Source organism: Malus sylvestris, chromosome 3 (assembly GCF_916048215.2).
Source record: "Malus sylvestris chromosome 3, drMalSylv7.2, whole genome shotgun sequence".
Taxonomy (NCBI): Eukaryota; Viridiplantae; Streptophyta; class Magnoliopsida; order Rosales; family Rosaceae; genus Malus; species Malus sylvestris.
Genome location: NC_062262.1, coordinates 30,611,923 through 30,684,011, shown reverse-complemented (window position 1 = coordinate 30,684,011; position 72,089 = coordinate 30,611,923). Strand labels below are relative to the sequence as shown.

The 72,089-nt window shown below is 39.5% G+C and overlaps 1 protein-coding gene, 2 long non-coding RNA genes and 1 pseudogene across 3 annotated transcripts; 1 reads left to right on the top strand and 3 right to left on the bottom strand.

The window, feature by feature from the left end:
• Positions 1–2,374: 2,374 nt before the first annotated feature.
• On the bottom strand, positions 2,375–4,855 carry LOC126616018 (uncharacterized). The gene is made up of 3 exons (XR_007620962.1): positions 4,423–4,855; positions 3,591–3,681; positions 2,375–3,490 (listed from the first exon to the last, which is right to left on the bottom strand). It is a non-coding gene; the product is annotated as an uncharacterized LOC126616018 (long non-coding RNA).
• A 4,703-nt stretch (positions 4,856–9,558) lies between these two features.
• LOC126617282 (D-amino-acid transaminase, chloroplastic-like) lies at positions 9,559–12,383 on the bottom strand (annotated as a pseudogene).
• A 15,782-nt stretch (positions 12,384–28,165) lies between these two features.
• On the bottom strand, positions 28,166–55,063 carry LOC126614344 (probable aminotransferase TAT2). Its single transcript, XM_050281955.1, has 8 exons — positions 54,868–55,063; positions 45,063–45,456; positions 29,996–30,335; positions 29,667–29,885; positions 29,209–29,268; positions 28,764–28,919; positions 28,581–28,674; positions 28,166–28,479 (listed from the first exon to the last, which is right to left on the bottom strand). Exons 1-8 carry the CDS (start codon positions 54,905–54,907, stop codon positions 28,325–28,327), a joined length of 1,458 nt encoding a protein of 485 aa, XP_050137912.1. The 5' UTR covers positions 54,908–55,063; the 3' UTR covers positions 28,166–28,324.
• On the top strand, positions 30,346–45,055 carry LOC126614345 (uncharacterized). Its single transcript, XR_007620348.1, has 3 exons — positions 30,346–30,699; positions 34,733–35,154; positions 44,782–45,055. It is a non-coding gene; the product is annotated as an uncharacterized LOC126614345 (long non-coding RNA).
• Positions 55,064–72,089: the final 17,026 nt, after the last annotated feature.

Here is a 72,089-nt window from a genome sequence, read left to right as displayed (position 1 = left end):
ATAAGTGGTGTTTCTTGCAGAAAGCACTTTAAGTGTTTTTGGAACCCAAAAAGATTTTTTCTAAAAGCGCTTTCAGTCATTTTAAAAGCACATCCAAACAAGCCCTAATTCTTTGAAACATTTATGTGGGTTTTGTTTAGTTGGTGGGTTGTAAATCTCTTATGGATAACATCTAAATTTTCATTTTTTAATCCAAGAGTTTTGCAGCTCCACATTTTGATGTGCTTTCTGCTCTAGTTTGTTTATTTTTCACGAAATTTTGTATATTTTTCATAATAATTTTTGTTGCTTCTTCTGGCTTTGCATCATCTAATTAAAAAGAAAAAACATGTTTTGATGGTTTTTGCCTTCAATTTTTGGGGCTTTGTGAGCTAAATTTTTTATTTTTTTTCCTCGTTTCTAAGATTGTAGTATTTGTATTTGCAGGACCTCTCCTAGAAGGTTTCATGCAAGTTGTTCACTGATCTCCGAAAGCCTTAGCTGTGAAGCAATGTATCTTTGATCAGTGCCAAGCTATCTCACTCAAGTCTTTGGAATTCTACTTTGGTGATTTTAGGGTTTACTCTCTCTCTCTCTCTCTCTCTCTCTCTCTCTCTCTCTCTCTCTATATATATATATATGTTTAGATATATTATTGTAAAGGGTGTGTGTGTGACTTATAAAGCTAACTCTTAGTTAAAGGATTTGAGTTTAACTTCTAGGTGAACATAAATTTAGAACTCTTTTTCTTTTTATTCAGATTACATCTATCATTTGGGTTCATATTTGGTAATTTGGGTTTTGTTTTCTGAGGTTTTTTTCATTTGGTTAACACATGATTTGAAACTGGTTTGAGTTAGTTGTAGTTTGGTTTGTGGAAGATTAGCTTTAAAACCCGCCAAAAGATGTAACTGATTAAAGTCTGATACTTTATGCTGCTTTAAGTCCATGTGTGAGAATCTCCTTTTCTTCCTTTGTGCTTGTCTCAGTCAGTCTTCTTCCTTTTATTGCTTTCTTTGTTATTAAGCATTCCAGCAGGAATTTAAATCAAGTTTAATTAATATGCGGTTGAACCCGCACTTATAATTTTATTGCTTTCTTTGTTATTGTCGTTTAAGTGCCTTCCTGTTCACTTTTTAACAAGATTCATAGGGTTAACTTTAGTGTTTATCTTCACTGTTTAACCTCATGTTGGTGGGATGATTAATAAAATAAAAGACCTTAATTGCTAACTTTAGCATTTGGAAGATGTTGACTATTGGTTTTTTTTCCCAATTTTTTATAGGACCTAGAATCTGTTTGTATTTTTAATAGGGCCAAGGCACTGTTAACTTTAGCACGTGGAAGATACTGTTAACTCCTCAACTATTTGAATGCAATAAGCCCAGATTATGCACTGCAGATAGAGTCCGCAGGCTCATATTTCAATTGTTTTTTAAATGTGTCCCGGCTATAAACAAAAGTAAAATTATGTTAGTTAAGAGACTATGAAGTATGAACCATTGAAAACTCAACATTAATATAACAAGGAGAATGCTAGCCATTGAAAATTATGTTCGTTAAGAAATTGTGCCTTCAAGGATCATTAGTTGATTGAATCTTATATGGAGCACAGCATTGGAAAGAAAAGATCATTGTTTAACAACATATACATACACATACACATATACATGTGTTCAATCCTTTTCTCTGCTAATTTATCTTGAATGCTTTAATAGGTTTTCTTCAATCCCTAGATTTATAGCACCGATTGCACGACTCCATTACCCGTTGTAATTGACAAGTGTATTCATTCTGCTTCAATTAACACTAGGAGGTCTTTGTATAAGGTGAAGTTGGCCTTGAATTGAGCTTAAGGAGATCGGTCCTTGGTTTGAATTGAGGCTTTTTAAGGTTAGTACTCTATCTTCATTGTTGAGAAATTTGTGCTTCTTGCAAGGATATAGTTAGATATGGATAAATATGAATTCTCTTTATGACTAGATATGAATTCTCTTTAATTGTTTCCTCTTAAGAAATGCCATTTAGCATGAATAGATTTAAAATTTAATGTTGTGCTTACTTTGCACATATTGAATATGTTATTGCATTTGAATGGGATATGTGATTTATTGAATTGGAATTTGGATATATGTTGAACTGTGGTTGTGATATATTAATGTGCATTGTTATTATATTTGTTAGGATGGATGGGTCTAGTAGCCAATCTAGTACACCTATGGTCTCGGTATTAGGAAAATAAAAACAAATCCAACCTAGTGGTACCCTTCGACTAGGCACTCCCTCACCTCAAGATTATCTGCATGATGATTATTATGAAGATTTTTGGGATCATGATCCGGATGTGGATGAGGATATTGCATTAAAACAAGTAGAAGAACAAGGAGAAGAGGGGGGAGAGGGGGAAGAGGAAGTAGAAGAAGTAGTGAGAGAATGGGAGGGTCCTCCTCGAAAAAAGAGCAATAGGAGAAACGGCCCAAGTCCGGCGTGGAACGATTCTAAGAGAGTAACTATCACCGATAATTATGGGGTGGAATCGTACATGGCCGAATGCATGCATTGAAAACTCTTAGTACCAACACACCCTATAATTCATGGGACCATTGGAATTCTTAAGCAATTGAAGAAATGCCTTGGTTTTAGTCTCTTTGAGAGTGTGGATCCGAACCAACCAACATTGACACAAGCGAGAATGGGAGATCCAGTTGTCACTCACACTTTCAACATAAAAAAAAGACATTGATATGAGATGTGTGAGGTGGATTATAATAGCGGAGATGCCTTTTAAGGTGGTCGAGGGTTTGAGAGTGAGTATCACAACCGATACTTGGACCTCAATCCAAAAGAACTACATGGTCATCGTGGCCCATTTTTTGGACACTAATTGGGCTTTACATAAGAGGATCCTAAACTTTGTCCAAGTTACTTCTCACAAGGGTGATGACATTGGAAGATGTCTAGAGGTTTGCTTGAATGATTGGGGCATAGACAAGGTGTTTAGCATTACCGTTGACAATGGTAGTGCAAATGACACCACTATTGCATACATGAAAAGAAGACTCAAGTCAAATGGTACTCTTTTACTCGACATGGCTCACTTGCACATGAGGTGCACTTGTCACATCCTCAATTTAATAGTTAAGGATGGAATGGCAGATCTTATTTGTGAGAGATTGATGCCATAAGAAATTGTGTGAAGTTTATACACTCATCCCCGACAAGGTTGAAGTCTTTTAGGGAATACTGTGTCTTGTTGAGACTTGATAGGATGTCAAGTATCCCTTTTGATGTCGTCACAAGGTGGAATGCCACCTATGAAATGCTTAATAATGCTTTCAAGTTTAAAGAAGTGTTCTCTAAGATGGCCTTTGAGTGTGACTCTTTTATTACTTATCTTTAAAGATGAGGTCTCGAAAGAGGTTGATGGGGTGACAATAAAGGCCAAGCGGGTGGGTCATCCAGAGGTGAATGTGTCACGCCCCGAACCCAGTTCAGCAATGAAAACTCGAACCTGAATCCAAAACGTGAGTTAAAAGCTACATAATTAAAAGGAAATTGGAATGGGTTGGAAAATTAAACTTTTCATATTAAAATAACTCCAAAATCCTTACAAGGTGTACAAATATAATAAATTAACACTCTTAGATCCCTCGTCTAACACAACCTCAGTTCGTCTATCACCAGTGTTGCCAAAAAACTCATCTGTAAAATAATAGGTTAGGGGTGAGCAACAACCACCGTCGCTCAGTAGGGACATAACCTTATCACAGTAAATTGACAATATTAAATTATGTGTCATGAAATCATACAGAAAAATATCAAATCAGTATTGATAATAATGCATGAATGCAATGCAACCTCTTCAGTTACCCCTGTTAATTTATATAATAAAACACACGGACCTGCACGTCCCATACCATGCATTTTACCCCTGCAGAGGTGGTTCGAATGTTCTATTATAGAAACTAACCCCTATATGATATCCCAAGTTCAAAAACCCCTTTTGCTAGTCATCTTATCTAATTCATTGATCTTCAGCCCAAATCACCCACATCGACAATTCCCGTCGATATCCTATTCTACTGTGCACATCGGGCTCGCCTGGAACTGGTTTCACAATAAATAGATTCAACTACACAAAAGATCCTTTCCAACTACCCTCATTTCCATACTTCCAATCTGAAAGACACTGAAATTCCAACCACATCAATATGAATGATGCACAAATGATGTCATTTTATCTTTCGCATGTATCACAGTATATTCTCGACGAATAGCATTCCAGCGAAAATTCCATAACTAATAACAAGTAAACACTTAGCTGAAGCAAGTAGCCAATTAAAATCCAACCATATAAATCAACAAAAAAAATCAAGAATATTATAGCACTTCACGAAATTTAATAAAATCAATTTCTGTAAAAGTCTGTCTGATTTCCCCTACCTGAATTCTGAGCTTAGCTTTTACTTTCTCACCATTTTCCAAACGTTGTTCACCAAACTCTTGAGCACCATTACAACCTCACATGATTCACTAGTTAATCCAAATCAATATATCCAAATGATCCTCAAATAAAATATCACATAAACCAAGTTACTAATCAATTAAACTTATCAAACCTAGTATGTAGTTTAAGACTTAAAATATTAATTCAAACCTCTGCAAGTCGTTAATAATCTTCACAAGTTGCAAACTAACCTTGAAATCCCATGTAATTGGCACGGTCTGATCTCAGTTATAAAGCCCTTGTCCAAATGAAAGACTTTCGGTCATTCCCACATGCCAATTAGCTAAATTCTCCAACTTTAACAACGTGAGAATATTATGCTCCAATCTTAGGGTTTTTGAAGAAAAAAGAAAGCATTTTCTGATATAGAACTTCGGATCTATGGAGAAGAGAAAACCAATTTATAGGTTAGCACCTTACGTGCTCTAATTCCCCACTTTGTTTCTTTCATTTGTGGAGAGTCCCGCACGTGGCAAGGCTAGTGCATCACGTGTGTTCTCAAGGTGGCTGTCAAATTGAGCTCCAAGTGCTAATTCCACAGCTGCCATGTGTCATCGACACATTGGTCCAACATGATATCATCTTAAAAATTCATTTAAGTTCCGAAAGTAATCCGAAAGATTTTACAAACTTGTAATGACATCCACAATTTTTTCATAAATACCCCATCAATAAATAACCTAAACATATATATATATATATATATATTTTTTTTTTTTTTCTTTCAAATATTTCTCTTCTTAGATAATAAATTCTTGAGATCTCACAGAATGATTGGGAGAGGTCGGTGAGTTTTGCTTAGTTTCTCAAAAAGTTTTATGATGCTACCTTGACATTGAGTATAACCCTTACTCCAACGTCACACTCAATACTTAGCATGGTGATTGTTTTGCAAGTGGAGATAGAAGAACAAATTTTAAACACCTCTAATGCCACTTTGCAAAGTGTGGCTACAAGATCAAGTTTGACAAATATTGGGGTGACATTGAAAAGGTGAACCCTATTCTCTTTGTAGCCCAAGCACTCTACCCGAGGTACAAATTTGAAATGTTGAAGACAAATCTAGAAAAACTCGGCTATGGATGGGACAAAATAAGGGAGGAGAAAGCAAGGGTTAAAAGCCATGTAACCAAGTTGTATAATGCATATAAGGAGGGAGTCTTTAGTAGTACTAGTAGTGCTACTTCAAATGTGTAGCAAAGATCAAGTGTTGTACTAGATGATTGGGGGGGGGGGGGGGGGGAGGGTGTGGTAGATATTGATGTTGCTAAAAGGATGACAAGGTAGATCCAACAGAAGAGGGCTGCGACACAACAAAATAAGATAACCAATGAAGTGGATATGTATTTCAATGATCTACATCAAAGCCTAACATATGAGGGTTTCAATCTTTTGGATTGGTGAAAAGGAAATAATGGTACATATCCAACTCTTAGTAAAGTTGCTAAGGATGTATTTTCTCTTCCTAGTAGCACCGTTTCTAGTGAGAATGCCTTTAGTCTTGGTGGGAGAGTTGTTGATCCATTTAGAGCTTCCTTAACACCTAAAATGGTTGAGGCTTTAATGTGTACTAGTGATTGACTTAAAGGAAATGAATTTTGTTTCTATAAGGAGCCTACACTCGACGAATTCAAATTCTACAAGGAACTTGAACGCTTAGAAAAAAGTAAGTAAATAATTTAATTTCCTCTTTTATTTTCTTAGTATTTATTATCTATTTCACTAATTCAATCTAAACGATATGTGGTTTATTGTTTTAGGCACGGCTAATTTAGGAGGTGAGGAGAATACAACACAAGGAAATGAAATGCCACCTCTACCTCCTCGACCACTTCAAGTTGAAGTTCAACAACGTCAAAATCAATCACTACCTCCACGAGCACCCATTTTAAGGAGAAGGGCTCAACCATCAACATCAAGGGGAAGAGTACCAACAAGAAGGGGAAATGGTCAACAATCAACAACAATAAGCATGGTAAGGGAGCAACCACAACCATCAACAAGATCAAGGGGCTGAAGAGGCCAACAATCTTCATAAACTTTAAGCTTTTCTTTTTGCTTTTGGTTTGTAACTTAATTTATTTTGAAACTTTGGCTTGTAACTAATTTTTTTTGCTTTTGGGTTTGTTACTTGATTTATTTTTGTTGCATGCATGTGTGGTAGAATATATTTGAAGAACAATTCATAATTTCATATTTCAATTAGGGCTATAAATATATGATTGCACATATTGGTATGTATGAAGTAAAAGGCTCAAAATAGATTGCATTGGTGGCTCAAAATAGATTGCACAAACTCACATATGACATATTGAAATTGGGCTGACAATTTCAATCTGAAAGACTAAATTTTAGCCCAAAAGCCCAATATGTCAAGTTTCAGCCCAATAGCCCAAAATCAAAATTTAATCCTGATTTGTCCTGAAATCCCAAAAATATTTTGGGATTCCCGAAAATTTGGTTTGGGATTGGTTTTGAAATTCCAATCCTGAAAAATTTTGGTTTGAGATACGGGATAGTATTTTATGTTCGGTATCTCATATCGAACTAGCCCTACTCCTAAGTAGTTATGACTCGTGAGTTGGTGGGTTGTTGCTCTGACGCTGCCGCTTCCCTTTAGGCCTCTTTAGTATTTGGGCCTAATTTTTGAGCCCAATATCAAGTATTTCTCATGCCCATGTTGCTAATGTAGAGCGGTTCTGTATACATCCAAGTTTCGTCTTTGGACACTCTTGTTTTTCTAGAGTTTCTAGACATCTAATTTACTCTCACACATTTCTTTGAACATCCAAAATAATTTACTAAACTTCCAAGAATGCCCTCCTTTTACTTTTTATTAATTTTTCTGGACGCCTATTTTTCATTTTCTGTGGACACCCATTCTCCTTTCCTCATCAGATCGCGGATATCTCGACTCAACACTAGAATTAGATCGCGATTACCATGTTGTTTGTTTCAAAACCTATGGGTGTCAAAAAAAAAAATTGTTTCCTTAAATCACTAAGCCCTTTGTGGTAATTTTATATACGTGGTATAAGAGTCATTTTCTTTTAAACAAAAGTGATGGCGTCCAGAGACAAAACTTGGGTTTTCAAAGAACCACTCTTTACTTTTTATTATCATCAAGAAAATTGACCTACTCCCCCAACTCGAAGTCTACATTTAAATTATGTGTTTACAAAAAGATGATTGGGTTTGTATGATAAGGGTAAAATCTCTTCAACTCTGTATTTTTGGTTTGAATTATTCTTCATCATCTTAGTGTAAAGTGTAATATCGCTTATGATGAAAATAAAATTAGAAAGATGATTTGGTTTTTCTATCAACAAGGAGAGGTATTCGAACATAAAACTTCTTTTAACACTATATTGAGAAGTGAAGAGAATGTGCAATTGGGCAATAAAGAGAATAACTAACATTTTATAAGTTCATATAAAATCTCTTAATTATTCGATATGAGATTCACATTATCAACACTATCATGTCCAAATTTACAAGGTGTCTCACTAATGAACCAACTGCAAGGCACTGAAGCCGTAGGCAAACTTGCATCTCGTTTGGATATAGGGAAAGGTGAGGATGAATGTATGCGTTTCGCACCAATTGTAGTTACTGCTTGTGGTTACAGCTACGACAAATACACAACTACCAGTTGAACATTTTGAAATTAGAAGTAATACATCCTGACATGTGAACATAATAATTAACAAAAGTCAGGTGTATGTATATCGGGAGAAAAATTAATATACTACGAGTTCACGGTTACTATAACGTCTTAATTTAATATTACTGAAATGATAATTACGTAATCAAAATGAGACCTTACATAGCGGTGAACCCTAACAAGGTTCGCTGTCCTGTACGTGGGGTAAAAAGTTAGAAAAAGACGGGCAGCAAAGGTATCACTGTCATGTGTTGATTGCACATCCCCACTTAAAGAAAAGCATCCCTAGATGCCGACTAAACACCAAAGTGGGCACACTGTAAAATAAATGCGAAAGATGCCCTTTCGATGCCCAGAAACCTTCTCTCTTGCATCCAAGATCTGAAGATCTGACTCTGCAAACTTGAAGAAACTCCTTTCTCTTTCTTTCAGATTATGCAGGTGTTCATGCCTGTTTGAAGGCATCTGCGGGGAACGAGATGGTAGATCTTTGGCCAGAATCTCTCTCTAGGTGATCAATCGTTGCAAGTCACTAGTTTGGAGGACGACGCCGAAGTTACAGATTCATGGAAGATCTCCGAGGACAAAGCGGTATGAGTTTGGAATACCAATCGTGGGAGTTGGTGGCATCGGTAAAGTTCTTTTTCCTTGTTAAGGATGTAGAGAAAAGCTGGGAGTTGTTCTGCAACGAGAAACTCTAGTTTTTTTCTACCTGTTCTTCAACCAATCAACTTTTTATTGAGTAGATTTTAGAGTATAATAGTAATAGAAAGATGAGTTCGTATGATAAAGATTAACAGATTACACTCGCAATTAAAGAAGTTAGAGATTAATGTTTACATGTTTTGTTGTTATATGTATCGTCACATATCTTTTGATTTATGCTTTGTTTTTTCACTTTCATTATTAAGCGATTCAACCGATAGTTAAGTATGATTAGTTTATCTTAATTTTCTTACACATTTTGGCTCATGGCAGTTGTACCTAAATTGTGAATTGTAATGAACAGGGTGATTTAGCCCAAGAGAGAGCAGGAAGCACTTTATATATGTTTGGCATATCGACATTCCGCCATCAAAGCAAAGAACATGAGCTATTTGCACACTTATAACATGTTAATTTGCAGATAAAATGCCTGCAAAATTGTGAGAAGGTTAAAATTCGTTTATACAGTCTAATTCAAACGAAGAAAGAAAGACGTGTAAACGAAGAGGTTGCATCAAAGGGGAAAAATTATGCTCGATTAGATCGATGTTATCTATATGTTGGAGTTAAAACTTCTAATCCTTGAAGGAAATGTTTTTGCAATGTCAGAGACTCAGAATATTGAAACATCAGAATGCATGCCTTTACATGTTAAAGATACTTTAAACCAATTTGGGCACTAGGTTTTCACTCCGTTCTTCAATTACAAGGGAAAAAGAATATGTTTTTCGATAAAGGCTTTTCACTTTTAGAATGTTCATACATTTTCCAATGGTGTTCAATCCATTCTAACATGATTTACAGCGAAATTCGATAGTCATGCGATCTGCAAGCAAAAATATGCCTTAACAATCTTCGGGAAGAGCTCATGTCAATCGAGTAGTTAGCTAAGACTCGTTTATCCGAGTGTTCAAGTGGATCTTCCTTTTGTCAATCAGAGTGAAGTAAAGAAACCGAAGACGAAACATGGACAAAGCATTTGTAACACGAGGGGCAATGATCGATGAGGCAGCTTAGATGCAAGAAGACGGCTTCCTTCTGCCTTCCTGATCTGATTACTCGGTATAAGGAACAGCTATCCTCTGCGTACCAACCGGGCCTGCTACCATATCCTCCCAAACTAGATCCGAGAGTGCCATTGTCAACTCTCCCACCTTTCCTGTTACACAAGAGCTCAACAAATCAGGAATCAAATATCGCTGCATCGGAGAAGCAGGGTAAGGGATTTTACTACACGAAAAAGTAGGGGACCTCAGTATCAAAGCCCTATATTCATTCAAAGGTGATAAACAGTTTAAGAGAAAGTAATATGTTACCATCTCCAATAGGTTGTTCATCCCACGCGATAATTGGCAACACAGGAAGTGTGCTTCCTACATACATCATTTCAGCTGAGCTTTTGGCTTCTTCCACAGTAAGATTTGCAGTCCTCACAGCTTTAAGACGTCCCTGCTCAACCAACTTCGGTGCTCGTTCAAGCATCCTTAGCACAGTGCACCCGTTAAGAATCTTATCAAAGAAGGGTACTATAAGCTCCTTGTCATGAGTTATAAAAGCGACATTCACATTTGGACCTTCTGCTATGTAACCTTCCTCATCAACCCATATGGAAGCATTTGCTCCCTTTTCTTCGGCTTCCAGTTTTGCAAGGACATTCGGAAGGTACATTCTTCATTGTTGCAAATTCAGGTGACTTCATCGGAATGGTGGATGTGATCACTTTAACCCCTTCTTTGCACTGAGAAAAGTCCTCGTCAATGACTACAGCATAGAACGCGGATGTTGGCAACTCTGTAGGTGAGAGCAAGAAGTTTCCAGGACCTGCACTCGGCCAATATCTTAAGAGTTCCTTTCTTGATCTGCGATGCTGCAGCCAGTTGCACAAGAATGGTTCGAAGAGTTGACCGAGGGAAAGGAGAGGAGATCTTCGCTTTTGAAGATGATCTTAGGAAGCGGTTTAGGTGGACATCAAGTTCATAGATGAATCTGCAGGAATCACAATTCAAATCAATAACTCAAATTCTACACTTTATTGGATGTGACAAACGAACAAAACTCTGATGCCCATACTATACTTGAATGAACCCTGACAACAAAAGTATTGCAAAACATACCTATAAAGCTTGAGAACCAAAGAGGAAAATTCAAAAATGCCTACCCGTTTAAGATAATCGCCGTGTCAAACACACCATGGCCTCGATGAACCATGTGATCGTCAATTGGAATCACCATCAAAGCTGGATCAAGAATAATTCCACCATAAGTGCTCGAGTACATGGCTGGGTATGGTTTCTTTTCAACTTGGCTCCACTTCTCATGCAGCTTTTCAAGCATCTGGTCGAGAAAACAACATCAAATTAAAATTTTCAGAATTAGTCCGAAATATGTATGGAGTAGAATGACAGGTTTAGATTAGGCCACAAGAAGGATACTTAAGCAACCACCTACAGATTCTTAAGTAACAAGCCATTGATTTTACACTGCAACCACCTACAAAAATTCTCCAGTTCTCAACTCAATACTTTTGAACTCAACGCGTGCACCCACAGATATACTAAAGATAATTTGAAACCAAGTTCCAAAACAACTGCCCTGTAAAATTGTATGCACAAAAACTACAGACTAATCTTTGCGTTTCTAACAGAAAACACGGAAGACTTGATCCTCTGATAATATCAAGCCATCTAAATATTGCAATCTCCACTCATAAGTATCTTCAGTTTAAGGTCACAGGAAATTAACAAGGTTCACAATTTTAATAGACGAAACTAACCATGGTGATATTAAAACAAAAAAAAAAAAAAAAAAAAATTGGCGTTTTCGAGTTCTCACCTTGGATGATGATTTGAACACATGAACTTTGAAATCATTGACATCTCCAGCCTCTAATGTATCTTCACAACAACAGCAACAAGAAGTTCATCAACAATCAAAGCACCAATTATGTTTGCAGATCATCATGATCACATAAATTACAAATGGCAAAACCCCAAAACAAAAAATTAATACACAAAACAGAAGTTCGCACCTGATTTCTTATCAGAAGAAGAGCTGTGGCTTGCCATGGATTAGCAGAAGCAGAAATAATTAACAGAGTTAATTACAATTAAGCAATAGAGTGAGGAAGAAGGGTGATGGTGGATTAGGGGACATGATCATGTTTTTATATTGCCATTAATCAACAATTAAAGTTCATTTAGAATGGAGGGAAGGGAATCCATTTTTGTTTCAACCCTTTGCAAGTTTGCAGTTTGTCTTGCAGTGTTGTGGATTGGATCATATAGTGTCAGGTTACTACTGACATTTGCTCTTTGTGTTGTAGCTTCATTGGTGGACAGATTCTGTATCCAGGTACCCCTGTGATGATTACAGCAAATTAAGTACTACTAATTAGAAAATAATATTCTAGTTAAATGAGATTAAGACTCATCACTTAGTACTACGGTCTAGTGATATTCCTCTTCGCTTGTAAATGAGAGAGCTTAGGTTTGATTCTTGCCAAAGGCGAATTTGCAGCACATTATTGCTAGTCCATTGTGAGGCTAAACTCACCCCTTCCCCTTTAATGTAGATAATATCGTTTGTTCAAAAAAAAAAAAAAAATTCAGACTCAAGAACTTTTCATTGATGTTAAAATTTAATAACCGGAGTGTCAAATGATAATTAGTTTTAATTAATAAGAGACCGCTCTTAGCAGGATCTCATTCTACTATAGCAAAAGCAAGATGATAGGACCGAGAAATATACACAAAAGGCAGCGATGGAGGAAACAGTGAAATATAAGAGGTCCTATATGGTGGCTACTGACCCCTCCTACTTTATATGTAGTAAAACGAAACCTAATAAGAAGTTGCTTCTTAATTAATTAACATTGTTGTGACATATGTTCTTATCAATATGTGATTGTGTAAATCCTAAGTAGAGATAAAATAGGAATCATTTGGGATCTAGAAGATCTTTCCTAATATACTTTGTATTACTTGGAGAGCAAGTTTCTCTCCTCCTAATTACTATAAATAAAGGCACAAGGACTGGGGAATTAACACACAATTCCTCAAACCTATTCTCCATTCTCTCTTCTTCTCTTTGCCGCACCTATCTATTAAATATAGGCCACAACACGTTATCAGCACGCTCTTCACGCTGTGCTTAGAAGAATTTAAAGAGCATTTATTCGTCTACAATCAGGGGAGTATTACGCTTCAATTATTTTTAATTGATTAAATCTTGATTTTATTGAATTCATATATTGTTATTGATTCAATTTATTTTTCTTCTTATGTTGAACGTGATACAAGCTAGAAGATGAAAGCGGAAATTGAAGAAATAATTTTTCTGCATCAAACCAGTTCATTCATATCATCACGCAATCAGGTTCTTCCAAAACAACGGCTTTTAACTCGATATTTTTTGAAGCCCTGATAGCATGAACATTCACCATGATGCATGACCCAACTTTACGTTTAACGTATTTTAGATTCTACATAAATTGTGTATGCCTCATAACCAAAATTGCTGCAATTATGTGAATTTGATATTTGCCATGAATTGAAACATACATATGTAAATGCATTGAAACTATTATTTTGCATATGCATCAAATTACATATGTGTTTCATTGAAATATATATATAATTGAATTATTTATGCATCTAATTGAATTGAAAAAAAAAAGATTTCAAATTGGGAACCTAGGGTTCTTCGAACCCCCGACATCACCCAAGCCTGCAGCTTGAGGATTGATGTTGTGCCCTACGGAGAACCATGGAGCCAGAAGCTCCAAACTCGTGCCATCACCCATCCATGCCGATGGGCCTCTGAGCCAAACACCAATGTTGGAGCTTCTACTCCTAACCCAAACCCGTAACCCCAACACCCAGCAGGTGTCACCACCACTCCATCACCGTGCTGCACAGCCTGAAGCCGTGCTTAGCCTCCTTAAACGACCTGCAGATCATCAAAAAAAAAAAAAATTTCAAAAATTCGATTGAAATTTTCTAGGGTTGGTTGTTATTACGTTGAGATTGCATTATCTCCGTTCACCATTGTGGTCATCAACAACTACCGTGACTCGCTCCGAGTCCCAATAACCCCGACATGGCCGCCTGAAGAGGTGGCGCCGGTTGTCTTCCCCGGTGAACACACCCTACTACGACTGGGATTCCTTTTTTTGGACTCGACCCGAGCCCTACAGGGCTCTCTCTCGGCCCGTTTTTCTTTTTTGCGCCCTGGGCTCACCTGCAGTGACCCAAAAACGTTTTTTAGGTCCCCCTGTCTTGGCCCATATGTCTCTCGGCCTGCACAGAAAAAAAAATTTTAAGCCACCCGTGGCTTAGTTTTTTGTTTGGGCCCTGAATTTTATTCGCCTAATTATTTTAGGCCCAATGGGTTTTTATATTTTTTCACCCACATTTTAATTTGGCCCGAAGTCCAAATAAATTAATTCAATTATAATTGTGAACATAAAGTTATATTTTTGCACATACTTGTTGCATATTTGCTTGCATATATATTTGTGTTTGCTTGTAGGTATTATGAACTTAAAAGTTCATACTTCTGAACCCGAAGTTTCGGAAAAGTGCCATATGAACCTGAAGTTTCTTAATGCGCAACACTCATGTTGAGACCCGAAGTTCTCCATGCTTAAATCCGTTTAAACCAAACCATGTCTTAGAACCTGAATGTTCTAAATTTGTTGTTTATGGAAATTTTATTTCCTAAAACACCAATCACATTCTTGTTTCCTCCATTCAGCGTATTGTCGAACCGTAACAAGTTCGATTTCACTGATTTGGAAGTTTCGAATAGTAAACTACTTTATGTGGATACAAGACGTGAATAAGCATCCGCCATGATCCTTATTCGAAGAATTATGCTTGAAGCATATCCAATGGAAGTACCTCCCTGCTGAGGACTCCATGACTCTTCAAATCCGTTATGGACTGTTTCAAATCATGCAAAGATGAATTTTTGCCTGAAGCAAAACATGATTGAAACTGTTACGTCCATGAATAGGTACAATTCTCGTAGTCCATTTGTGAGACTCATTTTGCTCCACCTAATACATTTGGAAGAGCGAAATTTGACATGGACGGCCTATTGGCCGAACCCCATTGTTTTTTTTGGTTTATTTTGTGAATAATTTATTTTGTTCTCGGATTTAAGATTAGTGTTTGGATGTCACCATTATTCTCGAATAAAAGAGTTAATTAACGAAGATTACCACATGTGACTACAATTAACTCATGCTTAGGTATGTTTTGTGGGGAAGTTAGCTGTCTGGTTCTATGCTAACTTCATACCTAATCATCCCCCGACAACCTTTCAGGCTTATCCAACCTGATTGTGGGGCATGGCACTGCCCTATATTGTCCAATGGTATTAACTTTACCATAAAGGGAAGCCTTATACTCACTTCGTTCCGGAAGAACGCATTTTTGAGCTTTAAGGATATTCGAGAGTATTATTACCATATTGAAACCAATGTAGAAAAATGGAGTAAAATTCCTTGGCATATTACCATTTTGCACTTCTTACGAATATAGTTAAATGCATATTCTAGAGAAGATGGAACGCTTAACGAATGGATTACATCCATTCAAGTCCACTATGTGGCCGGCCAGAAGCCCGCGATTCCTAAGGAATTTTCGCTATGGATGTACGTTTGGGATATCTAGGATGATTCGTGATGCGCCGTTTTGGGCATCCTTTTACCAGAAGTAAAGAAATCATACCTGGACATGTATTATACCTTAGCACCCTCCATCTTTTTACAAAGGATTCAAATGGGACATTTGTGGATAGATTCAACCACCCTACGGACCATTTAAATATTCTATAGTATTGGTTGATGCTTCTACACGTTTGTCACACGTGTGGTTGTTGTCCACAAGTTGCATTCTCCACACTGGTAGCTCAGATTAACAAGCTCAGGGCTCACCACCCTGATTATCTGATCAAATTTATTTGATTGGATAAGTTGGAGAATTTACATCGACATTTACATCGAACAATTTAAATCTCGATGGATATTGCATGTCGGTTGGGTTTTTGAAAGTTGAACATCCAGTCCCATGTTCATACCCAGAACGACCCAGCAGAAGTATTCATTAAAACGCCTTCAAATGATTGCGTGGTCGACTGGTCATACGTACCACAGTTCCCGACCTCTGCTTGGGGCCATGCAATATTGCAAGCAACCATGTTGGTCTGCCTGAGGCCCGTCACGACCCAACCTTATAAAGCGCGTGTCAGTTGGTTACCAGATACGAACCCGACATATCGCATCTGCGCGTCTTTGGTTGTGCGGTCTATGTGCCATTTTGCGCCGCCCTTACGTACACAAAAACAAAGGGGTCCTCAGGGAAGGATGGAAATCTATGTCGGTTATGATTCTCCTTCTAATATTCGTTACTACATAACCTTTGACAGGCGATCTCTTTACCGCTCATTATGCGAATTGTCACTTTTATGAGACAGTCTTCCCGTCGTTAGGGGGAGATAAGAACGTCAACGTTCCTAAAGAACGATGCGAATTATCGTGGACGTCCCCATTATGTCTCATATCGATCCCAATCTAGATCGTCAGAGTTTAACTAGACACTTCCTCTGATCTAGTAAAAGTGACGAGATCACATATACCAGCTGCAAATGTGCCTGCAAAGATGTGTACCAAATGTACTTCGGACCTGTGTCCTGAAAGTAGGAAAGCCACAATTATGGCCGACCCTCGTACATTGGCGGCTAGCCAATCAATCTAGCCAATCAATCTATCTTATGCCAGAAGCATGGTAGATCACTCGGTTCGAGGATTCACCTCCCCAAAAGAGGAGGAACGTGGCACGAATGAATCCGCCCCTCGATCGCTGTCTCAGACCTTTTCATCTCATGAGATTAAATCCGGATTACTCCCGAGACCTGAAGTTCTTGGTCCAGTATACTAGTTTGGATGAGATATGGAATTGGAATGAGATTATCATAAATGATGTTTCATTTATATGGTACCGACATAAATGAAAAGCGACGATAACGAACTGCGTTCCGTTGATTAATATCGACGTAGAACTGATTGGTCAACTAAAAGAATCAATCTATGACGAATGAGATGAATGAAATAGTTCAATATGACGCCTTATGGTGCAAGGTTTCTCTCATACGCCATGTGATTGATTGCAGCATTACAAACGTGGTTGTAGTATCTCTGGGATCGTGATATGAACCTACATGGAGTTTCCAAATGACTTACATGTACTGATTCAAATAGTTCTAGACCACAAGAACATCCTCTTGATTCTCAAGCGGCCTTCACTTTACGGATGCAGAACTATCCGGGCGGATGTGGTATACCCGTCTAAGTGAATATTTGATCAGTTAGGGATATATGCCCCTGCGTGTATAAAATCCGAAATTGCTAAAGTTGAGAAAATTAACTCGCATATCGGACTATAAGATGAATGACCTTGGGAGAACTTGACATTACCTCGACCTGAAGTTTCGAGCTAGTTTTGATGGTATTCTGGTCCACCACTCAAACTAGACCCAGAAGGTGTTACGTCTGAGTATATCCTGATCATCTGTATGCTAGATGCAAATGAGACCTTTACGGAGGGTATGGAGCATAAGGTTCCATATTGGAACGTGAGGCAGCCATATCTAAGTACCATTGGCGTTTGTTGTACTTAGCTCAAATGCACTAGATCAGACATCTTATGTGCTGATAATCTTTTGGCATAAAGTAGCACTGCGCCTAACACGCCACCACCAAATTTGGTGTTAAAGACGTTTTTCTGTTACTACGGATTTGGGCTTATTCCCTATGCATCTCAGAATAGATCACACCCCCTTGATCTTCGGAATGATGCCTACCTTGTGGGATTCGCTGAATCAGACCATTTGTCTGACCGCACAAGGTACGTTCCCGCATGGTTATGTCTTTACCATTAAGGAACACCGCAATATCTTGGAGGTTAACTAGATAGACCTTTTGTTGCGAAACCTTTGAATCGCTCCAAGACTCACTATGTCTCATCACGTGAGAGATATGGTCGAGAATTCTTGTTGAGCATATTCAAAATCCTTGCGATTTTCATCCATCGTTGAGTCCCAACAACGATCCATGAATACAACGCTGTATGTATCGACCAGATCATGATACATCCAACAAAGTCAACACCAAGCATATTGTGTCTACATCAGCATGAGCATCAGAAGATTGAAGTCAAGCAGTCCAATCCCAGACAACCTTACTGACATCTACACAAAGTCGCTACCAAAGTCTACCTTCCAGAAGCTTGTCCAATGAATTGGTATGCGTAACTTTCTCATTTGCAATGCTTGTAGTTTCATTTGGAAGTTTTGTCAAACTCAGGGGGAGTATCTAGAAGTATACTCACTTGATCTTAATGTACTCTTTTTCCCTACGATTAGGAGCATTTTTCCCACTGGGTTTTTGCTACCTAACTAGGTTTTAACGAGGCACCCATCCTGGGCTGATCATACCCTTGTGAGCTCTTCTACTTGCGTCCAGAAGACGTATAGTTTTGACTTAATGCAACTTCTCTCTTTTCTCCTTAGCCTATGGGCTTTTCTCCCACCTTGGGTTTTGCCATAGTAAGGTTTTGTGAGTTTTACCACTCCTGCATTCTTCCGTCTTTTGAGACTCGCATTCGCTACTTGTGCCGACTAAACGAGACGATTTCATCCACTACTTGTACATTTGCCTGAAGATCTGATGCGCCATCTACTTGAGTATTTGCACACTCAAGGGGGAGTGTTGTGACATATGTTCTTATCAATATGTGATTGTGTAAATCCTAAGTAGAGATAAAATAGGAATCCTTTGGGATCTAGAAGATCTTTCCTAATATACTTTGTATTACTTGGAGAGCAAGTTTCTCTCCTCCTAATTACTATAAATAAAGGCACAAGGACTGGGGAATTAACACACAATTCCTCAAACCTATTATCCATTCTCTCTTCTTCTCTTTGCCGCACCTATCTATTAAATATAGGCCACAACAAACATATATTTTTCACTCACTCAAGTGTGGAAGAATGTAAGATCTCATATAGAAAACATGATAAAATAAAATAGACATGTAATGAGTAATTACACTACTGCGATATGGTGAAAACTGGCCCCTCCGATTTTATATGTAATAAAACGGAAACCTAATAAGAAGTTGCTTCTCAATTAATTAACATATATTTTTCACTCACTCAAGTGTGGAAGAACGTAAGATCTCATATAGAAAACATGATAAAATAAAATAGATATGTAATGAGTAATTACACTACTGCGATATGGTGAATACTGGCCTCTTCGACTTTATATGTAATAAAACGGAAACCTAATAAGAAGTTGTTTCTTAATTAATTAACATATATTTTTCACTCACTCAAGTGTGGAAGAATGTAAGATCTCATATAGAAAACATGATAAAATAAAATAGATATGTAATGAGTAATTACACTGCTGCGATATGGTGAAAACTGGCCCCTCCGACTTTATATGTAATAAAACGGAAACCTAATAAGAAGTTGCTTCTTAATTAATTAACATATATTTTTCACTCACTCAAGTGTGGAAGAACGTAAGATCTCATATAGAAAACATGATAAAATAAAATAGATATGTAATGAGTAATTACACTACTGCGATATGGTGAAAACTGGCCCCTCCGACTTTATATGTAATAAAACGGAAACCTAATAAGAAGTTGCTTCTTAATTAATTAACATATATTGTTCACTCACTCAAGTGTGGAAGAATGTAAGATCTCATATAGAAAACATGATAAAATAAAATAGATATGTAATGAATAATTACACTATTGCGATATGTTTTATTAAAGAAACCTCACACCTTACTATTCTATATGATATCCGACATTGCAATCATCATCTATACTAGACATTTCACGGTTGTAAACTGAAGACTACATCTTTACTGCCTTGTTTAACAAACTAAATTACAATCTATATTTATAGAGAGAAGAACATAAGAAACTCTAACTAGGTTCAAATCCCAAACTAACAATTAAACGTAAATGATGAAATAAACATAGAATATTAATATTTTCCAACAAAAATCAATAATGCCAAGCCACGTTACTTTTTTTTTTCTTTTCTTTTTACCACCAAGCCACATAAGTTGAACGATATGTTTTACGTTTTACGTTAGATTACAAATTTCTATGCTTGTTTGAAAAGAAATAAAAAAGAGCTAGGTAGTTCCTGGGATTGATATATGGAAGAATATATGAATGAATAATATGGTAAATGTTTTTCTGTATATTGAACAGAGGCTATGTAGCCCATATATATACAAATACAAGTGGTAAAGTCAAATCCTGATTCTATTCCTATAAAGCCGTGATCCGCACAATACATGGAATAGCCTTTCCTAGTTTAGACAAATACAATATTATGCATTAATTACAATATATTCTTAATACTCCCCTTCAAGTTGGAGAGTGAAGATTACGAACACCCAACTTGTCTCGCAGCTTCACAAATTGATCCTTCCCTAAAGCCTTCGTGAGTATATCAGCTAACTGAAAAAGCGTAGGCACATACTCAGGACGAACTATACCAGCTTGTAATTTCTCTCGAACTATATGACAATCTATCTCAATATGCTTGGTACGTTTGTGGAAAACAGGATTTGCTGCGATGTACAAGGGTGCATGATTATCACAAAACAATGAAGCGAGAGTTTTTTGGGGAACTCGTAAATCTTGTAATATGTAATGCAACCAAGTTATTTCCAGGCAAGTATTTTCCATAGCACGGTATTCTGCCTCAGCTGATGACCTGGACACATTATCTTGCTTCTTGGACTTCCACGAAATGAGTGCATTGCCAAGAAAAATACAATATCCCGTAACAGATCTTCTTGTGGTACGATATCGTCCCCAGTCAGAATCATAAAAAGCTTGCAAGTCTAGATTATTGTTGCTAGAAAATAGTAGACCTTGACCAGGAGTCCTTTTGATATATCTAAGGATTCGCATAGCTGCATCCCAATGCGGTTTCCGTGGCTCATGCATAAATTGGCTCAAAGTACGAAAAGGATAAATGATGTCCGGTCTAGTAACAGTGAGATATATCAATCTCCCAACTAACCTTCTGTATTTAGTTGGGTCATTCAACAATGCGCTATCTGTGGATGTAAGTGCCCAATTTTATTCCATCGAAAAAAAATCTGGTCGTGCACCGAGTAACCCTGAGTCTTGTAAAATATCAAGTGCATATTTTCTTTGTGACATAAAAATTCCCTCTTCTGAGCGTGCAAACTCAATACCCAGAAAAAATTTTAGATCACCAAGGTCTTTGATGCGGAAGCGTTTGAGAAGAAATGCTTTGAGTTGTTCCATCTCTTGGATATTATTTCCTGTGATAAGTATATCATCCACATAAATAAGAATGACAGTGATTGAAGTGCCTCGGACCTTGGTGAACAAAGAATAATCCGTTTTCGATTGATGATATTCGGCGTTCTGAATAGCGTTCGAGAAGGTGGTGAACCAAGTTCTGGATGGCTGTTTGAGTTCGTAAATGGACTTGTTGACTTGACATACAAGATTCTCCCCCTGTCGGCGAAGACTCGGAGGGGGATCCATGTAGACCTTTTCATAGAGAGTGCCATGAAGAAAAGTATTTTGAACGTCTAACTGATGAATGAACCAAGTGCGGGCAACAACAACGATAAAGAGACAACGTAGAATGGTGAGTTTGGCAGTGGGTGAAAAGGTTTCTTGGTAATCAACTCCTTCAACCTGTGTGTATCCTTTTGCAACAACACAAGCCTTGTAATGATTAAGAGAACTGTTAGACTTGTATTTCTTTTTTAAAAACCCATTTTGAACCGATAGGCTTATGACCAGCGGGAAGAGGAACTAAGTCCCAAGTGTGATTATGGTGTAATGCATCTAATTCTGTTTACATAGCTTGTTGCCAGTTCGGATCAAGGATAGCTTCAACATATATGGTTGGCTCGTAAGGCATGAAGCATAGAATTGCTCCAGGAGGAATAATTAGTGCCATTCAGTTTTTCAGAAACAAGCACATGGCCAAGGTGATCTGAAGGATGAACATAGTATGGATTTGATAATTCTATACCAAGTTTGCTAGAATTGTTTATGTTGGGATTGGATGTTTGATTGTCTGTCATGGTGTTTGTATTTTGCTAGGGTTTGATGAAGTGGATCGAAGAGCCTGTGATGATACCACTACCTAATATTCATTAAGCTTATTCATTCGTTAGCAATCATGAACAACAACGCCAGTTGTCGTCAGCACAACGCCAACAATTGCCATATGACAATTTTTCTCTTGCTGCAACGACACAAACCCGCTCTGACCAGCGTTGCAATCATTGCAACCGCGAGGCACACACCATCAACAATTGCCGCACTCTAAAATATCATTGCAACTTTTGTGACAAAAGAGGACATACAGAGGACAGATGCAAAATTAAGAATGGAACATGGGTGCCCAATCCCAATGAATGCCATGGCAACAAACTTGGTTGAAAGCAACAACCTCAATAAGGCTCTTTTTCCCGGCCTGTTACCCATGCGGTGGAAACAACTTCAGGCCCTCAAAGGCCATCCATGCCGCAGCCAAGACATCCCCTTGCATCTTCTAATCCGTTGAGTGCACTCTCTGCGAATCAAATTCAACAGTTAACTCTTGCTCCCTCTTTGCTTTCTTCTGGTAATGGGACCACTTATGCAAATTCCGCAAGTCTGAATTCTTTTTCTGTTACTTCCATTAATTATGTGTTTACTAAGCCATGGATCTTGGATAGCGGAGCTACAGATCATATTATTTCTAATTCTACTTTATTTACTAACACTAAACCTCTGTCTATACCCGTTGTTAATTTGCCCACTAGTTCTTCAATCCCAATCACTTGCACTGGTATAATACCATTTAATTATGATATAACTTTAGCCGATGTCTTGTGTGTTCCGTCTTTTAATCTCAATCTCATGTCCGCTAGCAAAGTCACTGACTCTCTCAATTGTTGTGCCATTTTATTTCCCACATTTTGTGTTTTGCAGGACTTGGCATTAGGGAAAATGATTGGTTCGGGTAAGATGCGTGGTGGTCTTTACTACATGTCGCCTATCCACCGGACACCTGCCTCTCATCAAGTCTCTCATCCTTCTAATTTATGGCATTAACAACTCGGACATCCATCCCCTTGTCGTCTTAAATTAGCTTATTATTTGTTACTTTCTAATGCTATTTCCCTTGACAATAATTGTAGTGTCTGTCCTTTGGCCAAACAAACCCGACTTCCATTTTCTTTAAGTTCAATATCAACTCATACACCTTTTGTTTTATTACATTGTGACATATGGGGTCCTTACAAAATTCCCAATCACTCTGGGGCTCGTTTCTTCCTTACATTTGTGGATGATTTTAGCCGATGTACTTGGGTGTTTTTAATGTCTAAAAAATCTGAGACATAAAATCTCCTAAAGTCTTTTATCACTTTTGCTCACACTCAGTTCTATGCTACAGTTAAAACCATTAGAGTAGACAATGGGTCTGAATTCCTCTCCATGAGGGATTATTTTCAATCTAATGACATTGAACTTCAACACACTTGTGTTTACACCCCCAACAGAATGGGGTCGTTGAATGCAAACATCGCCATATACTTACATTGGCCCGTGCTTTACACTTTTAGTCCAATATACCCCTCATCTTTTGCGACGATTGCGTACTTACTGCCGTCTATCTCATCAACCGTTTACCTTCACTCATCCTCTTCAACAAATCACCCTTTGAACTATTATACAACCGTCCACCATCCCTTGAACATCTCAGAGTTTTTGGATGTCTCAATTATGCTACCGTTGTCCATCCTACCCACAAATTTAAACCTAAAGCTCACCAATGTGTTTTCGGCCCCATTTGGGATTGAGGTGATTTTAAAAAAAGCCACTGTGAAAAAAAGCTGAGGGTCATTTTTGTGTTTGGTAAATTGAAAAAAAGGGCTTATTTTGGAAGCTGCTGTGAGAATAAGCTGAAAATCAAAGGAAAAGCTAAAGCTGCTATTTGCTGCTTTGAAAAAAAGCCAATTTTTTCAAAGCACACGGAGCTACAGTGCTCCTTTAATGAAAAGACACACTATCATCCTGCTTTTTTTTCCAAAAGCACTTTCACAAAAAAGTTTACCAAACACTCTATTGGCTTTATTTCACAGCCGCTTATTCTCACAGCACAGTCGCTTATTCTCACAGCAGTTTTTTTTCAAAGCACAGCAATACCAAACCAGCCCTTCGTTGGATATCCCACAGGTCACAAGGGACATAAACTTTATAACTTGGAAACTAAATAATTTTTTATCAGTCGCGATGTCAAATTTCATGAAACTTCCTTTCCATTTTCTAATCTTTCATCCCATGATTCTCATCTTCCTGTCATTAACCCCATAAATCAGGACCCTACATCTTTTTCCCCCTTTTCCCATTTAACCCCACCTCTTCATGCATCTGCCACCATCACTGCTCAAACCCCCTTAACCCCACATGGTGCTGACCCTACTCATGTCCCCTCACCAGCTGACACTCATACTTCACATGTCCCACATATTTCCCCTATCTCAGACATCTCTCCCCAACTCGTGCCTACATCTCTTCCATTCATACACGTCCCTACCCTTCTTGAACCCCCTGTACTTTTTCCATCTCGTTGGCTCTCGTACCGACCCTAAAATTCCCATTTTTCCCCACCCACTCTTCCTTCTCTCAGGTAGTCCACTCGTCCCAAATAGCCACTGACCTGGACTAAAGACTACCACATGTCCAACCAAGTCAATCACTCTTCTCTGGCACCATGTTTTGCGAGAGGTACCCGTTATCCCATATATGGTTTTCTTTCCAACTCTCATTTCTCTTTTGCCCATTACTCTTTTTTAGCTAACATTACAGGTCCATCTGAGCCTACCACATATGCTGACCCGAACCAATCATCTTCCCTGAATCCAAGTCCTGCAAAACATAAAAGGTGGGAAACAAAATGACACAACAATTGAGAGAGTCATTGACTTTGCTAGTAGACATGAGATTGAGATTAAAAGACGAACACACAAGACATCGGCTAAAGTTATATTAGAATTAAATGGTATTGTACCAGTGCAAGTGATTGGGATTGAAGAACCAGTGGGCAAATTAACAACGGGTATAGACGGAGGTTTGGTGTTAGTAAATAAAGTAGAATCAGAAACAATATGATATGTATCTCTGCTATCTAAGATCCATGGCTTAGTAAACACATAATTAATAGAAGTAATAGAAAAAGAATTCAGACCTGCGACATTTGCATAAGTGGTCTCATTACCATAAGAAAGCAAAGAGAGAGCATGAGTTAACTATTGAATTTGATCCGCAGAAAGTGCACTCAACGGATTGGAAGATGCAGGAGGATGTGTTGGCTGCGGCGTGGATGACCCTTGAGGGACTGAAGTTGTTTCCGCTGCATGGGCAGCAGGCTAGGAAGAAGAGCCTCATTGAGGTCATTGCTTTCAACCAGTTTTGTTACCATGGCCTCTATTAGGATTGGGCACCTATGTTCCATTCTTAATTTTACAGCTGTCTTCTGTATGTCATTTTTTGTCACAAAAGTTGCAATGATATTTTAGAGTGCGGCAATTGTCGATGGTGTGTCCTTTGCGGTTGCAATGATCGCAGCGTTGGTCAGAGCGGGTTTGTGCCACGACAACAAGAGAAAAATTATCGGATGGCAATTGTTGGCGTTGTTCCGACGACAACTAGTGTTGTTGTTCATGATTACTGTCGAATGAATAAGCTTGATGAATATTAGTCAATGGTGTCATCATGAGAATGCTGGTGCGAACGGTGTCATGAACATCGTTGAGGCCCATAAGAAACTGCATAAGTCGGTATTTTTCTCGCTGCTCATGATGGTTATCCATCAGGTTGCAGATGACAGGGTCTTCATATGCATCGAGTTGAGTCCAAAGATGCTTGAGTTCTGTAAAGTATGCTGAAACCGTCATGGAGCCTTGGGATAGAGAAGCAATTTGTTTATGGATTTGGTAAATTGTTGGTGTGTTTTGCTGTGAGAATTGATGCTTGAAATCCTCCCAAATCTTGTATGCAAATTAGGCATGGATAACTTCTTTAGAGAGATGAGACTCTACCGAATTCAAAATCCATGATAGTATCATGTTGTTGCATTGTGCCTACAGGGCATAGTCACCTGGTTTTTCGTCTTCCGAAGGGGGTTTGATGGATCCATCAATGAACCCAATTTTATTTTTGGCTCGTAAGGCATGAAGCATAGACTTGCTCCAGGAGGAATAATTAGTGCCATTCAGTTTTTCAGAAACAAGAACATGGCCAAAGTGATTTGAAGAATGAACATAGTATGGATTTGATAATTCCATACTAGGTTTGCTAGAATTGTTTGTGTTGGGATTGGATGTTTGATTGTTTGTCATGGTGTTTGTATTTTGCTAGGGTTTGATGAAGTGGATCGAAGAGCCTGTGATGATACTAAAATAAAAAAGAGCTAGGTAGTTCATGGGATTGATATATGGAAGAATATATGAATGAATAATATGGCTGAATGTTTTTCTGTATATTGAACAGAGGCTATGTAGCCCATATACATACAAATACAAGTGGTAAAGTCAAATCCTGATTCTAGTCCTATAAAGCCGTGATCCGCACAATACATGGAATAGCCTTTCCTAGTTTAGACAAATACAATATTATACATTAATTACAATATATTCTTAATAAAAAGGGTGTCGAGAAGCAAATAAGTTTATTGGCAATAAGTGGCTTATTAAGGTGCATTGTCTATTAAAAGGTACTCCCTTGCGCTTACTTTAATTACATAGCAAAATGTGAGAAACATGACAAGTTTGAAGGAAATCTCAAAGCATCCACCACTCAAATCCTAATTAGCCAAAATATGAGAAATAAGACGAGTCTAAACGCCATTTTCAGTTCATAAGATAAATTTAATTATATCGTTAATCAAATGGCTACATGATTTTCACTAAAGTGGCTCAATGACTTCTAATTCAATTGATTTTTCTTAGGAATGATCCTCGTAAGATAACCTCAAAATTAATCGATAACATCGCAGAATGTGAAGAAAGGAAAATGTAGAAGGGGAAGTGTTTCAGTGGGTATTTAATGTTGGGCTTAGTGTGGTTGAAGGCCCAAGAATGTGAAAAGTAGGAGAATTGGGCTTGGACAGTTGGCAGCTCAGGAAGAATTGAAAATCATTTTTTTTCCCAAGAAATAGGCAACAAGCCTATGTGAAGTGAAGTGACAGAGGGCAACTCACCCCCAGCAAAAAGTACTTTTCCATGGCATGTATAGGTAAATAACAATATTAGATGGTGACTCACCATACTTTGGGAGCCATCACTAAAAGGGAAGGCTTGGACAATCGGGAAAGTTTATAAAAGTAGTAAGGGATGCAAACAGAAGGCTCTCTCAACCAATCAATCAAAAGACATTCAACTTTGCACTCCAACAGTAAGAAACTAGAAAGTTTTAGTTTGTTCAAGCTTTACCCTTTTTAGTCGCAGGTCTACCATAGAAAGCTATCTTTTGTCAAGTTTTAGAAGCTCTGCTACCTTTCTCTATGTTGTAGTATCGAATCTCCTTAGGTAAACCTGGTTTATGTTCCATTTTCAAAGACTTTAACCCCTGTAAAACACAAAGAGAAGTGGCTGGAAGAAGATGAACCTTGCCTGACAAGATTGTAATCTTGCCCAAGTCTCTTTTGTTTGTACTTACATAAAATAGATCTGTTGTTTATGCATCTTTCATTGGATCGTATATCATTTTCAACTACCTTCATTCAAAGTATCATCTATGATTAATCTTACTAAACTGATTAATCTTTCTTCTTTATTGTTAGTCTAAAATTGTAACTAAAGAAATAACTTGAAGGGTCCTTGACTCCCCTTAATTGGACATATGATATTATGAGTAAAGTCCTTGTAAAAGGAACTTTATACAAACTTAACCCATCTGTGAACAATCCAATCGAACCAAGAAGTCGAAGTAACTTGTGGTGCAAATAATCAATCCATTTAATAACTAAAAAGAACAATATGTTATACAAAGATAATAGTGGCATGCTCAGATCCATATTAGTTTTGATTATGAGCCTCAAGGCCTAACAAAGGCTCCATAAATGCACCATTCAAACTAATAGCAAACTCATATTGTAGTATACCAAGCAACAAACCTTGCCCGACAGGCAAGACCCAGGGGAGTTGTGCGAGGGACAGATCTAGCCCGAACAAGAAGGTACCTTTGCTTCTTTATTTGTTTCAGTCTCTTGAGAACTTATTGGCATGGTGTTTAAGGGTTTAGCATCCAAGACACTTACGATGCATTATTATTAATTCATTACAAATTGACAGTGGCATACAAAAAGTAAAAACATCACAAATGGCATCAGCATTTCTTGTTGATGGCATTTATGTTATATAACGATAATTTTCTGGCATGCCTTTGACAGAAAGACTTTGTCCTCCTCAAAGCTTCTTCAACGGAAGATGGATCAGCAGCAAATGTAATGCGTATCCAGTTGTTCAGCCCTACTGCTTTTCCTGCAATACACACATAATCTCCGTTTGTTAGTCAGCGAGATGCTTGTAAACAAGACAAATGTCATGGAAACTATGTTTCTGAATGTTCATTAATTTCTTACCTGGAAGAAAGATCACGCTTTCCTCTTTCACGAGCTTGAAACAAAACTCGATATCATCATTAATATCTTCCAGTAGTGAAAGGTCTAGTTTCACCTGCATTACACGGAAAATTAATAAGCAAAGATGTATTAGAATGTTGAATTTATAGTATATGAACAATTGTGTTTCCGTTAATTTCTCACCATTACGGCCATGGATCCTTCTGGTTTGCTTGGACAGGTAAGACAAGGGATCTCATTTATCCTATCCCAGCAAATGTCTGAGGACTGCTTCAGGAAATACAGAGTTTTCTTGAAGAAGATCTCTTCGGTTTCTTCAAGGATGCGAGGAACTGCTGCCTAATGCCTATAAAGTTAGTACTCAAATAAAAGTTTTAAGCATGCAAATAATATGTTGTATTTTTCGCGTTTTGACTAAAATTCCTGAGGAATTGTGAGTAAATGTTGAACTAAAACAGCTATTAGAAGTTTTCTTTTGTTATAGCAATCTGGAAAGAGCTTTAAGAAATAGTAGTTCCAGAGGACAGAAGCCGCACAGTGGCATGACCTTAAAATCAAATTAGTCCACTAAGCAAGAAAACTAATTACTGTGTTTGAGCGATTCAAAACAAGCATATGAAGTACAAACCTGAATGAAAGTTGCAGGCCCTCCCAAAATGTCAAAATATTTCTTAAAGCGCTCAATAACCTGAACAGAATAGTATATGTCAAAACTAGAAGTGGATGATGTAATTATAAAAATCATGATGATTTTCGGTCAGTAGAACAAAGTTTTATCCATGAGATGTGAATATCTGTAACAGGTATAAGTGGAACTTGACAACATCAAACTGCTAAACCGATGGATCTGCAAAGCTATTGAATCCACAAGAGACTAGGGCCCATATGGAAAATCCATTAGACTTTTACGATAACATTTAGTGCTATAAACTGGTTTAGGAAATCCTGAGATAGTACTCATGAAGTGCACTAAAATGGCAGAGAGTGGGGCTATGAATATTCAATAGATGATGCGCGGTGATTGTTTGGATTTAATGGTACGTAAATCAATTTATATGGAGTTCATAATTCTGAGAGAGAGAGAACCTTGGGTGTTCCAAACATGCCACATGGATCAGTCGTCACAAACCAACCAAGTCGCCATCCAGGAACTATCCATCTCTTTGACAGGGACCCGAGAGTAAGAACCGGAACAGTTGATCCAAAAACACCCATTGGCACAAATGGTTTATCCCCAAAGGCGAGATGCCCATAAACTTCATCAGCAATTACAGGAATTCGAAGCTTGTTTGCAATTTCTGCGATCTAAGTTTGATACAAAAACAATAGGTTACAACGATAACCAGTGTCAATAACCTAAACTGGTCTCTCACTGTACAATCTTTTGTTCATATGTGATACCATTGACAACTAACCTTCTCCAGATGTTGGTAACTGTACACATTCCCACAAGGATTCCCAGGGTTTATAATTACCATTGCAACCGTGTTGTGATCTGCAATAGCTTCAACAGCATCAAGGTCAACCTCCCAGGCATTCTCTTGCAGGAGATCAAAATGTCTAACTTCAAGATGTCTAAAAGCAGAGCAAAGTTCATAGATAGGGAAGCATGGCTTTGGAAGCAAGATATTGGCACCAGGGCGAGAAAGCATAGCCAACGCGATATCAATAGCTTGCGTGCAACCAGACGTGACGAAAACATCATCAGATGTTAACTTGTATGGAAGGTCACGGGACAGATATTCAGAAATTGCTCTGCCACGAAGGGAAATTATAGCAAATTTAGTAATATACACTATGGATAAGCATCATCAACATGATTATATTTGAGTACCCTCAGGACATATACTCTGATGTTTCCTTGCTGTACAAGCCAGCAGTCTATTATCCAACACATGCATCAAAATGCCGCTTTATCAAGGATTCGTTTTAACCAAATAAGAAGAAAATGTTTTTGAAATTTTATCACAACAGAAAGATAGGAGCTTGGATTTTTGACAGTAAAGTGAACAAAATTTTGAATTGTTTTCAGCAGTAACAATGAAATCAGATCCTATCATCTATTAAACTAACTACTTGAGGATTACTTATAAGATTGGATTTGCCATTACTTTTTGTTGTGAGTTATATATTAGTTAAAGTGTAAATAGTAGTTTATTGTCTTACATTGGTGAAGTACATACGTAATATCAATTGTAACTCCTATATATACTCCACTTTGGAGATTAATGAATATATAAGAAATTTCCAAATATTGTCATATATATTTTTTGTATTTACCATGTTTAGTTTAATGTTGGTATTTACCATGTTTAGTTTAATATGGCATTAGAGCAGTTCGCTCTTGGTGACCTATGTACTTTAATTTTGTGCCCACACTTTTTGTGATTTCCTTCGTGAGAGAGGAAAAAAAAAGTGAATAGTGTCATGCTATAGTACATCACTTTGCTACAGTGCATGAACAGTGATCCTCTACATTGCGTAAACAGTGATGCTACAGTGCCGTGAACAGTCTGCTACAGTGTTCTGGTAAATTGTTTTTATTCTGTTGCGTATCTTTTGTGCCTTTATTGTTTGTGATTTTGTTCAATGGCTCAATATAATCATAGTGTTGTTATGCATCTTGGTGGAACAAATAAATGGATAATTGATACTGAGGCCATTGATCATGTGACTAGTGACCCTAGAGTGTTTGATGAGTTATGTGACTATGTTCGTGATCCGTATATTACTAGTGCAAATGGAGCACATTCCCCTATGAAAGGTGAAGGCACTATCTCTCTGACTTCAACCTTATCACTGGTTCGTGCTTTACTTGTTCCTGATGTTAAGTGCAATATTTTGTCGGTTGGAAGACTTCTTGATACCTTATATTGTTCTGCTCACTTCTACCCTATGTATTGTTATTTTCAAGACATTCAAAGTCAGAAGATAATTGGTCATGGTAAAAAAAATTGGGGTTTGTACATCTTAACTATGAAGGATACTGTTGTTTCCGGTTCAAATAATCATCAAGTTTTAAGTGCTAAAGTGGATGACAGACATCAAATTTGGTTGTGGCATCGATGATTGGGACATCCATCATTCAGTTATATGAAGCATCTATTTCCTTCTTTGTTTCGCACTTGTAGTGATTCAGAGTTCAAGTGTGAAACATGTGTCATGGCTAAGAGTCATCGTGCTTCCTTTCCCGTAAGTGATTCTAAAGTTACTTTGCCATTTGATTTGATACATTCTGATGTGTGGGGTTCGGCGAAAGTTACTTCTAATGGATTCTGTTGGTTTGTTACTTTTATTGATGATTATACTCGGTTAACTTGGGTGTTCTTGATGAAGAATAAGAGTGATGTTCCGTTACTTCTTCAAGAATTTTGTACAATGGTGTCTACTCAGTTTCAGACCAAAGTTAAGGTCTTCAGGTCTGATAACGAAGGAGAATATGTGAATCACACTTTGACATGTATTTTTCGTGATCATGGTATTATTCACCAGACGACTACTTCGTTTACACCCCAACAAAATGGTGTGTTCGAACGGAAGAATCGTCAAATAATGGAGGTTGCTCGCTCTTTGATGTTGGATAAATGTGTTCCTAATCATTTGTGGAGTCATGCTGTTTTGGCTGCTGTGTATTTGATCAATCGTGTTCCAAGTAAGGTTCTTGATTTTCAGACACCTTTCGATGTGCTACAAAAACATGTTTCTCTTGTTTCTGTATCAAAGCTTCCTCCGAAAGTGTTTGGGTGCATTGCGTATGTGCATGTCCATTCTCATCAACAGAGTAAACTTGATGCATGTGCTCTCCGGTGTGTCTTTCCTGGGTTTGCTAATAATAAAAAAGGCTATAAGTGCTATCATCATCCGACTCAAAAAACTTACATTACCATGGATGTCACATTCCATGAGGAAGTTTCATATTTTGTGAAGCCCTATTCTGACTCTCTACTTCAGGGGGAGATGGACAGTGAAGTGCAGATTCAAAGAGATGGTATGGATGATGTGTTACAGGCAGAGTTAGGAACAGAACCTATTATGTTGCCTGATACTAATCAGTCGGCTACAGATAGTGATCGGTTAGTTGTTATTCCCGAAACTATTTCTATTGAAGACATATCAGATGTGCCCAGCGAATTGCCTGTTAGTATGTCGACGAATTACCTTCTGATGATCGGTTGCCTGCTGCTGATATGTCTAACAAGTTACCTGATGATGGTTCGTCCAGTGATGATTCTTCTAACAGTTTGGTACAAGATGGTGGCATACATGAGGTAAATTTTGACGATTCTTCTACTTATCAGTTGCCTCTACGAGCTAATCGTGGAAAACCTAAAGTACAATATGAGCCTGATATGCATGCCAAAGCCAAATATCCTATCAACAATTATGTGTCTACTCATCGTTTGTCCAAACCATATGCATCTTACATATGTTAGCTATCTAGTGTATCAATTCCAACAAAATTGCAAGATGCTTTGTCTAACCCTAAGTGGGTTAATGCCATGAAAGTTGAGATGGAAGCTTTGGAAAAGAATTCTACTTGGGATTTGGTTCCTTTACCAAACGGGAAGAAAGCCATTGGATGTAGATTAGTGTTTACTATTAAGCACAAAGCATATGGTTCTATTGACCAGTATAAAGCCAGATTAGTTGCTAAGGGTTATACTCAAACCTATGGGGTGGACTATCAGGAGACATTTGCTCCTGTTGCCAACTTAATACTGTGCGTGTTTTTCTGTCCTTAGCAGCAAACCAGGATTGACCTCTGTTGCAGTTTGATGTTAAAAATGCTTTCCTTCATGGTGAACTTAAGGAGGAAGTGTATATGGATCTCCCACCTGGTATTGGAACATTTCCTAGAAAATGTGTTGTATGCAGGTTACGAAAGGCTTTGCATGGGTTGAAAAATCTCCTACAGCGTGGTTTGGGAGGTTTACAAGTTCAATGAAGAAGTTTGGGTATATCCAGAGTCATTCAGATCATACTTTGTTTCTAAAGCGACAAAATGGTAAGTTAATTGCATTGATTATTTATGTTGATGACATGATAGTAACTGGTGATGATCAGAAGGAGATACAACGCCTTCAAAAGTACCTAGCTACTGAGTTTGAGTTGAAATAATTGGGTGAATTGAAGTATTTTCTTGGAATCGAGGTTGCCCGATCCAAGCATGGTATTTTTCAGTCTCAATGGAAATATGTTCATGATTTGTTAGCTGAAACAGGTATGTTAGATTGCAAACCTGTTGATACTCCGATTGAGCAGAATCATCGTCTGGGCTTATTTCCAGATCAAGTTCCTACTCATAAGGAACGGTATCAGAGGTTTGTGGGGAGATTAATTTATTTATCTCACACTCGCCCTGACATTGCTTATGCAATTAGTGTGGTAAGTCAGTTTATGCACTCACCTAGTGAAGCTCATATGGATGCAGTAACCCGTATTTTGAGGTACTTGAAGATGGCTCCTGGCAGGGGCCTGTTTTTCTCCAAGAATGATCATTTGAATGTCGAAGGGTATATAGATGCAGATTGGGTAGGTTCTATCACTGATCGGCGATCTACATCTGGAAACTTTACGTTTGTGGGTGGTAATTTAGTTACTTGAAGAAGCAAGAAACAAAAAGTGGTGGCTAGGTCAAGTGCAGAAGCTGAGTTTCATGGTATGTCTCATGGTGTATGTAAGTTTTTGTGGTTGAACAAATTGTTGAGAGATCTTGGGTTTAAACCTAAAGGTGCTATGAAACTTCATTGTGATAACAAGGCTGCTATTGAGATTGCTCATAATCCAGTGCAACATGATTGAACAAAACATGTGGAGATCAATCGACATTTCATTAAGGAAAAATTGGATGCTGGAATTATTATGTTTCTGTTTGTGGGATCTGAAGATCAACTTGGTGATGCTCTTATTAAGGCTATGTCTAATAGTGTGTTTTCCAACTCGTTTGACAAGTTGGGCATGCGTGACATCTTTGCACCAACTTGAGGGGGAGTGTTGCGAGTTATATATTAGTTAAAGTGTAAATAGTAGTTTATTGTCCCACATTGGTGAAGTACATATGTAATACCAATTGTAGCTCTTATATATTTTTGGTATTTACCATGTTTAGTTTAATATTGGTATTTATCATGTTTAGTTTAATATTTTTATAGCTCTATAAAGCAGTTCCTTACCTAATAAGGCACAGGTATTGCTTCTACTTGATTTGTACCACACCCCGTCGGTAATGAACAATCCTCCGGAACACTCCAAAAATCCAATCAAGTAATTCGGGTTTGTTTGGTGTTCAACTTGAAAATAATTTATAGTTTTCGAAAATGATGATGAATGTAACTAAATTACTTAGTACTCATTGGTCGCAAAACAAAAAATTATATCCAAGAAAGATACCAAACAGGCTCAAAATTTCCTCGAAAAATTAATTAATAGTCTTTTCCATTACAATTTTTGGTTTTTGAACTTTTCTACTATCTTGTTTTTCATCCTTCTTACTTTATACTAATTTCTACTTTCTCTGTCAACTTCACAAATTTGCAAATTGCTATAACCCAGATTACTCGGAAACGCTAAAAGGGTTGTTTGGATCAAAACTTAAACTTTAGGCTTGGGGGAAGTTGGCCCAAAAAGAGAAAGAAAAGCCCGAAGTTAGCCGAAGTCCAGAAGATAGGAGAAGCCCGTTTTTGACTAGGTGCAGACCTTGCAGACCACTTGCTTACCTACTTAAAGGCCAAGTGGTATAGACCAGCCAGCTATACAGCCCAAAAAGTACTTTTAGATGGCAATACAAGTAAAATAACTGATGATTCACTACCCTTCAAATTGCATTCGGGCAAGATTGTCGCTACAGGATGCCAAGCCAAGGTGTCTATAAAAGGACCATGAGAGGTCAGAATCAAGGACACTCAAACAAACAAATACAAGCACAAACTCTGCTCAAAAGCCAGATTTGCCTTCAAACCGAAGCTGTAGTCAGCCCAAGCCTTCATCCCTTTCGGGATAAACCTTTTGTAATATCTCTGCTACCCTGTTCAACTCTTGCTGTAGTATCGATTCCTTCTGTAAACTTATCTCCCTACCCTTTTTCTAAGCTTTCAAACCTCTTGCAAGACGATCAGCCTTGCCCGACCCTCTTTGTTTTTGTCTGTGCATTCATTAACCTAGCAATATGTTGTATACTACAAGTTATATCCAAGTTATTTCTAGTAATATGGCTATCAAAAGATTCTCTCAGTGCTTAGATCCGATTTGAATATGTCTCCACAATTCAAGTCATATCTAAGTGCTAAGCCCTCGGGCATATAAGATTTGATCACCCTAAAAGTCCTTGGCCTCAAGGCATAAAAAGGAACCTGATGTGGACTTAACCCATCCACTACAAGCTTTGATAACAAGAAGTCCGAAGTTACTTGGGGCGCAAGTAATTGACCTGTCACTTAGTTTTATTGCTGTGATATTATGATTACCATATAACGTTCGGGGACGAGATGAATTCTGATGGGAAGCCTCAAGACCTACACCTAAGGCCCCACAAAGGCATCTATTTGGATTCATCCTGTTTCTCGGGCAAGAACATTGAGAATGGAAGGGGTTCTAATGGGAAGCCTTAAGGCCTATTCAAGGCCTCGCAAAGGCACCTATTTGGATCCATTCTGCTTTTTAAGTTCGGGTAATCAGAAGTATGATGGTTATAAGATCTACATAACCAAGAAAAAGGAACCTTATATGTTCAAATACTAAGTTAGTTATTTATGGGAAGCCTCAAGGCCTATACCTAAGGCCCCACAAAGGCACCTGTCAATAACTAACATAGTCTTTTGAATATATAATTAAACTCAAACATCCATTCTACATCTGCCATACTGAAGATGGCAGTGGCACGCCTGAACACTTATAAGTTAATCTTGATCGTGAGCCTCAAGGCCTACACCTAAGGCCTCACGAAGACACCTTTCAAAGTTAACTCTGTCCTTCTCTTTCAGCCTTGCTCGACAAGCCTTGCCCAATAAGCCCGCCAGTAAAGCAGGAGCCCGACAGAAAAAGCATCAATCGGCGCCAAACCTCTCAGGGAGCTGTGTGCTCGTCGGACAGGAAGCATTCCCCACGGGAGATTTCCCCAACGAACATAGTTTTGGCACGCCTGGTGGGATTTCCTGATCAAAGTAATATGTCAAGAGGATCAGAAGATTTCCAAACTGCTTTGTTGCACATACTACAAAGATTGGAGAACACCTCTGCAGGCTCCAGAAAAGAAGATAATCCGGTTCTCAGACCACCTATTCCTATGTCTTTACCTCAACTTGGGGAGAAAAGTGATAGGGAAAAAAAGGGGCTTAAAACCAATCAACTAGAAGAAGCTGCGGTGACTAATAAACATACGGATCCCTTCTCAGAAGCCCTTATCAATATGATCAGTATGGCCTGGGCAGAGAAGGGAAAAGAGAATGTCACAAGAGAGGAAGAAAGAAGATTGATTGACAAACCCATAAAGGGGGTGGCTAACTTGCCCGAATATCCAAAAGCCGCCATATTCAAAGGAAGAGTGCTGTGCAGTAAGTGCTAATGCGAGTGTGAGCTCGAAATACCACTTACTAGAACCTTCATAGATCATAAATTGATCAGAAGGAATGATGAGCAAAAGAGAAAAGAGGCACAAGAGAAGGCTTGGCAGACTGCAGGAAGGGATACCTCCCGAAGTGTCTTTTAGCGGTTAGGAGGTGATTCCCAACCAAGGGCTTTATCAGAAATCTTTCGTAACCATGAGGTTTCTGAGGAAGCAGAGGATAAAGATGCCAAGAAGCCAAAAGAAAGAAGTACAGGACACTCTCAGTACGGCCATATGGGAAGAGAGGTCAGGCGGAATGACATGATAACAAACCCTGTTACAAAAGATAATCCTGCTTACCTCGGGCGAAAATGGTATGTGGTTGGGAAGAACGGACAGCCCGTTAAGCAAATGGGAGCCTCCATGGTCAAAAGGGTTCAGAGGCAACATAAAGCCTACATGAATTACTTGAAAACCCCAGCGACGTCAGAAGCTTCAAAAAATCAAAAGGTAGAGAAAACGTTGTCTGGAGGAAGCAGTCAGCTCCGCTGGAGAAGTAAAAAGGAGGTGGAGAGGGCTAACAGCAAAATTGAAGGCGAAGGAAATCATGTGCCACAAAGCCTGCACCCGAGGAAATATAGAATCTTGAGGAGAGCTCAAGAAGATATGATTATGGTACCAACTCCCGGCTGGAAGGCAGAACAGCCTATTTGCTTTGGGACTCTCTCCCCTAAGAAAAAACAACCTTCTCCATCATTGGGGGATCCCTTCGGAGAAGTTCCAAAACAAACACCATGTCCAGGTGTGAATCAACTCGAGGGAGCAAAAAAGAGGAACTACCAGAGCCTAGCAACTTTCATATAAACATGGCATATGTGCTGTCTGCTATGTTTGTTGCCCAACCTGATTAGCCCGCCGCCATGGAAGGAGATTATGTCACAACTGAACCAATGATGGCTCATGTTAATATGGAGGTAGCGGAAGAAGGAGCATCGGGAAAAGCTGCATCATCTGAAACATCCAAAGAAGGTCCTGTAAGGATCTATACAGACAAAATGGTGTTCAGTAGCCCGAATATGTCACTTGCCAATCATCTGAAACTCATATATGTGACAGCTCATTTGGAGGAGGTGCCCTTCAGAAGGATGTTGATTGATGGAGGGGCAGCTGTTAATGTATTACCAGCTAAGCAGATGAAGAAGTTGGGGAGAGGCATAGAAGATCTTATTCCTACAGACCTCACAGTTTCTAGTTTTTCGGGCGCTATCACCAAGACTCTTGGGATATTGCCTTTGGAAGTAGATCTGGGGTCTAAACAGATCATGCTGGCGTTCTTTGTGGTGGACTGCACCTCCACCTATGAAGCCTTACTTGGAAGGGATTGGATCCACCAAAGTCTTGATGTGCCCTCCACCCTACATCAACAAGTGGCTGTGTATCATAAAGCAAGTGCAGAAAAGCCAGGCTTTTGGGAGATGGTAGAGGCCGAATCACGGCCATTTCTTCCCACAGCCAATATAACAGAAGCAAGTTTCTACAATCCCAACGTAGGAATCTTGAAGTGTTTGGGAGTAGATGAGAACGGTCGCCCTACCAAGGTGACGGCCCAAAAGCTTCTAGAACAAGGAATGCTCCTTACTAGAGAGGAGTGGGATAGACCTTTTATTATCCCAACACCCCTACACCATCAATGATAGAACAAAAAAGGAAAGATCAGGTAATGGCAGTCAGATCCCTGATTAAACGACTGTTGGTGTATGGGAAAGAAAGAAGACAAGAAAAAGAGTTCTTAGACAGAGAAGAGCAGGAATGGCAGGTGGAAGCTTCAACCAGCCAGGATGAAAGCAGTAAAGAATCTTGTCAAAAAGAATTGGAAAGGGCCATTCAAATGGCCGAATGTATATATGACCTGGATGAACCAGACGACTTGCCCGAGAGCCCGGAGCTGGTTGAATTTTTGTGTGCAGAACCTGATAAGCCACCACCGGAGGTCCAAGATCCTTTGGAAGTTATTGAGCTAGGAACAAAGGAGGACCCAAGACCAATACAAATCAGTGGTTTATTGGAGAAAGAAGATCGGGCACAAATTATCTATCTCTTGCAAGAATTCAGAGATTGTTTTGCTTGGCATTACACTGAGATGCCGGGTTTAGATGTAACCTTGGTGGAATATAGAATGCCCATCAAGGAAGGATATAAGCCGGTTAAGCAAGCACCACGAATGATGTCGAAGGAGATAGAAGAGAAGGTCAAAGAATCGATTGAAAGGCTCGTAAAAGCCGGATTTATCAGGCCAGCCAAATATGTGGAGTGGTTAGCCAACATTGTACCCGTTTTAAAAGCTGTAACAAAAGCAGTACGATGTTGTGTTGATTATAGAAATATTAATGGCGCTACACTTAAAGACGAATATCCTATGCCTATGGCAGATCTTTCCATAGATGTGGTGGCAAAAAACAAAGTCTTATCTTTTATGGATGGAAATGCCGGGTATAATCAGATAAAGATGGCTTCGGAAGATATACATAAAATAGCTTTTAGGTGCCCTGGGCATGTGGGGGCATATGAATATCTGGTCATGCCCTTCGGGCTCAAGAATGCTGATGCAACCTACCAAAGGGCGATGAATGCCATCTTTCATGATCTGATTGGCCATAACATGGAGGTGTATATTGATGACATTGTGGTGAAATCCAAGACGGAAGAGCATCATCTGATAGAACTCAGGCAGGCCTTAACAAGAATAAGGGTCCATAAATTGAAGATGAATCCAAAGAAGTGTGCGTTTGGAGTAAGAGCGGGCAACTTCTTGGGATTCCTAGTTCATCAACGAGGGGTGGAAGTGGACAAGAATAAAGCTCGGGTAATAATGGAGTCACCTTCACCCACCAACAAAGTGCAACTTCAGAGGCTGCTGGGAAAAATTAATTTCTTAAGAAGATTCATTGCCAACCTGGCGGGCAAGATCTAGCCACTGACTCCTTTATTAAGACTGAAGGATAAAGAGAATTTTGAGTGGGGACCACCACACCAAGAGGCTTTCGATAGTATCAAAGCTTATTTGACTTCTCCACCGGTATTGGTACCACCTCAGAGGGGAAAACCTTTAAAACTATATATCTCTGCTTCAGATAAATCAATTGGGAGTTTGCTGGCTCAGAACAACGAAGGTGGGAAAGAGCAGGCAGTGTACTACCTCAGTAGAATTCTGACCGAGGTAGAAACAAGATATTCCCCAGTAGAGAGATTGTGCCTAGCTCTGTATTTTACTGCCAATAAGCTGAGGCATTACATGTTACCTTGTCACGTGCACATCATCGCCAAGACAGATGTGATAAAGTACATGTTGTCAAAACCAATGTTAACAGGGAGGATCGGGAAATGGATTCTAGCATTATCAGAGTTCAGCTTCCAGTATGTTCCCCAAAAGGCAGTAAAAGGCCAAGCAATTGCTGACTTCTTGGCAGAGCATCAAGAATCTCGAGATGAGATAATCAATATACCAGGAACCCTGGAAGTTATTAATGTTTGGATCCCGCCAGGCAAAGGGATATCAGGCAAGGAGGAGTGGATCCAACATGAGATAAGAAGAGTGGCTGGTTTGTGGATTACTCATTGGAAGCTGTATTTTGATGGTTCTTATACTCAGAAGGCTTCAAGAGCTAGGATTGTGATTATCAACCCTCAGGGAATTTATCATTATTACTCATTTCTTAGACTATCAAGGGAATACCAACAATCGGGCAGAGTACGAGGCCTTAATCATTGGTTTGGAAATCTTGATGGAGCTGGGGGCAATGGAAGTTGAGGTGTTTGGTGATTCAGAATTGGTGATAAACCAGCTAAATGGGGAGTTCAAGTGCAGACATATCGCCATGGCCGGATATTATTTGGCGGCCACGCAGTTGCTGAGATATTGGGATTCTGAGATATCGGTGAGTCATGTCCCCCGGGGAACCAACTTAGCAGCCAATGAGATGACGCAATTGGCCTCAGGTATACCAGTACAGGAGAGAAGATATGGGTTGGATGTCGAGATTCAAAGGAGAAATCTTCCTTCTATCCTGGAAAGAGGATTCAGCCTGGATGTAATGGTTCAGGAAACCGAGGTAGAAGATTAGAGATCGCCTATCATCCATCATTTGAAGGATCCCTCTTCACCTACCAGCAAGAAGAACCGACAACAAGCAACTAAGTATGTCTTGTGGGCGAAAGACCTGCTAAGGAAGACTCCAGACGAGTTATTATTGAAATGCTTAGGCCAAGAGGAATCCATGAGAGTGATGGCCGAAGTACATGAAGGAGTATGTGGAGCACATCAGGCCGGAACAAAGATGAGATTGCTGCTCAGAAGGTATGGATATTTCTGGCCCGACATAGAAAAAGATTGCAAGTTCTATGCCCGAGGGTGTGAAGAATGTCAAAGGCATGGTCCTCTCCAACATGTACCCTCTGTACCTTTGAATCCAGTAGTCAAGCCATGGCCCTTCCGAGGATGGGCGATGGACTTCATCGGGCAGATATATCCAGCTTCTAGTAAGGGGCACATTTTCATAATTGTGCCAACGGATTACTTCACCAAATGGGTGGAAGCATCAGCAGTAAAGTCCATAACCTCAGCCACAATCAAGAATTTCATTGAGACCAAGATTCTGTACAGATTTAGGGTACCCGAAACTATTGTGACTGATCGAGGGCCATTTTTCATTTCAAAGGAAGTTGAAGAATTTGCAAGTAAATACAAAATAAAGATGGTCCAGTCCAGTCCTTACTACCCACAGTCAAATGGCCAAGCAGAATCTAGTAACAAGATTTTGGTAAACATTATTAAAAAAATGGTGATTGAGAGTCCGGAAAATTGGCATGAAAAGCTGGGAAACACTTTGTGGGCATATAGAACTTCCAAGAGGGCAGGAACAGGGACAACTCCTTATGCTTTAACCTTCGGGCAAGATGCAGTACTTCCCATGGAGATCAACGTAAGTTCTGTCAGAATTCAAAATCAGTTTGGGTTACACAGCGAGGAATATATCGAAGCCATGTGTCAAGGAATTGAAGACTTAGATATAGCCCGAACTGAAGCCTTGAATCAGATTCAAGAGGGAAAGAAAGCTGTTGCCCGAGCTTATAACAAGAAGGTGAAGATGAAGTCTTTTAAAGAGGGAGATTTAGTATGGAAGACAATCCTCCCTCTAGGAGCTCAGCTTAGGGGCTTTGGAAAGTGGAGCCCGACATGGGAATGTCCTTTCACTATTAGTCAAGTGTTGAGCAAAGGGGGATACTACTTGGCAGACCTTGAAGGGAAGGAGCAGAAATATCCCATTAATGTTAAATTCTTGAAAAAGTATTGTCCTACATTATGGGATGTTAGAGATTGTTACTTTGAAGAGGATGCAAGGTAGAGCAGATATCAGAATATCAAGATGCAGGGTATGATCACCAACCATTCAAGAAGACAGAAAAACAAAAAGTTGCTAAAAACAAATGTTTATTTCATTTCGACAAATTGGTGATATTTACAAAAAGATCTAAAGACCGAAGTACTACATTCGATTCCTTCTGGATACAATATTATATTTAACTGGTTTTCCGATGTCTCCTTGGATAGGACCCGATCAGGTGATCGGGTTGTGCAGCCAACACGTGCCTGGTAGGGGATCCTCAGGCAGAATTACCACTACATGTGATGGTGAAGCCTGATTTATCATGAAGGCAAGCAGGAAGGCAAGCCATCATGAGGAAACCGCCTGACCAAGGGTATTGGAGATAGCGGGGTGATCGACCAAAGGTGTTGGGGATAGTAGTTGTCTGGTGAGGACTTTTTTTCTCACGAAAAGGGAGTTTTAAGAAACCCCACTTAAACTCTGAAGAACTCATTTCACAGTTTTGGGAGAAAAACTTGAAGCGGATAAAAGATAAGATTGAGGATGATTTGTGGGGAGAACCAGAATTTATAGGAATGCCAGAAGGTAGTTCAAGGGTCGTGGGAAGATCAAGAGACTTCGGGTGACGTCAATCTCAATCAAAAGATACAAATTCCGAGAGCAAGGGTGCAGACACATGCAGCTATTCAATTAATATTGACGCCTGAAATTCCAGGCTAAATATCAATTGAAGGGGGCACTGTTTGGATCAAAACTTAAACTTTGGGCTTGGGGGATGTTGGCCCAAAAAGAGAAAGAAAAGCCCGAAGTTAGCCGAAGTCCAGAAGATAGGAGAAACCCGTTTTTGACTAGGTGCAGACCATGCAGACCACTTGCTTACCTACCCAAAGGCCAAGTGGTATAGACCAGCCAACTATACAGCCCAAAAAGTACTTTTAGATGGCAATACAAGTAAAATAGCTGATGATTCACTACCCTTCAAATTGCATTCGGGCAAGATTGTCGCTATAGGATGCCAAGCCAAGGTGTCTATAAAAGGAGCAGGAGAAGTCAAGAATCAAGGACACTCAAACAAACAAATACAAGCACAAACTCTGCTCAAAAGCCAGATTTGCCTTCAAAACGAAGCTGTAGTCAGCCCAAGCCTTCATCCCTTTCGGGATAAACCTTTTGTAATAACTCTGCTACCCTGCTCAACTCTTGCTGTAGTATCGATTCCTTCTGTAAACTCATCTCCCTACCCTTTTTCTAAGCTTTCAAACCTTTTGCAAGATGATCAGCCTTGCCCGATCCTCTTTGTTTTTGTCTGTGCATTCATTAGCCTAGCAATATGTTGTATACTACAAGTTATATCTAAGTTATTTCTAGTAATATGGCTATCAAAAGATTCTCTCAGTGCTTAGATCCGATTTGAATATGTCTCCACAGTTCAAGTCAGATCTAAGTGCTAAGCCTTCGGGCATATAAGATTTGATCACCCTAAAAGTCCTTGGCCTCAAGGCATAAAAAAGAACCTGATGTGGACTTAACCCATCCACTACAAGCTTTGATAACAAGAAGTCCGAAGTTACTTGGGGCGCAAGTAATTGACCTGTCACTTAGTTTTATTGCTATGATATTATGATTACCATATAACGTTCGGGGACGGGATGAATTCTGATGGGAAGCCTCAAGGCCTACACCTAAGGCCCCACAAAGGCATCTATTTGGATTCATCCTGTTTCTCGGGCAAGAACATTGAGAATGGAAGGGGTTCTAATGGGAAGCCTCAAGGCCTATTCAAGGCCCCGCAAAGGCACCTATTTGGATCCATTCTACTCTTTAAGTTCGGGTAATCAGAAGTATGATGGTTATAAGATCTACATAACCAAGAAAAGGAACCTTATATGTTCAAATACTAAGTTAGTTATTTATGGGAAGCCTCAAGGCCTATGCCTAAGGCCCCACAAAGGCACCTGTCAATAACTAACATAGTCTTTCGAATATATAATTAAACTCAAACATCTGTTCTACATCTGCCATACTGAAGATGGCAGTGGCACGCCTGAACACTTATAAGTTAATCTTGATCGTGAGCCTCAAGGCCTACACCTAAGGCCTCACGAAGGCACCTTTCAAAGTTAACTCTGTCCTTCTCTTTCAGCCTTGCCCGACAAGCCCGCCAGTAAAGCAGGAGCCCGACATAAAAAGTATCAACCGGCGCCAAACCTCTCGGGGAGCTGTGTGCTCGTCGGACAAGAAGCATTCCCCACGGGAAATTTCCCCAACGAACAAGGGTGATACAGAATCAATCATGAATATTCAAATTGATGAAGTATGTCGAAGTAAAAAAAAGTGAAGGGAACTATAAAAGTACTTTCAACTAAAACATTAAAAAATGCAAATTGAAAACAAAGTCCGTTAAATCCAAGAACAAGAGAAGAATCCAGAAACCAAATTTGAAGCACTTAGGACAAGAATTCGATAGTAACGAGAAAGAACAAGACAACTAATGACAATTAAACAAAAAAAAAAAAAAAAATCTCAGAAATGAAAAAACCATAATTAATAATTTACCTTCTGGTTTGAGGAAGACCAACAGTGGGAGCATAGCCATTGAACTTGTCGGATTGGAGGGCTTCGACGACGGCTTCCTGCGATACATGTGTCGTGTGGAAGCAGGAGAAGGCAGTCGGGTCCCCCATGCCCAAAGAAATCAGCCGTCTGCCATCGTTTTCATTGACATTCTGCAGCAGCAAGCTGAGGATGCCTTTAATGGTGATTGTTGTAGAAGTAGTGTCCAATACTGGTGCAGCTTGGTGGTTCGAGGTGCCGTTTTCGATGGCGGATTTGATGGGTTTTGGGGGGGTGTTTTGTTTCAGTTTGGGGAAGTGGGATTTTCGGTGTTTGAGGTCTGAGAAACGTAAGGAAATGGAGGAGGGGTTCCGACAAATGGAGGGGCTCAGAGGAACTGCATGTCCAAGTAAACACCACACGTTGAGGTTTTTAATGCTTGTGCATGAATGAATACAAAAACTTGGCAACTACTTGGATAGATTTTCAGTTCAAAACACTACCAACATGTCACTTTCTTTAACTTCCAGCCAAAATTCACAAAATGTCGTGTCGGATATATGTCAATGTTACTTTGCGGTGAATTTTTTAATTTTTTTTTAAGAAGATTACGATATTTTATTTATTGATAAAAGGACATTACAAATATGGGGTGTGATATCTACACACCTATTTTTACTTCTCACACACCCTTCTAAGTTTTGGCCGTTAGATCGGGTGAATTGAAGAAGATCAAATGATATAAATTAACAAGGGGTGTGTGAGAAGTAAAAAGGGATGTGTGGATAGCACACCCCTACAAATATATATCATGAAGAACTCGGCTCCAAAAAGGTCATTGTAAACTAGATATAAAAATATTACAATAAAGCATCACTAATCGTAAAGCAATGAGTTTACTTCAAGCACTCGTCCAAGCATGAAGAAACTTTGGATAATACTTGTGTGATTAATTACATTTATCTTCTATCTACATTTTGTCCAATTTTACAGGCAACAAACTTAGATTTTTGAAATGGATTGAGCTAAATTTATCTAATGTCCAAACTTATTAAAAATTCGACCATACGAGTGATGTTGGGCAGACAAATTTGGGTTTATGTTGTAATAACTTGTATTTAGTGAGGTTTGTTTAGAATTTAGATATATTTTCTATTTGTAATTTGGTTAAGATTAATTTCCTTTTTTGTTTTTCTCAACAGTTCTTGTACACTATATATGGGTTAGAATCAGAGCCGGTCCTGAGATTTTTTATGCTCAAGGCGACACCAAAAAATGTGCCCTAACTTCATATAAAAAAATTATTTGTTTTTATACGTAAGATTTCAATAAAATTATACTTAGAAAAGCATAAACAAACCCAATAATTTAGAAACATGAAAAAACTAATTTATTTTGTATCGGGAGAATGGAACACAAAAACTCCGAGCTTATAAGTAATAGATGATGAGTTTTGTTTTCCTTCTATCCGAACTTTTAAAGTGTTATTATATAAATCGTGATGTGGTTTTTCTTATATATTAACCTTGTCAATATGGGACTAAAAAAATAATGATGTTTTCTAATCTTTAATTGATATGTATAAGCAATGAATGGGCACTAAATTAAACATTATCAGTGACACGTCATATGATTTACAAATTTTATCTACGCATTACTCTTTGTTGAAAGTTAGACTTGAATTGGAACGAATGTTTAAAAACTGCAACTTACATAGCTACTTAACTAGTAATTAAAAAAAAATTAACAATCAAACAGAAATCCGTAAAAATGAAAAGAATAAATATGCACATAGCATTTCGAACTTAGGATTTCTCGTTAATTTTAAACAACAAAAACGGTTGCTTTTGAACTTGATCATTTAGACAAATTTTATAATTTTAAACTCTTATGAAAATAAATTCGTAAAAGTTGGAAAGTAAAAAAACACACATACTGTTTCAAACCCAGGACATCCTTGATAATTTTAAATAACATAAACCACCACTTATGATGAAACTTTTCGATTAGTTGGCCAAATTTTTATATTCTTATTAAAAGAAGGGTTCTTTAGATATAGACCATTGCAACTTTTTTTTCCTAGATAAAAACCCATCCAATTCTAAACATCCAGCCAAAACCCAAATTTGAAAAACATTGTCACGTAGAAAAGTAATTGACCTATTATTACAAAATATTTACAACTTGTGCCACAATCTTCAAACTTAATTAAAGAATTTGCTTAGTTGGAACCTAGTCAATGGACTTTAATCAAATAAACAAGATGAGATGGGTTTTAGTTAAGGAAAACATAATTTCAAGGGGTAATGTCAAATTTTCAATTAAAAGAATTAGTAAAAATTGAAAAGTAAATAAACATACATGGTGTTTTGAATCCAAGAGATCCTCCATAATTTCAAACAACAAAAACCACTTGCTCTACTTAAATTTCTTTGTTATTCAATCAACTTTTAAAAATTCATACTTTTATGAAAATACATATAAATATACCACCCCAATAATTTTGGTGCCCTCAATTTTTTTGGGCCGGGGTGGCCCTGGTGAGGATCAAAAGAAAACCATACTGAAACACTTTTTATAGTTCTCATTTTGTAACTTCTTTCAAGGATCTAAACTATCTATATTTGAGTTTATCATTCATATGTCATCTTTGCAAAAAAAAAAAAAAAAAAAAAAAAAGACAAATTCAAAACCATTAAGAAATTCATTTGTAGTATAGAAAATGGATGAAATCAGTTTTGCAAAGAATCATATCATTTAATCCAACGGTCATGTTGTTTCGAATTTATAGATAATTTTTTGTAACAAAATCTTTAAGAGAAGATCTAAAAGACAAATGGTTGAATCGTTGAAATACGTTACAAGGTGGGCTCAACAAAAATGTGTGTCCTCTGATTTGACAAACAGTTAATTTTAGCAAGTAATGTACATATTAGTCTGAATTGAAGTACATTTGGATTAGCAGACTCAAGTTTCTCAATAATTTAGATGAATTTATTTTATTGTTTTGTTATTATGAAAAAAGTTTATTGGAATCGAGATGTGGATTTGGACTAAGATAATAATTTAGATGACTGCTGTGGAGCAAAAAATAATCACAAGGTGACACATCGATTTTTGGTAAAAAGGAAAAAGTTACCCCTGAGACACACCGGTTATCCTACGCGCAAGCAGTGGACAATCATTCTTTAATCAAGCCAAGAGTGTCCAAAAAAGGTAACCAATTCCAAATTATCTCATCCATCCTCATCTTAGGTAATTACTTCATAACCTACAAATTATTCCATATAAATGGAGATTAATTGGCTAATTAATGGATTAATTCCTAATTAATCCATTAATCACCAATTAAATCACCCATTTTCACACAAAAAACTTCTAAGGGCCGGCCACCTCTATTCCCTATATATATGACCCTATTTTTTTTTCTAAAAAAGGGGTTCCACACTCTTGCAAAACTCCTAAAAACTCTCCAAATACTTTTCTCTCTAAATTCTAACTTTGGCATCGGAGGTTCTTCGACCAAAACCCCCTCCTTCATCATGGGCGCGTGAGGCTCTTGGCCTTGACCTAAGGTGTTAATTGTTTTGTAGGTGCAATTTTGTCCAAGAAGAAGAAGACGGAAATTTGCATCCACAAATTGGTGCTTTCATTAAGAGTTGAGTCCCACACTCGTAGAAGACTCTCGCATCCAAGGTTTTCTATTTTCTTGTCCATTTGTAGATTTTTCATACGTTCTTATTATTAGAATTTTTTGTTTGCACAAATTCTTTGATAAAATGTAAAAAAGAAGTACAATGGCTAGAAATTTAGAAAATTCAACAAATGAAAATTTCAACATTCAAGAGATGGGACCACGACGATCCACGAGGCTAAATGTGACAATAAGTGGAGCGGCACCACCACCACGAGTCACCACCACGGGAACCACTGTGGTGGCTACCTCAGTAGCCACTCGCGGTGAGGTCCATGGCACCACTACCACGGCCTGAGCCATGCCATCAAAGCAATCCCAAGCCATGTCGTTCCAAGCCCAACGTGAGCCCAACGTGTTGCCAAGCCGAGCCCTAGCCTCGCGCCCACATACGCCACACACCGAGCAGCCCACTCTCGTGGCCCAGCTTGCTCCCGTGGCCCAGCATGCTCTCGCCGAGCAACCTATTTTCTTGGCCCAGCCTACTCCTGTGACCCAGCCTGCTCCCGTAGCCCAGCCTGCTCCCTCGGCCCAGTCTGTTCCCGCGGCCCAATCCGCTCATATGGCATTCCAAGCAGCCCAAATTAGCCCAAGACTATCTCAACCATATGGACTAACCATCGAGCCGGGGGCATTTTCACCATGTTTCTTCGCGGATTTGACATTTCTTAATTCAAATCTCGCGCTTGGAGCTTACCACACTTCCATTGCTCAATGAGGCATATTCCTTCCAAGCTCTTCTAATCCAAATGGCGAACAACACTTGTCTTAACAAGTCATAGAGTTGATGAACGCCCTAGCATAATAGACAACCTTGGTGAATCAACTCTTGCAACGCACCGAGATCCAACGTGCCCAGGACAAGGGGTCCCGAAGAAGGACAAGGGCAGACGAACCTCTCCACCAACGTCCTGGCAAGTAGTCACTTGACCAGTCACGAACCGAGCGTTCTAACGGAGTACACTCCCGATTGGACCTCCGAGATAGCATATACTCTCATCTTAACGCGTGGAGGAGCGTGCACTCTCAGTCAGGCCCACGGACAAACATACATTCACGGTTGGGGTCACACTTCGATAATCAACATGAGCAACCTTCCAGGTAAAGTGTTCATTCACGATAAGGCCCGCAAGGAGTATCCTCCATCTCACATTGGAGAATGCATCACAGCGGACGAAGATAAATAGTCACTCAATCCGACTCAAGTTCACCAATAGCCTACGAGTTACTCGCTCTCTTGCTAGGACTATAGCACACTGACTGCAGCTGTGGCATAGATGAGCCGAACATATGGAATAGCAGCCTGGACCAACAGGTCACGATCGGGGGCAATCGAGGGCTCTGCCACCCCAACAAAGGAAAATTCAGGAAAAAGTAGAAATACTTTTGAACGAGCGATTGTGCGATTTCCGACACAACGAAGCTATTGATAAGGCACTTTGATAGACATGACCAACATAAGCGAGTCATCTTTCAATGACAAGATCGAGCAGATGAAACTAACCCACATAGATTGCAGGATATAGAAACTTCTTCTATTCCGACAAAACACAGCAGCTCAGCCTAATGGCACGCCCGGGGTAGACGAGTACCAGAAGGACACACCAACCTGACTACCAAGAACCGGGGGTAGACCTTGTTCTCAACACTCAAGACAATTCCTTCTGCTACGCACAACTTGGCCCAAGCCAGCCCCATCTTTGATTTCACAACCACGCCTGCCTGCTTCATGGCTCCCGGCAGCCATTGATCTATCACCATGGCTCATAACTGTACCCATCTTGCACCATGGCTCCTAGCCATATGGCTCGTGCCAACTAAGCCTCAAAAGGGCACAAGATGAAACACCTAATGATGGCGCAATAATTCAGGGAGCAGCTTACTGCGCTTACACCCTTACGTGGGTTCCACAAGCAGTTCGAAGTCTTAAGCAGTTCGCCAAATAAGACCTCGTAGCCTGAGGATTATTTCAGTTGTCCAGCAGTCCAGCTTTCCTCAGTTGCACTCATGACAATGACTTCCATGCTCTTCAGTGCAATGGATAAACTAATTGCTCTCAAGTGCGAGAGGATAAACCAATTCCCTAACACCCATATGGGTCTGTTATCCAGTGCGAGATGATAAACTAATTGCTCTCCAGTGCGAAAGGGTAAACCAATTCCCCGACACCCATATGGGTCTGCTCTCCAGTGTGAGAGGATAAACTAATTGCTTTCCAGTGCGAGAGGGTAAACTGATTCCCCGACACCCAAAATGGTATGCTCTCCAGTGTGAGAGGATAAACTAATTGCTCTCCAATGTGAGATGGTAAACCAATTCCCCGACACCTAAAAGGGTTTGCTCTCCAGTGCGAGAGGAAAAACTAATTGCTCTCCAGTGCGATAGGGTAAACCAATTCCCCGACACCCATATGGGTTTGTTCTTTAGTGCGAGAGGATAAACTAATTGCTCTCCAGTGCGAGAGGGTAAACTAATTGCTCTTCAGTGCGCTAATTGCTCTCAAGTGCAAGAGGGTAATCTAATTGCTTTCTAGTGCGTGAGGGTAAACTAAATCCCTAACACCAATCTGGGTAAGCTCTTCAATGCGAGAAGGCCACATAGCTTAAAAGATCGAATGCTTGAAGATTAACTAGGCAGTAAATGGTCAGGGGGCAGTAGCCATTTTTGCACTTAACATTTCGCTCATCCGACACTTCATCTTCAGCAGCTCCAATCTTGGAAGCTTTATCCTCGACTGCTCCATCTACGGCAGTTGAGAAATCAAACTCAAGCAGTTTCCTCATTTTTGGCAAGCAGCCCAGACATGGCAGCCCAAACCATTACCCATGCCACGCCACTTCCTCGGCCCATGCCGAGCCAATCCTTGGCTTCAATCAAGCCGAGCAGCACAAGCAATGGCCCTTGCCACACCACCTCTTTGGCCTATGCCAAGCCGACTCCTGGCCTCTACCAGCCGACGTGCTGCACCACCCCAACGACTACCTCGTGGCAGCACCTCCCAAGAAGAAGACAAGGAGAATTAAGTTTTTCTTACATCGGTGCAATGCAGCGCGGAGAAGACGAAGAAAACAACAAAAGACGGTCCTTTGCATAGGCAAGTGTAGAAGATTGCTAGGGGAGGTGTAACAAATATCCTCTGAGCTTTTTCTCTCTTGTAGGTTAGAATAAATCGCTCTCCAAAGTTGATTTAAAAACCCACTTAAGGTTGACTTAAATAGGCTTTGAGAGAAATTTATTTCCCTTTCCTAGAAGGATATAATTTCATATTAAAGAGGGAATCTACATCAAAATAGGAAGTATTCGTAAGTTTCCTAGAGCAAGAAGATCTCTACACTTGCTGCACTTTCCTACGAGCAGCCCAGTAGGTGTGGGGGCATTTGTGGAGCCAAAAATAATCACAAGGCGACACGTCGATTTTTGGTAAAAAGGACGAAGTTACCCCTGAGACACACCGATTGTCCTACGCTCAAGCAATGGACAATCATTCTTTAATCAAGCCAAGAGTGTCCAAAAAAGGTAACCAATTCCAAATTATCTCATCCATCCTCATCTTAGGTAATTACTTCATAACCTACAAATTATTCCATATAAATGGAGATTAATTGGCTAATTAATGGATTAATTCCTAATGAATCCATTAATCACCAATTAAATCACTCATTTTCACACAAAAAACCTTTAAGGACCGGCCACCTCCATTCCATATATATATAACCCTATTTTTTTTCTAAAAAAAGGGTTCCACACTCTTGCAAAATTCCTAAAAACTCTCCAAATACTTTTCTCTTTAAATTCTAACTTTGGCATTGGAGGTTCTTTGGCCAAAGCTCACCCATTCATCATGGGCGCATGAGGCTCTTGGCCTTTACCTAAGGTGTTAATTATTTTGTAGGTGCAATTTTATCCAAGAAGAAGAATGCAGAAATTTGCATATACAACTGCAACCGCGAGAGGCAGTCCACCACCTCAACCCCCCCCCCCCCAACACAAAAAGAAAAAAACAATTTTTATGAAAAAAGTTCTCACGGGTGCTCACAATTTTGCAAACAATCATGTAATATCTGGGAAAACAAAAGAAATCCTTTATACATGCATCATGTCAAAATCAAATTTTTTGGGTTTGTTCGTTACCAAACAAGCATTTTCTTCGTTACCACACAAACAATAAGAGCAGCCAAGTCTCATGGCCACGTCTTCAATCTGAATTGAAAAAATTTCCTAAATTTGAAAAACGTGACAAAACTCACATACAAACATCTCTTACCTAATGGCTCTTGGTTTTAGCATAAATCACGTTTACAAATTTCAAGTTTGTACCAAACTCACACTACATGCAATACGTATCTATTAGACAAAAGAATAAAACCCTAAGGAAGCGTTTGTTGCATCGAATTATTTTGGATTGGACTAACTTCTGAGATTAAGCTGGATTGACTTAGAATAGACTAAGCTGAACTGATTTAATGAAATGTTTGATGCAGTGTTGTACTAAGAAGCAAGATAATGAAAAAAAATCAATGATGTAAAAAAAATATTAAATGTAATTTGCTTCATTCCAACACCAAGAAAGTAGCGGAACCCCAATCGACAAACCGAGGTACAAAGCTAAATATAAGCAATTCCAAACCAAGGTATAAACCTAAATATAAGCAATTCTTGGAAAAAATTGAGAAATCAATGAACGGGCATTAAATTAACATTGTCAATATGGGACTAAAAAAATAATGATGTTTTCTAGTCTTTAATTGATATGTATAAGCAATGAATGGGCACTAACTTAAACATATCAGTGACACGTCATATGATTTGCAAATTTTGTCTACGCATTACTCTTTATTGAAAGTTAGACTTGAATTGGAACTAATGTTTAAAAAATGCAACCCACATAGCTATTTAGCTAGTAATTAAAAAAAATAAACAACCAAACAGAAATCCGTAAAAATGAAAAGAATAAATATGCACATATCATTTCGAACTTAGGATATCTCGTTAATTTTAAACAACAAAAACCGTTGCTTTTGATTAAACCTCTTGATCATTTAGCCAAATTTTATAATTTTAAGCTCTTATGAAAATAAATTAGTAAAAGTTGGAAAGTTAAAAAACACACATAGTGTTTCACACCCAGGACCTCGCTTCTTGATAATTTTAAATAACGTAAACCACAACTTATTGTGAAACTTTTCAATCAATTGGCCAAATTTTTATATTCTTATTCCTTGATAATTTCATATAATGTATACCACCACTTATGGTCAAACTTTTCGATCAGTTGGTAGAATTAGTAAAAATTGAAAAGTAAATAAACATACATGGTCTTTTGAATTCAAGAAGTTCTCATTAATTTCGAACAACAAAAATCACTTGCTCTACTTAAATTTCTTTGTTATTCAATCAATTTTTAAAAATTTATACTCTTATGAAAATATATATGAATATATCATCTTAATAATTCCAAAACCATTAAGAAATTTATTTGTAGTATGGAAAATGGACGAAATCAATTTTGCAAAGAATCATTAAAATGAATATCATTTAATCCAACGGTCATGTTGTTTCGAATTTAGATGATTTTTTGTAACAAAATCTTTAAGACAAGATCTAAAAGATAAATGGTTTGATCGTTGAAATACATTACAATGTGGGCTCAACAAAAGTGTGTGTCCTCTGATCTGACAAACAGTAAATTTTAGCTGGTAATGTGCACATTAATCTGAATTGAAGTACATTTGGATTAGCAGACTTGGGTTCAGCTAAGTTTGCTAAAACTCTAGAGCACCCTCATGCACCCTAAGTTCAAGTTTCTCAATAATTTAGATGAATTTCGTTTAATTGTTTTGTAATTATGAAAAAAGTTTATTGGAATTGAGATGTGGATTTGGACTAAGATACTCAATAATTTAGATGACTGCAACGGCCAGCGGCAGTACGCCACCTCAACCAGCCTCCCCCACCACCTCCTTTCTTTCACTCTCCATTACCCTTCCCAATATACCCATCAACTGACTTTCAAATTTTCAATCAAAATGCAGCAAATCCAATTCAAATAAAAAACGATTTTTAAAGAATCCAAACCAAATGCATGCAGAATCCAAAACAAAATGAAACTTTGACCTTTGACGCCAACCACAGACGCTCTTGCCATTTCCCCCATCGCACAACGTTCCTTGATGTTCCTCGAACTGTCGGCTTACTCGGGAGGAGTCTACAGACCCCTGTTTGATGGTGCTGTGGTGGCGAAAGAGAGAGTGGCCAGAGATGGAAGCGAGAGAGCAGATTTGTAAATGTGTCTGATCAACATCGGACCCATTGGATGTGACCTGTGTACCAGTAATTGATAACTCATAGTCTCGTCTTTATTTCTATTATAGGTTTGGTTATGAAGGTCCAATTAATTAATAGTAATTGGAGGACCGTTAATGTCTGTTTTTCATGAGGATAAATTGGTGGGAACGCTTCCCCACCCCCAAAAAACCGAAGAAAATGTATCTAAGCTTGTTACAATGTAAAATAATGATCATTTTAGTTAATTTCGTTAGAACTTTTATTCTTTTTTTGTCACTTTAAATCCTATATTTTAGATAAAAGTTTTCACGGGTGCTCACAATTTTGCAAAGAATCATGTCATTTCTAAGAAAACAAAAGAAATCTTTTATACACACATCATATCAGAACCAAAATTTTTGGGTTTGTTCGTTACCAAACAAGCATTTTCTTCGTTACCACACAAACAATAAGAGTAAGCCAAGTCTCATGGCCACGTCTTCCATCTGAATTGAAAAAATTTCCTAAATTTGTAAAACGTGACAAAACTGTCACATACAAACATTTCTTACCTAATATTCTTCCCAAAAAAAAAAAAAAGTAGGCTCTTGGTTTTTTAGCATAAACCACGTTTACAAATTTGAAATTTCAAGTTGATTTGAATGATTGTCCTTCCACCGAAAAGGCTGTGTACACGCTTAATTTGATCAAAACGCTACGTGTACCAAACTCACACACACTCCATGCAATACGTATATATTGGACAAAAAAATAAAACTCTAAAGGTGCGTTTATTATACTAAACTATCGCGAACTAGATTATCTTATGAGACTAAGTTGAACTGGCTTAGAATAGACTACGCTGAACTGATTTAGTGAAGGATTTGATGCAGTGTCAGACTAACAAGCAGAATAATAATAATAAAAAAGAGGATCAATGATGTATAAAAAAATATTAAATGTAATTTGCTTCATTCCAACACCAAAGTAGCAGAACTCCAATCAACAAACAGAGGTACAAAGCTAAATATAAGCAATTCCGAACTGAGGTACAAAGCTAAATATAAGCAATTCTTGAAAAAAAAATTGAGAAATCAATGAAACAATTCCAAAAAAATATAACAGGTGAATTTGAGCCATTTATCCTTTACACTCACAATTCTTATAATCAGATTTCAACTTCTAACTACAAACTAAAACAAGGATGAGAGCTTTATATTGGAACAACAAAACCAAACTAGAACGAGTTCTTTCTTGTTCTAGTTTTCCTTTACACTCCCATTTCTTGTCCCTTCTTTTTGGGCTCATTTGAAATGGATGACAAAAAAGGAGACACAACCACGAAGAACCTACAACAACAAATCCTAATTCATATCATTCAACCTGTTATTTCTCTTCAGCTTAGGCTTGTTATTGCAATAACGAGCAAATAGATCCCAACAGTTATGCAAAACAATTTTCCCCGGCTGAGAAAAAGAACACTGGCGGACACAAGTTGATGCCATAAATATGTAATGTTTCCATATAACAAAAACCTGAGGAAGTATGATTGTATAATACTTATTTTAAGCACAGAACATTGAGCAAAGAACTAAAAATTAACTCCATTATCCACTCCAAGTGCCAGATTTTAATCCAAAAATTAATGAAATCTGGACTAACATAATTTTATCAAACCCAATTAACAAAAAACTGATTAACAAGTCGGTGGGGGCTAAAGAAGGTGGTCGGTGATGGAGCTAGAGCTGGAGTTGCAAGGGAGGGCGTTGCTGCCCTTTTTGGAGCTGCAACTGCACAAGTTTGCGATTGAATCAAAATTATCATCAATCAATTTACCAGGCAGGGTTGAATTTTAAGAATTTGATAGTGTTTGGGCCCAAAATATTGGTTTGGGCCGCGCTTAGGATTGTTCTCGGCCCGGAAGCGTTGCTCAGGGGCCAGCCGTGTCCTATTAGGATGGGGTGGTTGAATCCTGATATAATAAGAAGTCTCGGCATGATAAGGATGTTGAAACTTGGGAATGAATAAGGCCTGATAAGGGGTTGAGTTCAAAGTCCTAATAGGAGTAGGACTGGCTGAGATAAGATTGGATCGGGGTAAAGAGTCCTAATCCGAGTGTAGTTTTGATTCGATCAGAAATAGGTTTGCTACTATAAATAGAGGGAGGAGTGCATCATTGAAGGTCCCCTCCAATTCAACACACAAATTGCCCTGTGCAAACCCTCACTCTACGCGAAACCTCTAAACAACCTTGAGATTTTTGTTTTCTTTTTCGCCAACACATCTTCAGTTTGGATAAACAGCACTGTGAAGGCAACTGGCGAACATCTTTAGTTTGGATAAACAACATTGTTGCCGTAGAATCAGCCGACCCCGGAGCACCTTCAATTTGGATAAACAGCACTGCGTCGAGGCCGACTGGTTATCTATCCAAGTCTCGGTCGAGAGGGATTTTCAAATCCTTATTGGCAGAGGTCATCTCATTAGCCTTCTCGTCGAAGTGAGGTGTTACGAATTACTGGGCTCGGCACATTGAACGTCGAGTTGTTTTATGATTGGATACTCACAAGTTAGATTTAGAGTTCGGCATTCTGATGACCAAACCACATTTACCATTAAGACATATATCTGTTTTGAGTATCTGTGTCCCTATACTCTGGTGTCGATTCGGCGTGCTTATACTTTTACAAATATAATCACTGTGACCAAATCTGGCATCGACGATTTGTGAACTTCACAAAACTAGTAGCCTTGTCTTCAGGCTCTAGAATCCGAAGGCCGAGACGTGTTCATTCATCGACCGTAATTGCAAGATCAAGAAGTCAGCAGTGCGCTCAACGCAACATCAACTTATTTTATTCACCGGCCAAGCTCGGCCGTCGAGTTGACACGCCCCGCACATAACCAAATGACGTAGTTAGCTTATTAATTACTCCGCCTGCGCGCCACGTGGGCTTGGTAGTTTTTAGGGTCAACATTTTGGCATGCCCAGTGGGACAAATGCTAAAACTACGAAGTTCATGACCATCGAGACACGATCGGTTAAAAAGAAAATAATCATGGGAAAGTCAACGACCGATCCGCCAGTTCAGAGTCCTGGACAAAAAGTGTCACATGCGCGAAATCCACTTGTTACCGTGATCCCTGAGGCTGCAAGTGTGACACACCGAGAAAATGAAGTTTGTCTCGGTACCCAGTCTCGAAACACAAAAGTACCCAACCGAATCGCATGCGTTTTCATTGAAGGAATAGTGGAGGACTGGTAGTGAAGGCTCTGACCCTCCAACTAGGTCGTTTCTTCGAAGACGACTTGACAAGCGATCTCGGTAGGTTGAACAAACAGTTATCTAAAAAATGAACAGTTTGCTCGAGGTAATACGAAGTAATAGTGAGACCCACACCCAATTGCTCGAATTATTAGTTAGCAGAGTCTTCACAGGGGCACCTGCTAATCAGTTTCGACAATTTCCACTAAAAAGTAATCCCCTACCGGTCGAAGCAGGATCTACTTGGCCCAAAACAATTGACTTGGAAAAAAAGGAAGGATCAAGTAGTAGGTCAAATGGATCCGACCAGAGAGTAGAAGTAGCATCCGTTGAAATGATTGTGGTCCAAAAGATGATCGATTCGGCCATGAAAAAGGGGCCGAAGTTCCCGAAATTCATCCATCCACATCCAGCTTATGTTGAAAAATTCGAATATTCTAAAAGCTTCAAGATCCCAGATTTCAGCCTTTTTGCTGGAGATTCTTCCTTGTCCTCGTTAGAACATGTAGCCCGGTTCACTGCGCAATGTGGAGATGTCAATAGTGATTTCCATAAACTCCGACTGTTCAACTTTTCATTGACAGGCTCAGCATTCGCATGGTATATTAACCTCCCACCCAATTCCATCTAGAGTTGGGAGGAGCTGGTCGAGAAATTTCACGAACAATTCTATCGGCCGGGGATGGAAATGTCAGTTTCTTCATTGGCTAGGATAGCTCAAGCATCCGATGAGTCACCAATGGACTATCTTACCAGGTTTAAATCGGCCAGGAATTGGTGCCGAGTACCTCATCCCGAAGTCGAATTTATTAGGCTTGCTCTAAATGGGCTAGACATAGAGTACAAAAAGAAATTCCTGGGGGCAAACTTCCGAGATATGTACGAATTAGCCCAACATGTCGAGCAATATGATTATTTACTCTGAAAGGAAAAGATCTCGAAGTTCCCATCTCGAGGAATGATTTACAAAAATCCCACGGTCAGCTACGCATAGGCTAAATACGGAGATTCCTAATACGTTAGCGTGGATGCGGCCGAAATAGTAATAGATAAACCATATGCCTGCAAGGCATTGACTCAGATTAATTCCAAGGATGCTAAAACCCACTTGGCCACTGAAGAGACGGTGAAAACATCAAAAGTTTACACTTTTGATATCACCAAGGACGATGCAATTTTCGACCAATTGTTGTTAGCAAAGATTATCAAACTTCGGCCAGGACATAACATTCCCAAGGCCGAAGAGCTTAAAGGAAAGACCTATTGCAAGGACCAAAACTCGACTAAGCATACCATGAACCAATATGTCGTGTTCCGTGATGATATTCAAAGCTGGATTTACAAGGGCAAGCTAAAGTTTCCCGAAAAACAAATGGCGGTCGACGTTGATCCATTCCTTTTGGCAACAGTTGGCATGGTAGACACCCATTTGCCCAAGAGCAAAAGGAAAAGGAAAGTCGAATTTGTCCCAGTACAACACGTACCAAAGCAAAACTTTCGGCCACGACTCAAAATTGATCTATTTTCCAATGAACCGCCCACCGAGTTTTCAAGACCAGCCGTAGTCGAATCTATGTCAGACTCCAGTGCAGAAGAAACTGACAGGCCAATGGTTTTATGCAGTAATTGTAGGGCACACGTCGTATTAACTGAACCGAAGGAGAGACCAACACCACGGCAACCATCCAAGTCCACGGCGACACCTCCAAAGGAACCTTGGCGGAGGCCAGTGCCAGAAAGTGTTCGATAGGTTCGGCCCTCAGGAATGGACAGACGGTCCTACCTCGGCCAGACGACGTCCTGATTTCAACGTGCCATCTTATAACAAGGATTATTACTCGCGTAATTCCAATAGCTTGAGTTCATGGACGAATCAAAAAACTTTCAAGCCGCCTGAGCCACGTGACCAACGTTGGTACAGTTACAACTCTCACACTGGCATGTATACTGCACTATCCAAATCTCAAAAATGTTGACGCTAGCGGATAGATTGCATGGCTCAACGACAGGCAGCACATACTACTCCGCCTACCAAATGGTAGCCAAAAGAGGCAATAGGAAGCGATGCTGACCGATAAGCCCTAACCATCATGGCTGAATTACTTCAAGAGGAAAAGGCAGTTGATCGCAACTTTGAAACCACAATTGAAAAGTCCGAGAAACGCATCAAACTCTTTCTTCGGCCTAGGGAGATGAAAGCTCATTTCGAGCATTTCATAAAAGAAGCCGAAAACAAGCTTCACCCATTACCCATGCAAGAACCATTAATAAAGGCCCGGCGAAATCTACACCCTTCATTCCTCGGCGAATCCTTGGAGTACATGTGAGAAGTTCATAAGCAACATTCTGTCAATGACTTGTACGGCTTCCCTAAGGCATGTCAAGAAGCCCTCGACCTAGCACTAACTTGCCCTGATGCTGAACAGATTATCTAGAAAACCATCGATCCAGCAATGAAGGCCAGGTTCCAGCACATACGATAAGCTAGGGTCATTGGCTTCGAGGTCGATCCATACACAAACATTGGTATGGTCGAGCTTCATTTTTCTCTTGAAGACCTTTAATACTTACGACACCACTTCGAAGTCTTTTTAACCATATCTTTCTTCGATTTTATGATGGATGAAAAAGATCGGGTAGCACGTCTGGACGCCTACTTAGACACAAGGGACGCCCGGATTGCCTATGAAGAATGAGCCCGTAAAGCACTACAGGGGCAAAGTTAGACACCAAAAATGAACGGGCTCGAAGACAACATTCAGAATGAAGCAAGGTCGAGTTACATGTCACAAGAGCAAGTACCTGTTTAGGTGCATGATAATCAGGCCGAGGATGCTCTAACGCACGATGCTGCAATCCTTAATAACCCGGAAGACGACGACCAGGATCCGATGGGCCCTTCAGTCCTTGAGAACATGGAAATCAACATGATTCATGTTCTACCTGCTGAATTCTAGCCAATTACACACCAACCAAATTTCTTGGATGGTGATGTGGTGGCCGAGGAAGCAACACAAGTCGATTTCGTCGCCACCGTCGAAGATGGGCAAGCAAATAACGACGACAAACTTAAAACAGCCCTGGCTATATTGTTTCCCCGCTCATCCTTGGCTAATCTTCAACATTTAAAGTCGTTGTATGTCACAGCTCACATTGAAGGTTGTCCCAATCTTCAAAATTTTTATCGATTGTAGGGCGACGGTCAATCTCATGCCCATATCTGTCATAAAGGCATTACGACGGTCTAACGACAAACTTATCCCATCAGGAATAACCATGAGCAACTTCGTTGGTCATAAATCCCAAACCAAATGAGTGCTCCCTTTAGAGGTAAACATTGCTGGTCGCAATCACATGACCGTATTTTTTATCGTCGACTCTAAGACCGAGTATAATGCATTGCTCGGCCGAGATTGGATTCATCAAACAAATTACATTCCCTCTTCTTTATACCAAGTTCTCATCTTTTGGGATGGCAAATTAGTTGTGGTCCACCCAACCGATAATCAGCCATTCGAAACCAACATGATTCAGGCCCGCTATCACTTTGGCTACATTACTCTGCAGGGTATTAATGAGGATGGACGACCAACTCAGATCTCAGTCTCGAAGGCCATCGAGGTAGGCGCCGAGACTGTACACCAGGATTCGGCAAGACTCAACTTGGTCGACTTAATTACTAACACTGATGACTGATGCCAAAAGAGAAAGGCACCAGGCCGCGGTTTCATCTACTATGGAACATCTGCTGGCTCATTGGTATGCTATTTCCAAGCATCCACATTCAGGCATAAACTTATCGATTTTTTTGCCAAGAAAGATAACTGCCCAGTATTATCGTTAAATAAAGTTCAGGCCGCACCGGCTGAACTCGAAGACAGTCGGCCCCAAGTTAAGGACCCATTAGAAGAATAAATGTTGGAACGACCGATAATTAGTGCATTGTTATGCAACTCCATGAAAATCGAACTCTGTAAATTACTCAACGAGATTAAAGATTGTTTTGCTTGGAGTTATCATGAGATGCTGGGCCTCGATCAGACCCTCGTTGAACATGAATTACGCATCAAAGCTAGTTGTAAGCCTTTCCGCCAACCCCCTCATCAATTTTTGACCGAAGTACAGCTTGGGATAAAAGGTCAACTAGTTCGACTTTTAAAAGCTAGGTTTATTCGAACCGCTCGATACATCGAGTGGCTGGCCAATATCATCCCAGTGCTTAACAAAAATGGCGCCTATGCATTTGTATCAATTTCTGTAATTTGAATCTGGCAAATCCCAAAGAAGAATACCCGATGCTAATCTCAGATTTGTTCATTGACGTCGCAGCTAATCATGAAATGTTATCCTTCATGGATGGCTATGCTAGCTACAACCAGATTTTTATCGCCGAAACCGATGTTCACAAAATCGCTTTTTGTTGCCCGAGGGCACTGTCATTCGTTACATGCTCACTCAGCCAATCATAAATGGTCAAATTGGCAAGTGGACAATGGCTCTCTCTGAGTTTAGCTTGCAATATATGCCCCAGAAAGCTGTCAAAGGCTAAGCGTTGGTAGATTTCTTGGCCCAACACCCATCCCCGTACAAGTTCGGGGGCAATGACGTTGAAATCGGCATGGTAGAAACACGTGATAATTACTGAACGATGTACTTTGATGGTTCTAATACTTCAATCTTGGTTGGCGTTGGGATTGTTATTCAATCCCCCACTCATAACCACTGGTAATTTTCTCTCAAGCTCGATTTTGATTGTATGAATAATCAGGCCGAATACGAAGCCCTTGTCATCGGCCTCGGCGTACTACACGATTTGCGGGCGACTCATGTTCTTATTCTTGGTGACTTCGAACTTGTAATTAATCAACTCAATGAGACTTTTTGTTGCATGAGTTGTACTCTGGCACCCTACCACATGGTTGCCAGCTATTTAGCCGAGTCTTTTGACGATGTCACTTTCAAACACATTTCACAAGTTCATAACACCGACATTGACAAAATAGCTCAAATAGCCTCCGGAGCACAACTCGTAGGGGGTAAATTAGGCCGAGAAATACTTGTGTCACGACAAGCATATTCGACCTTGATTAAACAACAAGTTCTCCGACGTGATTGTGTGATCCGTACACGGATCATGTCTTTACCTTCATTGTTAGAACGGAAGGACACTATTGAGGTTTGTGTTGTCGAGGCATTACCAGACGATTGGAGAAGGGCGATTATGCGATATATTGATAACCCCCAGTGAAAAACACGACCGACAGACAAGGGTACATGTCACAAACTATGTATTATACCAAAATGAATTATATTAAAAAGGTAAGGACGGTTTATTACTGTTATGCCTCGGACCGCAAGAGGCTGCCCAAGCAATCGCAGAAGTTAATGAAGGAATTTATGGGGCTCATCAGTTTGGCTGAAAGATGCGATGGTTGCTTCATTGACACAGTTACTTTTGGCTAAGTATACTGAAGGATTGTATTGAGTTCACACGAGGATGCATACAATGCCAAATTCATGGTCTAATACAGAGGGTCCTGGCCGAATCACTACATTCAATCACTAAACCATGGCCATTCAGAGGATGGGCCATGGATGTAATCGGCAAAATCACGCCGTCTTTCGGGTCCACAAAGCATGCATGGATACTTGTCGCAATGGACTACTTCACCAAATAGGTCGAAACGAAGTCATATGCTGAGTTAACGTCTAAAGCATTCGTAATTTTGTAGAGGAAAACATCGTGACTAGATTCGGTATACCGAAAACAATCATAACAAATAATGGTACATCTTCACATCCGATAGGTTTAAAGAGTATACGGCAAATTTGAAAATTTGACTTGAGCAGTCTATGCTATATTACCCGTAGGCAAACGGGCAAGCCGAAGCAAGTAATAAAGTTTTGATTGGTATTCTTGAAAAAATAGTGAGAGAAAGGCTTGGTATGTGGCATCTAAAGCTAAACGAAGCGTTATGGGTCTATCGAACTTCTCTCCGGTCAGCCACTAGAACGACTCCATACGCATTGACTTATGGACACGACGCATTGTTGCCGGTTGAGCTAAGTATTAACTCATTGCGAGTAATCGAACAAAGTAGTTCGTTCAGTGCCGAGTACAGTCAGACCATGAGACAAGAGTTAGAAGATTTAAAAGAAACTCGGCTTAATGCTTGTAATTTATTAGTGGCACAAAAGAAGATAGCCGAACGAGTTTATAATTAACGGGTCAAACAAAAAACATTCGGCAAAGGGGAGTTGGTTTGGCAAACTGTACTACCCATAGGAATTAAAGACCCTAGGTTCGGCAAGTGGTCGCCGAATTGGGAAGGGCCATTCATTATTCATAAAGTTCTCGACAAGGGGCATACCGTCTTAGGGATCGAACAGGTGTAATTCACAAGTTGCCAATCAATGGGAAGTTTTTAAAGAAATACTATCCAGTTACATGGGAAATGCGAGAATAAAAGTTCATTTCATTAAATTTGCAAAAGGATGTACAAATAAAGTTGGTCGATCAATTTACAAATAAATAATTCTAAGGTGATGAAGGAATGAGTGATTCAAGAATGGCCTTTAACTCCAACCACCTCACCTCGCCCATGGTGACCTCAGCTTGCTGATTCCTCTTATCCATCTTCAGTTGTTCAACCCGCTTCATGCTAGCCGCGTATTCGGTTAAGCAAGATTTCCTGCTCAACTCAAAATCCTTTGCAAGCTCCGAAGCAACTGCCAACCTTCGATTTTGAAGTTCGACACTGTCAAGGTCGGCCAACGTTTCTTTCTTCACCTATAAAACTTTGAACTTTGGATGAAGAGCTTCTCGAACGACTATTGTAGCTTTCAAGTCATCTTCGGCCTGAAGAGCTTTCTTGAAAATACCGAAGTATTCTCGTGTTTGTTCCAGGGTAGAAAACACTCAAGTGATAGCTTTAGTGCTCAATTGACCGTCAGCTGCAAGATCATTCAGACATACACCTACAGAATTGAGGCCTTGGCGTTCGAGAACTTGTGAAGCCGATATAAACTATAGCTCATGCAGCCTAACAAGAGCATTTGGTTCGGTCGTCGGTACGAAGGACCAGGTTGTAGCTGCCAAAGAGCCAACCATTCCCAAAGTGTTCAAAAGAAGAACATCGAACTCAACTTCCCATGAAGATGCACATGAAAAGAATTTGGGCAAAAGGAAAACGTAAAAGAATATAGCAGAGATAATTTGTTTTTAGACCTGTCGAGATGAGACTTCAGCCATGTCTCCTGGTTCATTGGTCGAACCTAGAGAGCTTAATGGCTGAGCCCAATGTTTTAGACTGTTCTCAATTTATACGGCCGATGAAGGTTATCTATATTCAACGGCCACTGAGGTGGCCAGGAAATATAGATAACACCCTTTGGCGTATAAAATTTTTGGTGAAATGAATAATTGGGCACTTGACATGTAATATTTTTTCGATTCAAATTCGTTATAGCAAAGTTAACAAAAGAAAGTGAATGAGTCTTACAATAGCCAAAGTCACTTCTTGAGGGAGAATGCCGAAGTCTTGATCCTGCGGGTGAATTGGTGTTTCTGCAGTCGCTTCAGGCTTAACATGGGGCCTTTTTCCATAATCAGCTGCAGGATGATTAACTTGGTCAGTCACCTCAACCATAGGGGAGGCTCAATGGAAGGAGGTTTGGTTAGTCAAGGGCGACTCACCAGCTAAATCTCGTCATTCTAGTCATCCTGAAATAAAAAAACTGTTAATATTTTTGAATTTAATGAGAAAAGGGAGTTACCAACAACATAATCATGCTTCTTCCAAAATGATCACTGATTGTTTTGGATTTTTAGGGTGACTTTTCCCTATCGAATAGGTTACCTCCTCTAAGACGGGTGCAACGGTCGACCTTAGAGTTGCAGGCTTTTCGACCAGCGGTGCAGCAACTCGTTCGACTACGACATCAAGGACGTTAGGGACGGGTTGAATTTGGGATGTTGGGCTAGTGGGAGTTGGCCGCTTCCCCGTCGAGGCCTGGACAATGGGAGCAGAATGAGAGGCACTAAGAGTGGTCGCTTCCATGATCTGACTGGAGATAACATGAATTTCCCGTTCTCCTTTCTTTGCCAATTTCTTGACACGTTTTATGGGACGCAGAGCTTTACCTGCCGTCTTGGTTTCCTGGCGAGGCTGTTTGCTCGGCAGGGTTTGCGCAGCAGTTTTGGGGTCAGTCACCAAAAATTTTGTTGACCAAGTCTTCGACCGAAGCGCCAAAAAAGTCATGGGTGTACCCTTCCTACCAGTCGCCGAAGGTGTCAGTGGCAAGGATTCAGAAACAGTTGGTCGGAGATGAAATTTTTTGCACCGTTCCTGAAACTCTTTCTCGGTTTCTCTTTCCTCGACTTAGAAGGGAGCGAGAAGTAAGTAAAGGCACCGGGCAACCTTGGAGGTAGCTAAGCTGTCAGGCAGTGAAATTGGGGTGGTAAACTTCTCAGCTCTCTCAGCGTGCGTCGCAGCCAAGGGGAAGGTCTCGTGTTATCACGAATGACCCTCAATTTTGACGAAGATCAACATATTTACTTTCACTCCATGTTGTTGATGGAAGCCTGAGGGAAAAAGGTACTCTTGAAGACAACATATCAGAAACTCATCGTCTGAGAGGACATCCAGGCTGAAAAAGTATTTGAAGACTTCTTCGACCCGGTGATGAAGCACCGGTCGAAAGGCCAATTGAAGACCGAGCGCTGCAGTGGACTGAAAGTTGGGGATCTTTGGACAAAGTGTGGAAAAATATACCAGCAAGCAGAGTTGGAATACCCAGATAAGTCTGTTCTGGTGCGGGTTGATCTTGTTGATGGTCATTATGCCAGACAACGCAGGAGGTTGGCGAGAATAGTTGGACTGAGCGCCAGGGAGTAACCACTAGCCAGGGCTTCAGCCACCGGCATATTTTCGACCAAGAATTTATTTGACTTGGTACAATAGATAAACTTGTTATACCAGTAAAATAAGAAAGCTTCATGCTCTCCCTTCCGCAGACTCTCATCCTCTCGGCCAGCACAATGGAGGATGAGGGTATTGTAGTTGAAGAAGTTCTTGTGCAACTTCTAAACTTCTTCTTTTGAAGGCTCTTGACCTTCTTGGCTCAGCGTCTCGACAGCCCGTTCGTCGAATAATGCTTTAAGGTCGAGATTCTCCAGGTACCCGAAAAGGGCGGCATCTACTGGGATGCCTGATGGAGAGGTCCCAAGGATGGCTAAGATGTCGAGGATGGTGGGGGTGATAAGGACGAAGGGAAGGATCATAGTGTTGGTGACTGAGCACCACAAGCTCAGAGCTGCCATAAGAAGTTCTTTATCCATGGCAATTTCCATGGTTGAAAGTTTAATAGAGTCGTGGATACCGAGAACCTCACATTCTTTACCGAAGAACTTTTCCATCCGTTCGACCTAGGCTGCCCAGGTCGTGTTGGTCGAAGGCCAGGCTCCTTGAGGCTTCGACATGCACCACTTCGACCAATCAACCCCTTGTAGCAAGGGTGTCAGGCAATGGTTTTTGAAGAGGTTGATGATGGACAATGGCACTGCATCCTTGAAAAGTGGTCCCAGGATTTGATGAGTGATGCTTAAATCACTCTTGAAGTGCAGAGTCTTAACGGCGCTCCGGTCAATGAAGTCTTTGCACTTGTTGCATTCGTCGGAGAGCTTGGAGATGAAGGAGGCCATTGATGCAGACTCAAGGGTTTCTGGGTTAAGAGCTTGGGGTTTTTTGGGATTTTAAAAGCAAAATGGCAAAAGGTTTCAAAGGTTTTGAAAAGTGTAAGGTACGAATGGAAATGATTCAGGTATTTATAGGCATTTTGGAATGAAGGTTAAAGGTTTGATTTTCAAAATTGGGGATAGAATTGAGCGGGAAAGTTGCTAATCATTGTGGATATTCAAAGAATCCAGGCGAAACGATCGAGGTTTTCACGGTTTGAGGATGCATTATTGCGTGTTGCGGCAGTTTTAATGTGGAATGGACGTTTCGGCTGTTGCACGTTTTCGAGGGTCATGATTAAGGATTGCTAGGTTAGCCAAGGGACCGACATAAGGCAGGACGGTTGGAAAATCGAGATCGTGAGATCATGTCTTATAAATACACATGGTGGTATTTCTTGAAAGGGTTCAATGTTTATTTTAGGACGGTTTCGCTTCTTCAAGGTCGAGGCTTGAACTAAGGAATGTAGGTTGACGACCTCAGAAGCGAGGGGGCAGTGTTTGGGCCCAAAATATTAGTTTGGACCGGCCCGGAAGCGTTGCTTAGGGGCCGACCGTGTCCTATTAGAATGGGGTGGTTGAATCCTGATACAATAAGGAGTCTCAACAGGATGAGGATGTTGAAACTTGGGAATGAATGCGACTTGATAAGGGGTTGAGTTTAAAGTCCTAACAGGAGTAGGACTAGCCAAGATAAGATTGGATCGGGGTAAGGAGTCCTAATCCAAGTGTAGTTTTGATTCGATCAGAAATAGGTTTGCTACTATAAATAGAGGGAGAAATGCATCATTGAAGGCCTCCTCCAATTTAACACACAAATTGCCCTGCGCAAACCCTCGCTCTACGTGAAACCTCTCAACAACCTTGCGATTTTTATTTTCTTTTTCACCAACACATCTTCAATTTGGATAAAAAGCATTGTGAAGGCAACTGACAAATATCTTCAGTTTGGATAAACAGCACTGTTGCCGTAGAATCAACCGACCCCAGAGCACCTTTAGTTTGGATAAACAGCACTGCATCGAGGAACCAAAGCGTAACTAAGATAGGAGACAGAGGAACCGAAGCGTAACTGAGATGGTAAGAGTTCAAATTTGACCGGTGCCTGGAGGTGTAGTTGGAGCCGCTGATGGTGAGGCCCTGAGCAACCAAACAAATGGCAATATTTCACTAGCAATGCTGATCTGCTCACTTGAGGAGGCCTTTGGTAGCGAACGTAGAGTATGCGGTTAGAAACCAACAAGGGAGCCGAAGATGATCGAGAGGGCAAAGGTGCTACGAGGAAGGTGGAGACGAGAAATGTGAAGGCGAGGAAGAGGAAGATGAAAGGGCAAAGGTGCGAAAGAGGAGGGAGAGGACGAGATTAGCAGTCCACTCGTTGTGGGGGTTCTTCGCTAAGACCTTCTAGCGAACGTTTTAGTCGACGCAAGTCCCGGTTAATTCCATTAAACGCAGTCTTCGTTGCTAACAAATATGGCACCGGACTAACTTTTAATCTAATTCAGTCTAATAAGGACTAGTTAAGAGAAACAAACGCACCCTAAACATTTTGTTTGCCTCTTGGTTTTTATCGTCACAAGTCGTTTTCTTCTTCTTTTTGATGAACAATTTGTCGGACGATTTGAGAGGAAATGGATAACATTCTCCCGAATATCAGATCGGATTTTTTTTTGTACGTTAGTTTTTGTTTTTAGTTTTGCAGGAGGACATTTATCCAATAAGACAAAGAGAGTTATAGGAAATTGTTTGTTATATATATACACCCGTATTTTTTCCCTACCACCGATGACTACTTTTTAGTTGTCCTATCACAATTAGGTTTTTCTAAGAAATTGGTTTTTAATGTAATGGTTTTGAGATCGGATCATTGTCCAATTTTTGTAACCCAAGAACCCAGATTAGGAGAGGAAAAAGAATTTTGAAATTTGAAGCTTTTTTGTCTAAAGAGGAAGAATGAAGGAAATTATAAAGAATTGTTGGAACGTTGATTATGAGGGCAATTGGTTAATTAAATGGCATAAAAAGCTCAATGCACGTCGTGGGAACTTAAAGGAGTGGAGCAAAAGGAAATTCAAGGGTAAAAAAAGAAGAAATTGATGAACTGGTTCAAAAACTGGATGAGCTTCAGAAAAATTAGGGCAAAAATACTAAGCAAATTAATTCCTTATTTGTTCAAATTGACAATTTAATTCTAGAATGTGTTGAGCCATCTGTTACAAATGAAATGAACTCAAGCCTTATTTGTCCAATTACAGATCAAGAAATCATTGAGGCTGTATTCCAAATGAGAGGTCTTAAAGCGCTGGGGCTAGACAGATTTCAAGGAGTTATCTATCAATCACATTGCAGAAACATTAACGAAGAAGTCCAAAGAATGACTAAGAAGTTCGTGAATGGAACATTATATCCCAAAAAGGTAAATTCCACTAACATAGTCTTGATACCGAAAATTCAAAATCCAGAGACTGCGGATCAATACAGGCCAATTGGTTTATTCAATTACTTATATAAGGTGTTATCAAAAGTGCTTTCCAACCGATTGAGACCCTAGTTGCCGAAATTGATATCTCCAATGCAAAACACTTTTGTTTCCAGACGGCAAATTCAGGGCAATATCCTTATAGCTCATGAAGTTTTCCATTTTTTGAAACTTAGAAAAACGAGAAACAAATGTGAATTGGGGATTAAGCTAGATATGAGCAAGACGCATGACCGCATTGAATGGGATTTTTTGGAGGCGGTAATAGTAAAAATGGACCTCCACAGTGTCTGGATAAATATTATGATGAAATGTGTAAAATCAGTAGACTTTGCTGTTATAATAAATGGGCAACCAGGTCGAAAGTTCAAACCATCTCGTGGCTTGAGACAAAGAGATCTTCTATTGCCCTATCTTTTTCTGCTTGTAAGCGAGGTTTTATCAATGTTAATTAAAAATGTTGTTAGCTCTTTTCTGGCATCCTCCGGATATGGTAGAGTCTCTCTTGTAGGTTTTTTCTGAGACTTTTATTGCTATTCTTTTAGGCTCTTCTAGAAAGTTTTGGGTTTTAGTGGTTTGCACTTTTATTTAGGGAAATTGGTTACTTCGTAATCAGAGATTTGAAAGAAAAGCTGGCCCTTTAGATTTCACCAAGTGTTGGCTACTAACTCGATTCTATGAAACAGCTCTTGTGTGTTTCGTGCATGGTAGTTTGTCCTCAATTGTGCTTCCTATTTACTTAGCTTTGGGCATCTCCTTGATTTCCATCGTTGCCTTCTCATTCATTCTTGTGATTTGGTGCCTATCGCAATCTGGATGCGTTAAGGTGAATATATATGGTTCTTGAGTAAATGGTCGTGCTAGTTTTGGTGGGATTTTTTGTAATTTGGATGGACATGTTGTCACAGCCCAATTCAGACATACGTCCAAGATCGACGCGTGACGTCAACACATCCTTGTTTATTTATCAAGTACCGTCTCTAAGACAAGACCAAAAATAATCAATGATTTAACCACGCATTCATTTCCTTTATTTCATGGCTGCATCTAACTTTTATGTTAGACTGCCTACGTACTCTAATAAGGGATCAAGACATTTGTAGTTCATCATTCACTACTGTAAACACGGAAATTCCTAAAACAAACGAAACAAGAACACGTGTACAAAATAATATTTTGTATTAATGATTTTGGGGTTACAATCTCTCTCAAATTTTATCCTCTGGTTCGATCTCCGTAAGGTGTTCATTTGTGGATGTGTGATTGATCCAAGGGCTGTCGAGGCTTGATCTTGGATGAACGATTGAAAGTTTTTTCAAGGGCCGTTGGGGCTTGATCTTGACGGTTGATGAACAGATCTTCAAGAGGCTTTTGGGCTTTATCTTGAAGAACAATTGTGCGAATTTCTTCAAGGGCTTTTGGGCTTGATCTTGAAGGTTGATGGATGAATGAGTCTTCAAGGGCCTTTGGGCTTGATCTTGAAGAACGGTGATGAACGGATCTTCAAGGGGCTTTTGGGCTTGATCTTGAAGAACAGTTGGAAATGTGGATTTATTGATCCAAAGGGCCGTTAGGGCTTGATCTTAGAATG

Excerpts from the sequence above, each read along its gene's own strand:
- LOC126614344 (XM_050281955.1), bottom strand. The coding sequence starts at position 54,907 with ATGGGGGAAATGGCAAGAGCGTCTGTGGTTGGCGTCAAAG. Across the intron at positions 30,336-45,062 it reads GGTCTTCCTCAAACCAGAAG|AGCAATTTCTGAATATCTGT; the intron begins GTAAATTATTAA and ends CCTTCGTGGCAG. Across the intron at positions 28,480-28,580 it reads AAGCGTGATCTTTCTTCCAG|GAAAAGCAGTAGGGCTGAAC; the intron begins GTAAGAAATTAA and ends TGTGTATTGCAG.